The sequence below is a fragment of the Erpetoichthys calabaricus genome, chromosome 11, assembly GCF_900747795.2.
Source record: "Erpetoichthys calabaricus chromosome 11, fErpCal1.3, whole genome shotgun sequence".
Taxonomy (NCBI): domain Eukaryota; kingdom Metazoa; phylum Chordata; class Cladistia; order Polypteriformes; family Polypteridae; genus Erpetoichthys; species Erpetoichthys calabaricus.
The window spans coordinates 39,222,990-39,286,968 of record NC_041404.2 but is presented as its reverse complement, the minus strand read 5'-3'; the positions used below and the strand labels follow the sequence as shown (position 1 = coordinate 39,286,968).

The following is a 63,979-nucleotide window of genomic DNA, read 5'->3' as shown; positions in this document are numbered from 1 at the left end:
CTCAAAAATTAACGTCATTTACCTTCGTTCCCGCATTTGACTCATGCTGTAAATCTCTTCCTTGTTTTTAGTTCACGTGATTACGTAGGAGGCGTGATGACGCGATACGTGACGCCGCCTCCTCCATTAGAGTATATGGACAAAAAACATGTTCCAGTTATGACCATTACGCGTAGAATTTCGAAATGAAACCTGCCTAACTTTTGTAAGTAAGCTGTAAGGAATGAGCCTGCCAAATTTCAGCCTTCCACCTACACGGGAAGTTCGAGAATTAGTGATGAGTCAGTCAGTCAGTCAGTCAGTCAGTCAGTCAGTCAGTCAGTGAGGGCTTTGCCTTTTATTAATATGTATAGATAAAATAATACATAAAAAAATTAAACATGAGATTGTTTTTAACAATATTTTTAAAACCAACAAGAATAATTAAAATAAATATTCAACGCTGCTCAATCTGAAACTTGTGCATTTGAGCATTGTAAATGTTTTTCATTATTCACTTTTTTAATTTTTGCACAATCCTTTTTTATCAAATTTGGGTGTGTCCTGGTGTTATTTATGGTTTCAAATTATTTTTATTTTTGAAACAGTAATATCACCAATTTGGCTTGTTGGGTTAGTGGTGTAGGTTTTTTTTTTCTCCAAAAAATCAATCATAAATACTAATCGTTTTTTCAAATATAGTTAGGGTAAGTAAATCATGTTCAAAATAGGAATTATTTTTGATTGTGCACTTTGCATGTTATTTTTGGCATTTAGTTTTCAGGGATTCTCTGGTTTCATAACACCCACATTCCACTCATTTTTACTTTAATCTATGGGTTGTTTTTTCTTGTATATGGCCATTTGGTTTTCTAGTTTTTCTATAAACAGTGACAATATGCTTGTACATTTGTTTATGAACAATGGTGGAATTTCCAGTTTTCAAAGAAAACAGAAGAATAATAAGCATGTACATTGTTACACAATTTTTGACAATTTCCAAAGAAAGCTTTAATGCCAATGCTTCTTGTTAATGGACAATGTGAAACTTATTGTGTATAAATTCACAATTTGTGCACATTTGAGAGTCACTAGGAGCTAGGAGAGACTTTATGTTGTAACATTAAGGGTTGCCAAAAAATAAGAAACCTGTCTAACTGCGAATATTACCTAAAGAGCATACACTAACACAATAATGCTGAAAAGAGGCAGAAAAATACAACTTAAAATCTACTAGCTAATTTGTATGTCAAAGTAATAGAGTTCTGCCTTTGTAAAACGCAATCAGAATAGCTGATGATTTTACCATGTTTGAAGATTATTGGAGTTCACCAGCCGGACCAAACAAAATGTAACAACATAAATGACATGTACAAACATAGTGCAAAACTGCATTTAGTCTTTCATAGAACCTAAAAATAAAGTAAGCAGAAACATGAACAAAATTATAAACTGCTCAAAAAAATTAAAGGAACACTTTGAAAACACATTAGATCTCAATGGGAAAAAAATCCTGCCGGCTGTCGTTACTGATATGGACTGGGTAATGTGTTAGGAACGAAAGGATGGCACATCGTTTGATGGAAATTAAAATTATCAACTTACAGAGGGCTGAATTCAAAGACACCCTGGAAATCAATGTGAAAAAATGATGTGGCAGGCAGGCTAGCCCATTTTGCCGAAATTTCATTGCAGCAACTCCAAATAGTACTCAGTAGTTTGTATGGCCCCCATGTGCTTGTATGCATGCCTGACAACGTCGTTGGGGGGCATGCTCCTAATGAGACTACAGATGGTGTCCTGGGGATCTCCTCCCAGATCTGGACCAGGGCATCACTGAGCTCCTGGACAGTCTGAGGTGCAACCTAGCGGCATCGGATGGACCGAAACATAATGTCCCAGAGGTGTTCTATTGGATTTAGGTCAGGTGAGTGAGCATGGGGGCCAATCATTGGTATCAATTCCTTCATCCTCCAGGAACTGCCGGCATACTCTCGCCACATGAGGTCGGGCATTGTTGTATATTAGGAGGAACCCAGGACCCACTGCACCAGCATAGGGTATGACAATGGGTCCAAGGATTTCATCCAATTCCTAATGGCAGTCAAGTGCCATTGTCTAGCCTGTAGAGTTCTGTGTGTCCCTCCATGGATATGCCTCCCCAGACCATCACTGACCCACCACCAAACTGGTCATGCTGAACGATGTAACAGGCAGCATAACGTTCTTCACGGCTTCTCCAGACCCTTTCACATCTGTCACATGTACTCAGGGTGAACCTTCTCTCATCTGTGAAAAGCACAGGGCACCAGTGGTGGACCTGCCAATTCTAGTTTTCCATGGCAAATGCCGATCAAGCTCCATGGTGCCGAACAGTGAGCACAGGGCCCACTAGAGGACGTTGGGCCCTCAGGCCACCGTCATGAAGTCTGTTTCTGATTGTTTGGTCAGAGACATTCACACCAGTGGCCTGCTGGAGGTCATTTTGTAAGCCTCTGGCAGTGCTCATCCTGTTCCTCCTTGCCCAAAGGAGCAGATACCGGTCAGTCCTGCTGATGGGTTAAGGACCTTCTACGGCCCTGTCCAGCTCTCCTAGAGTAACTGCCTGTCTCCTCTTTGCCCTTGAGACTGTGCTGGGAGACACAGCAAACCTTCTGGCAATGGCACGTATTGATGTGACATCCTGGAGAAGCTGGACTACCTGTTCCAGCTCTGTAGGGTCCAGGTATCACCTCATGCTACCAATAGTGACACTGACCGTAGCCAAATGCAAAACTATTGGAAAAACAAATGAGGAGGGAAAAATGTCAGTGGCATCCTCCTGTTAAACCATTCCTGTTTTGGGGGTCATCTCATTGTTGCCCCTCTAGTGCACCAAAGCAGCTGAAACTGATTAACAACCCCCTCTGCTACTTAACTGACAAGATCAATAGCTCAGAAGTTTAATTGACTTGATGCTATACTCTGATTAAAAAGGGTTCCTTTACTTTTTTTGAGCAGGATATATACTGAACAATTAAAAATTATCAGATCAGATTTAGAAATTAGATTAAATTAACTGTATTAATCCCAATGGGAAATTTAGATGCATATAAAAGCTGAAGCATAAAAAACACAGACTCACGGAACAATTAATACAACCAATCAATAGATAGATGCGTGAATAAATACATTTTTTGTTGTACAGAAAGAGCAAAATGAACTTAAAGAGTATAAGCATCTAGTATGGAGGAAGCACTGAACTGCCTCATATCAATGGGCAGAAAAGATCTCCTGAGAGGCTTTCTAGCACACCATGGTGAAATGGGACTGTGGCTAAAACTGCTCCAAGAAAGCACCTCCTACAGGGAATGGAGGGTATTTTTCATGATGGCGTTCAGTTTTGCCACCATTCTCTTTTCCACAACAGCTCCCAGCTGGTCCAAGATTAGCGCTGTGATGGATAAGCCTTTCCTGATAAGTTTGTTCAGGTAGTGTGCTTCTTTTGAACTCAAGTTGGTAAAAGCATGGAATAATACACTGATTACTACAGACTGGTAAAACATTTCCCGCAGTTTGATGTATATGTTACCGGCAATTTATGAAATGCAGGCATTGTATAGAATGCCCAGGCAATGCTTGCATTTCATACATTGCCGGTAGCATATACATCAACAGCCCTGAGCCTCTTTAGGAAGTCCACTCTGCTCTGGCCCATCTTGTACAATACCACTGTGTTGTCAGACTAGTCCAGTTTTCTGTTTATGTAAATCCCAAAGTACTTGTAGCTCTGCTCCACTTCCACATCCTCCTCCTGGATAGTGACTAGTCTCAGAAACACTTTAGCACTCTGGGAGTCCACCATCAACATGTCTGTCTTGCTAAAGTTGAGATACAAATGGTTCTACCTGTACCACAAGTCACCGTCCTGTACAAGCCTCCTCTGCTTTGACTTATTACCATGATTAATGCATCCTATGATGGAGGAGTCATCTGAGAATTTCTGTAGATGGAAAGCACTGGTATTGTATTAAAAGTCTGTTGTGTAGAGGGTAATTAGAAAGAGAGACAGGATAGTTCCCTGAGGTGTTCCCACATTACACAACATCATTTCTGAAACCAGAAGTAGAAGCTGTTTCAGGACCAGCCTCTCACAGGTGTTCTTGATATATGAAGTAAGAGCGACAGGTTATAGTCCTAAAGTCTTGAGCTCACTGGAATGGCCTTTGTTTGGTTCTGGGAAGATACATAATATTTTCCACAACTGGGAAACCTGCTGCAAACTCGGGGAAAAGGAGAACAGGTGTTGAAGGACCCCACAAAGCTGACAGGCTCTTGTTTTCAAGCATCATGTGGCTGATTCCATTTGACCCTGTGGCTGTTTTGGTGCAAAGCTTCCCCGGTTCCCTCCTAACTTGATCAGCATGGACAGACAGTCCAGGAAGTGGAAGGGGACTGGAGACCACAGGTGTAATGTCATTGTAGAGAAAGGTCATGCATGGTGGAGATGAAAGTTGGGATTCCAGAACCTTGTCAGGTTACACACAGAGACTAGCAGTGTTTGGAGGAGAGCTGGGCTGACAAGAATGAGTCAAACCTGCTGACGAACTGGTTCATTTCATTACCTTTGTTCTTGTTCCTTTCCTCTTCAGGTTTGACTGGTTTGGCAGAATGAGAATACTAAAACAAGACTCAAAATTAAATAATGTGCTTCATTAACAGCTACCTATGAAAGTGCTTGGAGTAAAAATGTTGTCCCTCCAGGACTGTTTGACACCCCTGACTTAGCCCGTTCATCAGTTACCTTGCTTTGTATCCTTTTATTGTTTGGCTGAAAGGTAAGAAAAAAAATAACAAATAGTTTTATGTTAAACTAGCAGCATTAATTGGTTACAAATTAAGAAAACGGGCGGAATGAAAACCAGCAGCCACTGCAACTCTCCAGGATCTGAGTTGGACACCCTTGGCTTTAGGCATTCCTTTGCTTATTTTAAAGGTTCACCGACAAATGCGCGATAGACAAATGCGCCCCAACAAAACCGCGACCGACAATTGCGCGCCAACAAACCCGCGAACTGATTTTCGACAAATGCGCGCCGACAAAAACGCGCTGTATCAACAAGCTGTGGAAAGCCTATTGACTGTGTTGACCCACTAATATTTAGCCAGGTATCATGTAATATATAGCAAAATGTTTTATTTCTCATATCTCATAATATTGACATCTAAATTAAGTTATACAAACCATGTTTAAGTAGAACTTTTTATGCTTTTATACTACTAACTAGTCATTTAGCCCGTTACAGTAATGGGCGCTAGAACAGTAGTGCATAAACATTAGTAGGAACAGTCTATATTAAATGGCAAGGGACTTTGACCTCATTCTTTTTGTTGGTCGTATTTTTCTTTCTTTCAGCCTTTCTTTTGTTGATGTTTACTTGCTGAGCTGACCGTTCTTCGTGGGCTGCCGCCGTGTATTGTGTGTCTTTAAATTTTCTGTGACAGTAATAGTGTCTTGTACGGCTCTATTCAATAAGGGCACGCACAAAAAGGCGAGCTTCAAAAGGGCGACCTCAATTGAGCGCGGCGTATAAAGGCGTTCGTAGATAATTTAGTTCAAATGGCTCTGGAATATGTGAAGAGCAACAAAGGTGCAGATCTTTATTTACGCGCGCCTTTATTCGCTGCGCCCAATTGAGGTCGCCATTTTGAAGCTCGCCTTTTTGTGCGCGCCCTTATTGAAGGATACCGTCTTGTACGTCCGCTGGCTTGTACGTCCGTAATATACCTTTAATTTTCTCTGGCAGTAATACAGGCGTGCGCATCGGTAATATGCCTTCAATTTCCTCTGACAGTAATACTGGTTTGTATTTCCGTAAAACGCCTCTAACTTTCTCTGACAGTAATATTGCGCATCGCACCATGCCCCGCGCATGCGCACTTCACATATGGACACCTGGACGCACACAGGGATTTTATTAAAGAGGATTATCGCGCATTTGTCGGTGCGTTTTTGTCAGCGCACATTTGTCGGCGCGATTTTGACGTCGCGATTTTGTGAGCGCGCATTTGTCGGCGCGGATATGTCAGGTCACTATTTTAACTGCATTGTCTGTTTTTTTTTATTTTGCCATTATTTTATTTTACTGTAGGATCCAAATAGACCTTTGGGTGCCATGCCATCACAGAAAACAAACAGAGTGTTCTGATATTCTGTTCCACTTTCATCACTGCTATTGTATTTATCTGTTAACTGTCTGACTATAACTCATATGTTATTCTGAAGAAATTTTATCAGCTTCTATCAGGCTGCATTCAACGGTGGTTTGTTGCTGACTACAATAGCAGAATGTTTTGTTTGTTTGTTTGTTTGTGTATGTGGTGAGTCATTCATGAAATTTTGCTGAAAAAATGGGGTTGGATTTACAAATGTGAAGGAATCCTGCAGCCAAAATAGCTACATTCCAAAGATTAGGCGTGAGCTTTAGGAAGTGCACTATAATCACACATACCTGCAACTGGAGGAACCGGTCTATCAAGTGCAGCACAGCAACTACTGTGGTCTGTCAAAGGAAGTCTTGCAGCAAATTGGTCTGACATCTTACATGCAACTCATTGCTCAAGAGACGGAGCAAATTAACTTTAAGTAATGAAATATGAAAGAGAATGTTTTATGCTTTTGTTTATTTGCCTTTGTAATTGGACGGCATTGTAATTTACATAACAGTCAAGATCCTCATAACGAAAAAGGTCTGGAGTAACCAGTAAAGAGACACCGACAACCGCACTTCTGCATTCAGCAAATCTGAATTCCAGGACTGTACACACAGCGCATTTTACGGTTTGTGGAGGGTTTACTGTCAAAACCTTTATGATTGTTAACTTAATTTAGGATTTTCTAATTGGTTACTGATGCAGCTGTAACTGGTAAAGTTCTGGATTTTAGTGTTTTGCTGCACATTTTAATAAATGTTATTGCTCTTAGCGTTTATTTTGGGATATAATAACTTGAGGTGGGTGGCATGGTGATGATCTGGTTAATAGAGCTGCCTGACAGATCCAGCATCATAGCTGTGTATACCTTGCTGTAGTTTTCTGTGTGGAGTTTGCTCATTTTATTCATGTCCATGTGAGTCTTCCTTCAAGTACTTTTCCTCCCATGTTCCCAAAGCCAGAAAATATGAGTGACTGTGACAGACTGGCATTATGTCCAGGGTTGTTTCCTGCCATGTGACTGTTGTTTGCCAGGATATTACTCTAGCTCTTTAGCACCCTAAAATTCAATGTTGTAATATATTATGTTATAATTAGGGGGCAATGTGAAATTACCGACACACTGCTGTTTTTGGAAAGTTTTCTAGTGCCAATTAGTTTCCCTCGTGATGGATTGGAATTCTATGACAGAAATAGCTCACTTAACATAGTAGATGATTTTTTTTTGTTTGCTATTTCCTTTCAGGATGATTCCATTGTCTAGTTTTCAAATGTGTAAAGTAACTGATCTTCTACTTACATTTCATGTGCTTTCTTGTGAGAAGAGATCTTTATTGGTCAGGAATCATTACAGAGCCAGCTATTTCTTATAAGCTAAAATCAGCTAAAAATCTTTTCGTCCTGTAATTTTAGACTTCAAGACAGCTTTATAGCATCATTGATGAGAGGCTCAATTGTCCTATAGCAGGTCTTGACGTTTTTTAACATAATCGAGAAAACTGGTCCACTGCATTTTAGTAGCTGGAAATGAAGAGCAGCTCAGCTCTGTAATTAACGACTGTGGTAGCTGTGAAAGTTTAACAGTATCTCTAAACCAGTCAGAGATTACAGTGTTGACTTTGCAGTCATCCGCCTCTAGAACAAACATCTTTTGAGAAACCCTGCAGGTGTTAAAGAAGAATAGAACACGTGAACGTTTTGGATGTGGCATAAATCTCAGACCCTGCTTGAGGGAGTTTCTTTTCTAGTGCTCAGATGTTTTAGCCTGCCTCTTTTGTGATGTGGGACATCACTTTCAGGAAAGCACACAGCTGTTTGTTGTCCACCTACATGTGTTTTTAACTTGATCCGAATGAGAATAAGGAGGCAGCATAAACAGAACTGATTAGTTTCGCGGAAAGGTATTGTATGCATTAACAGTACAGATATGTCAGTAAGTCACAGTGGGTCAGGGTGGGCACATCAGGTTAATCTGTAGGTTTGGATTAAGTGGATCTCAGTTGAATGAATGTAGCACCTTCTTTGCATCAAGAGAAGTGTTCACTCTGTAAATGATGAATTCAAACAAACTGAGGAAAAGTTAGAATCAGTTATTTTAAGGCCGAGTTCATTTGAGGAACAAGGATCATATCTGCAGACTGTCAAATCCTGCAGTCCAGTTTGGTAATAATGTTAAACAGGGAGTGTAGGGCACGGTGATTTTATTATATTTTATATAATGTCGCTTAAAGTGTTTAAAGAGATTATTGACAATATTTCTTTATGTAAAAACAGTAAGTCCACTTTTCTTTTATTGAACTTTTCATCTCTGTTCAGCTAACCACATAAAAGAGGACGTGTTAGTAGAGACAGCAAACAGAAGGCTAAACTAGCAAAAATGAAACATTCCACTGAAATGCATGCTTAAGAGTGAATCTTTTGAACCATTGGTTATCTTCATGTATGCAAACCTCTTGAGCATATACTGATATAGTCTGTCAAAATGATATTGGACAGAGAGGGGCGGACGAGCTTTAAAGAGTTATCGGCTCACAATGGAAGTATTACTAAACAGGAGAAGAAGGGAATGTAGCAATGTAACCTTAATAGACTCAAAGCCACAGACATTAAGTGTTTCAGACAGTATCATTTATGATAACTGCAGAAATAACCCGGTGTAAAGGCCAGCCCTGACACAGACAGACGTAGGACACAGGTTCAAAGAACACAACAACAACAACATTTATTTCTATAGCACATTTTCATACAAATAATGTAGCTCAAAGTGCTTGACATGATGAAGAAAGAGAAAAAAGACAAAATAAATAAGAATTAAAATAAGAGAACACTAATTAACATAGAATAAAAGTAAGGTCCGATGGCCAGGGAGGACAGAAAAAAACAAAACAAAGCTGTAGATGGCTGGAGAAAAAAATAAAATCTGCAGGGGTTCCAGGCCATGAGACCACCCAGCCCCCTCTAGGCATTCTACCTAACATAAATGACCTCAATCAGTCCTCATTGTATTCAGGGTTCTCATGGAAGAACTTGATGATGATGGTCACGTGGACTTGTGGCCTTTAGTCCACCAATTTAGGGACATCACGGTGCTATGATCAGGTGGTGGTGGCACAGGTCGCCACCCCAGAAAACCAGAAAAAGAACAGAAGAGAAAGTAGGGGTTAGACGCAGCGGCTGTGTGCTCTCCGACTCAGATTGTGTTTTTTCCACCCTGCCTGGATAAATACACGTATAGCCGGCAGGATATTTTAACTATCGGTTTACGGAGCGAGAGTTGCTCGACCTCCAAGTTTCTCCGCGTCCACAACATTCCGGACAACATCGCACGAACACCGGGCTCTCCGTGGGTTACAATCCCAGCTTCGAGGAGCCGGCGGCGGCGCAAAGAACGTAAACAAAAGAGGGGGTGCCGAGGCGGCGTGCTAGTGAGGCTAAGGAAGCAGCCACACAAACCACCGCTTCCAAGCATTTTCTCCTCAAATGTGAGGTCGCTGGCAAACAAAGTGGACAAGTGGCAGCTGCGGATTGCAACGGAAAAGATCATCAGGGACTGCTGCATATTGCTGATCATGGAGACGTGGCTTAATCCACTCATACCGGACACGGCGATCGAGATAGCAGGCCACACAGCACACAGGCAAGACAGGACAGAGCAATCCGGTAAGAAGAGAGGAGGGGGGCTGTGCATTTATGTGAACAATAGCTGGTGCACAAATTCCACCATAGTCACCAGACACTGCTCTCCAGACGTGGAGTTTATGACAATTAAATGCAGACCCATATACCTCCCCCGTGAATTCAATGCTATACTGCTAACTGCTGTGTACACAGCACCAGATGCTAATGCTAACTTGGCTCTGGGGCTTTTGCATGACACCATCAGCAGTAAACAGAGCAAGCATCCTGAGGCTGTTCACATCATTTCTGGGGACTTTAATCATGCAGATCTGAAAGCAGTTCTCCCTCAATTCCATCAACACATAAAGTGTGCAACCAGGGGAGTAAAAACACTGGACAAGTTGTACACAAACATCAGACAGGCCTATAGGGCTAAACCCCTAGCACACCTTGGCCAGTCTGATCATACATCTCTGCTTCTAATCCCTGCATATACTCCCCTCAGGAAACAAGCTCCCATTATGACCAGGACTGTTACCATATGGCCCGAGGAGGCCTCCCAACAGTTGCAGGACTGCTTCCAGAGAACCGATTGGGAGGTTTTCTATCACCAAGACTTGGAGTACCACACTACGGCAGTCCTGGATTACATCAGGTTCTGCACAGACAACGTCACCAGGGACAGACGCATAAGGATTTATCCTAACAGGAAGCCCTGGATGACGAGGGATGTCCAGAGTCTGCTGAAAGCTAGGAATACTGCTTTCAGGTCTGGGGATGGGGCTCTTTACAGTGTAGCCAGAGCGAAACTGAAGAGAGGCATCCAAAAGGCCAAGGCAGCATACAGAAGAAGGATAGAAGATCATCTGAGGAGTAACAACACCAGGCAGGTGTGGCAGGGTGTCCAGCACATCACTGGCTACAAATCCAGCAACTCATTGGCCGCTGAGGGAGACGCTTCTCTGGCAGAGGAGCTGAACATCTTCTTTGCCCGCTTTGAGGCAACACCAACAGCAGCTCCATCACAACAGCCTGTTCACAACAGCAATATACTCACAGTGGAAGAGTGTGAGGTGAGGCGGGTGATGAGGAAAGTGAACCCGAGGAAGGCTGCAGGACCCGACGGTGTGGCTGGACGGGTGCTGAAAGACTGTGCAGATCAACTGGCCGGAATCTTCACCAGGATTTTCAACCAGTCCCTGTCCCAGGCCACTGTCCCATCCTGCCTCAAGTCCTCAATCATTGTTCCGCTGCCGAAAAAATCCAACACAAACAGTCTGAATGATTTCCGCCCAGTGGCACTCACATCTGTCATCATGAAGTGCTTTGAGAAACTGGTGCGGAGTCATATCATTGCCTGCCTGCCAGCAGACCTGGACCCATTTCAATTTGCTTACAAAGCAAAGAGATCCACGGAGGATGCTGTGGCCACAGCCCTTCATGCTGCCCTGACCCACCTGGAGCAGCAGGGGAGTTACGCCAGACTGCTCTTTGTAGACTTCAGCTCGGCATTTAACACCATCCTCCGACAACGACTGGTGTCCAAACTGGCAGATCTGGGACTTCCATCACTCACCTGCAGTTGGATACTGGACTTCCTGTCGGGTCGCTCCCAGAGGGTCAGGCTGGGTCTCCACACATCCACTGTTCTCAGCCTCAATACTGGGATGCCGCAGGGTTGTGTGCTCAGCCCGCTCCTCTACACCCTCTACACATATGACTGTGTCCCCACTCACCATAGCAACAAGATTGTAAAGTTTGCGGATTACACGACGGTGGTCGGACTCATCTCGGGCAAGGAGGGTGAGCTAGCATACAGGGACGAGGTGGAGCGACTGTCAGAGTGGTGTACAGTCAATAACCTGCTCCTCAACAACAAAAAAACAAAGGAGCTTGTTATTGACTTTAGGAAAAACAAAACTAACATCCAGCCACTCATCATTGGCGGGGCATATGTGGAGAGGGTCCCGGTGTTCAGGTTTCTGGGTATGGAGCTGGAGGATGACCTGACCTGGAGTGCCAACACCAAGGAGCTGCTAAAGAAGGCGCAGCAGAGACTGTATTTTCTGAGAATTCTCAGAAAGAACCACCTCCCAAAAAATCTGCTCCTTGCTTTTTATCATTGTTCCATTGAGAGTGTGCTCACGTATGGACTGTGTGTGTGGTACGGCAGCTGCACTTCCTCAGAAAAGAAAGCGCTACACAGGGTCGTCAGGATAGCGGAGAGAACAACTGGCTGTACCCTCCCCACTCTGGAACAAATCTACACATCCCGAAGCCACAAAAAAGCAATAGACATTTTACAGGACTCATCACATCCCGGTCATTGTGTCTTCCAGCTTTTGCCATCGGGCAAGAGATACAGAGCTATGAAAACTAGGACAAACCGCCTTAAAAACAGCTTTTATCCGAAAGCAATCATGGCCCTGAACTCAAAATAAAACTGCTCCATATTATTCTTCCAATGTGCAATATAGACCGTAAGTCAACAAGTGCAATTTGTATATTTATTACTATTCGGTTTGTTATTATATTCAGTCTTTTTGTCTTTTTGTCATTTTAACTCTTATTCCTCACACTGAGTCGATTGCACCTTCAATTTCGTTGTTTCTTTGTAAAAGTGACAATGACAATAAAGATCTATCTATCTATCTATCTATCTATCTATCTATCTATCTATCTATCTATCTATCTATCTATCTATCTATCTATCTATCTATCTATCTATCTATCTATCTATCTATCTATCTATCTATCTATCTATCTATCTATCTATCTAGTACGGATTTTGAATATGAATACCATGAATAATAATGATAATTAATTGAATATACAGAGCATCAGGATTAAACTAAGATGAAGCTGTGAGAAAGCCATGTTAAAGTAATGTGTTTTCAGCAGTTTTTTAAAGTGCTCCACTGTATTAGCCTGGCGAATTCCTATTGGCAAGCTATTCCAGATTTTAGGTGCATAACAGCAGAAGGCCGCCTCACCAATTCTTTTAAGTTTAGCTCTTGGAATTCTAAGCAGACCCTCATTTGAAGATCTAAGGTTATGATAGGGAGTGTAAGACATTCCGAAATATAAGATGGAGTGAGATTATTTGAGGCTTTGTAAACTATGAGCAGGATTTTAAAGTCAAATCTAAATGACACAGGTAAACCAATGTAGTGACATTAAAACTGGAGAAATGTGCTGGGATTTTCTTTTCCTAGTTAAGATTCTAGCAGCTGCATTCTGCACTCTTTGCAATCGATTTACTTCTTTTTTTGGGTAGTCCTGAGAGGAGAGCGTTACAGTAATCTAGCCGACTGAAAACAAAAGCGTGGATTAATTTCTCAGCATCTTGCAATGTTATAAGAGGTCTAACTTTTGCTATATTTCTTAAGTGAAAAAATGCTGTCCTAGTGATCTGATTAATATCTGATTTAAAATTCAGGTCAGAGTCAATAGTTACCACTAAATTCTTTACCTCCATCTTGACTTTTAATCCTAATGCATCAAGTTTATTTCTAATAACCTCGTTATATCCATTATTGACAATCACTAAAATGTCAGTTTTCTCTTTATTTAGTTTGAGAACTCATCCATTCAGAAACACAAGTGGTGTTTATTTTCTTTTTCCCTTGTGGGAAACACGTTCCCCGTTCCCCACAAGTATAACACACAGTCCCCAGCACAACACAATACTTTTCATTCTCTTTTCTCTTTCTTTGTCCTCCACTCTACCTCCAGCAAGCTTCATCCTCTTCATCCTGACTCTGGCTCCTTTTATAACACACCCGGAAGTGCTCCCCGTGTTGACAACTTATTTCTGGCAGCACTTCCGGGTGTGGTGGAAGAGCTTTTTCTGTTAGGCTGAGCAACAGCTACAGCACCCCCTGGCGATGCCTACGGATCCCAACAGGGCTGCACCAAACTCCAACTCCCATGAAGCCCTGCGGGAGTCCTAGGCACCGCTGCAACCCTGGGGGGCTGCCATCTAGTGTTCCGGGGAAGGTACTGTCCTGACCAGGCTTGCTCCCATGGTCTATACAAGAGAAAAGCGTCCCGGCCAGGCAAGGCAATGAGCCTTGGCAAAAAGGCAATGGCAAAAGCACGGGGGGAAATAGAAGAATTTCAATGAATACCAAGTGGAGGCAAGGAAAAACATACTATTTGTTGGTTTAAACAGTGGTAAAAACGACAAAAGGAAGTTGATCGAGTGACATAGAATGTCGGAGAAACTCGAAAGCTCAAGTTCACAAAGTCACACAGCGCCCAAAATAAAAAAGAAGTCAGACATCAAAGTTGCCGTGAAAAGGCAAGTCGTAGCCCACCGTCTGAGTATCACATGAAAGCTTTTTAGGGTACAGAGAAATAAAAAAATAGGTACATAGTGGGAAAAAAGCACGAAATGTCAACTTTAATCTCTAAATTTCCACTTTAATCACGTAGTTTATTTGTCTTTAAAATAGAAAATCATAAACTTCATCTTAAAATCGTTTAATTTACTAGTTTCTCAAATCCCATCGTAACTAAAATATAAAGTGCAATATAAATAAAATTTATTATTATTATTATTATAAAGTAGCACATTAAATGCTTTGTTTTGTATTTGATCTTCTATGTGCTCTATGTGTTCGAATCACTGCGTGCTTCCGGGCTTTCTCTTCCTCCGACAGGACACATAATCCATTACATTCATAATATTACTGCTCTATGAATAATTAAAATACTGAGATGTATACGTGATATCATTTTAATGATGATAGGAGTTAAAGCATCTTATTAAACATGGGAACACAGTGGTGCAGTGATTGTTCCTGTCTCACGCAAGATGCTTGCTTTGCCATGTGTGACCTTCGATTAAATAATTTATTGCAGCAGTACTGTCTTTCTCAAACGTACTAGCCTGTGGCATGGATTTAGACTGGCTGTCCATCTGTGATCAAATTCATTTACTTAAACGCATATTCTAAGTGACTGCATTCCAACCTTACCTAATACATTATAGTGTAAATTCTAGTACCAGAGCAGAAGTTCAGTGGTCATTCAAATATGGAGTATTAACAGGACCCTGTAAACACCACAGTGTATTTCATCCATCCATTGTCTCCCGCTTATCCGAGGTCAGGTCGCGGGGGCAGCAGCTTGAGCAGAGATGCCCAGACTTCCCTCTCCCCGGCCACTTCTTCAAGCTCTTCTGGGAGAATCCCAAGGCGTTCCCAGGCCAGTCGAGAGACATAGTCCCTCCAGCATGTCCTGGGTCTTCCCCGGGGCCTCCTCCCGGTTAGACGTGCCCGGAACACCTCACCAGGGAGGCGTCCAGGAGGCATCCTGATCAGATGCCCGAGCCACCTCATCTGACTCCTCTCGATGCGGAGGAGCAGCGGCTCTACTCTGAGCCCTTCCCGGATGACTGAGCTTCTCACCCTATCTTTAAGGGAAAGCCCAGACACCCTGCGGAGGAAACTCATTTCAGCCGCTTGTATTCGCGATCTCGTTCTTTCGGTCACTACCCATAGCTCATGACCATAGGTGAGGGTAGGAACATAGATCAACTGGTAAATTGAGAGCTTCGCCTTGCGGCTCAGCTCCTTTTTCACCACGACAGACTGATGCAGCGCCCGCATTACTGCGGATGCCGCACCGATCCGCCTGTCGATCTCACGCTCCATTCTTCCCTCACTCATGAACAAGACCCCGAGATACTTGAACTCCTCCACTTGGGGCAGGATCTCGCTACCAACCCTGAGAGGGCACTCCACCCTTTTCCGGCTGAGGACCATGGTCTCAGATTTGGAGGTGCTGATTCTCATCCCAGCCGCTTCACACTCGGCTGCGAACCGATCCAGAGAGAGCTGAAGATCACGGCCTGATGAAGCAAACAGGACAACATCATCTGCAAAAAGCAGTGACCCAATCCTGAGCCCACCAAACCGGACCCCCTCAACGCCCTGGCTGCGCCTAGAAATTCTGTCCATAAAAGTTATGAACAGAATCGGTGACAAAGGGCAGCCCTGGCGGAGTCCAACTCTCACTGGAAACGGGTTCGACTTATTGCCGGCAATGCGGACCAAGCTCTGGCACCAATCGTACAGGGACCGAACAGCCCTTATCAGGGGGGCCGGTACCCCATACTCTCAGAGTACCCCCCACAGGATTCCCCGAGGGACACGGTCGAATGCCTTTTCCAAGTCCACAAAACACATGTAGACTGGTTGGGCAAACTCCCATGCACCCTCCAGGACCCTGCTAAGGGTATAGAGCTGGTCCACTGTTCCGCGACCAGGACGAAAACCACACTGTTCCTCCTGAATTCGAGGTTCGACTATCCGATGGACCCTCCTCTCCAGGACCCCTGAATAGACTTTTCCAGGGAGGCTGAGGAGTGTGATCCCTCTGTAGTTGGAACACACCCTTCGATCCCCCTTCTTAAAGAGCGGGACGACCACCCCGGTCTGCCAATCCAGAGGCACTGTCTCTGATGTCCATGCGATGTTGCAGAGGCGTGTCAACCAAGACAGCCCTACAACATCCAGAGCCTTGAGGAATTTCGGGCGTATCTCATCCACCCCCGGGGCCCTGCCACCAAGGAGTTTTTTGACCACCTTGGTGATCTCAGTCCCAGAGATGGGGGAGCCCACCTCTGAGTCCCCAGGCTCTGCTTCCTCATTGGAAGGCATGTTAATGGGATTGAGGAGGTCTTCGAAGTACTCCCCCCACCGGCCCACAACGTCCTGAGTCGAGGTCAGCAGCGCACCATCCCCACCATATACAGTGTTGACACTGCACTGCTTCCCCTTCCTGAGACGCCGGATGGTGGACCAGAATCTCCTCGAAGCCGTCCGAAAGTCATTCTCCATGGCCTCCCCAAACTTCTCTCATGCCCGAGTTTTTGCCTCAGCAACCACCAAAGCCGCATTCCGCTTGGCCTGCCGGTACCTATCAGCTGCCTCCAGGGTCCCACAGGACAAAAGGGTCCTGTAGGACTCCTTCTTCAGCTTGACGGCATCCTTCACCGCCGGTGTCCACCAATGGGTTCGGGGATTGCCGCCACGACAGGCACCGACCACCTTATGGCCACAGCTCCGGTCAGCCGCCTCAACAATAGAGGCACGGAACATGGCCCATTCGGACTCAATGTCCCCCACCTCCCTCTGGATGTGGTCGAAGTTCTGCCGGAGGGGGGAGTTGAAGCTACTTCTGACAGGGGGCTCTGCCAGACGTTCCCAGCAGACAATCACAACACGTTTGGGCCTACCAGGCCTGACCGGCATCCTCCCCCACCATCGAAGCCAACTCACCACCAGGTGGTGATCAGTTGACAGCTCCGCTCCTCTCTTCACCCGAGTGTCCAAGACATGTAGCCGCAAGTCCGACGACACGACCACAATGTCGATCATCGAACTGAGGCCTAGGGTGTCCTGGTGCCAAGTGCACATATGAACACCCCTATGCTTGAACATGGTGTTCGTTATGGACAATCCGTGACGAGCACAGAAGTCCAATAACAAAACACCACTCGGGTTCAGATCGGGGGGGGCCATTCCTCCCAATCACGCCCTTCCAGGTCTCACTGTCATTGCCCACGTGAGCATTGAAGTCTTCCAGCAGTATAAGGGAGTCCCCAGAAGGTATGCCCTCTAGCACCCCCTCCAGGGACTCCAAAAAGGGTGGGTACTCCGAACTGCTGTTCGGTGCATACGCACAAACAACAGTTAGGACCCGTCCCCCCACCTGAAGGCGAAGAGAGGCTACCCTCTCGTCCACCGGGGTAAACCCCAATGTACAGGCTCCAAGTTGGGGGGCAATAAGTATACCCACACCTGCTCGGCGCCTCTCACCGGGGGCAACTCCAGAGTGGTACAGAGTCCAGCCCCTCTCAAGGAGATTGGTTCCAGAGTCCAAGCTGTGCATCGAGGTGAGTCCGACTATATCTAGCCGGAACCTTTTAACTTCGCGCACTAGCTCAGGCTCTTTCCCCTTCAGATAGGTGACATTCCACGTCCCAAGAGCCAGCTTCTGTAGCCGAGGATCGGACCGCCAAGGTCCCCGCCTTCGGCCACCACCCAACTCACACTGCACCCCGACCTCCTTGGCCCCCTCCCATAGGTGGTGAGCCCATGGGAAGGGGGACCCACGTTGCCTCTTCAGGCTGTGCCCGGCCGAGCCCCATGGGTGCAGGCCCGGCCACCAGGCGCTCGCCATCGAGCCCCACCTCCAGGCCTGGCTCCAGAGTGGGGCCCCAGTGACCAGCGTCCGGGCAAGGGAAAACGCCGTCCAAAATTGTTTTTCATCATAGGAGGTTTGTTTAACCGCTCTTTGTCTCATCCCTCACCTAGGACCAGTTTGCCTTGGGTGGCCCTACCAGGGGCATAAAGCCCCGGACAACAGAGCTCCTAGGATCACTGGGACATGCAAACCCCTCCACCACGATAAGGTGGCGGTTGAAGGAGGGGAGTGTATTTCATACACCAATATAAATGTTATATATATATAAAAAAATGCTGATTAAAAAAAAAAAAAAAAAAAAAAAAAAAAATTTCAAATATAAAAATGTTAATAACATTTATATTAGTGTATTTCATACACCAATATAAATGTTATTAACATTTTATATTTGAAATTTTTTTTAATCAGCATTTTTTGTATCAAATTACATGTCTTCATTCTGTTTCTTCTAGCCAGTCTATATATGTTCTTCACTGAGATCCAATGATGATTTTATCCTGTCGGCTGAGAAAACTCAATCACTGCATAGCTGCTGGTTTTTAATTGTCTTTTTTAAATTCTTTGATTTGAGTTTATTTAGAAGGAATGGCTGATGTTTACTATCAGGTCTTATCTGATATCAACATATCAAAGCTCTCTTCCATTCAGTAGTGCGTGCTGCGGCTGGTGAGGTGAAGTCCTTTGTCCTCTCACATACACACTTCTGCTATTCTTCTGCTTGTGAGGGATGTAAGCAAGTCCTAAATTTGGATGAATTAATAATTAAATTGACATTTTTTAAAACTGTCTTCCTTCTAAAGCTATTAATATGAGTGCTAATTTCAGGCTGACTTTTCTCATGTTCCTTTATTTTAACATTTTATCCCTTTGTTTTTTAGGGAAATTTAAAAAATGCAGCCTTTGGCAGTCATTTGTATTTTATTGGCCCTGGGATGTTCTTGGGGGATTCAAGCAGAAGCACCACCGTGTTTGTTGGAAAAACCAGGGGACTTTTATGTCATAGGGATGTTTCAAGTTTGCACGTACATCAATGATGTGGAAATTGAGTAAGTGTGGAAATATTCAGAGATTTTTAAGAATTTTTACTGTAATCTAAAAATGTGAAATATCTTTATGTTACACCAAACATTTTTGAAAATGGTGCATGGTACAAAAGTGAACAGATTGATGTAAAAGATCACTCTGGATGTTTTAGAAATAATGAACAAGGTGTAAGCACAGCATTCAGAAAGTCCGCCTTCCGGATGACCATTCACTTCTCAAATGAGATAACCATGTACATGTCATTAAGATTACAACGAAGATTAATAACATCTTCAAATAGAATACAAAAATGCAAAATATGCCCCAAAATAACTTCTGCAGAAAAAAATTATTCATTCATGATAGCTGCCATGTTGTTTAGGGCCGTTGTTACACTAAAATCATGTGATGCATTATCCACGCTTCCAAGCTTTCAGATTCATTACTTTTTAATGACAAAGAATATTGTTATTTAGGGACAAATAATACAAATTTGTGTTGAGGGTCTTTTTTGTGCAACATAATTTTTGACTTGATTTTGGCTTTGGTGATTGTTTTTTTTTTAGTTTCTGTTGGCATTTTGATTCTAATCTGCTCTTACAGCAAAACATTTCCCTGCTCTTATTTAATAATATTCCATCCATCCATCCATTTTCCAACCTGCTGAATCCAAACACAGGGTCACGGGGGTCTGCTGGAGCCAATCCCAGCCAACACAGGGCACGAGGCAGGAAACAATCCTGGGCAGGGTGCCAACCCACCTCAGGACACACACAAACACCAAGCACACACTAGGGCCAATGTAGAATCGCCAATCCACCTAACCTGCATGTCTTTGGACTGTGGGAGGAAACAGGAGCGCCCGGAGGAAACCCATGCAGACACGGGGAGAACATGCAAACTCCACGCAGGGAGGACCCGGGAAGCGAACCCAGGTCCCCAGGTCTCCCAACTGCGAGGCAGCAGCGCTACCCACTGCGCCACCGTGCCGCCCCTGGCTAGTATTTAATAATAATAATATATTTTATTTATATAACGCCTTTCATCATTCTTCTTCCGGTCATTTCCACTTTCTCTTTCTCTTTAGGCATTGTTCCTTTACAAGGTGTCCACCAGTGTTTAAGTTGTTAAGGAAAATTAAAGCAAAACATGTTGTTAATGGAAAAAAAATATTTTTTTAACTCGTAGTGAAATAAAAGTGAAAAATGTCTCAAAACTAGAAGTAATGAACAAGAAAATAAAAATGAAACTTGTTTTTTGTTATTTTAAGTTTTACAACACTTGTGTTTGTGAATAATATGTGTGCCACAGTGCATAATTGTTGGTGTATTCATTAAAACCTTGCAGCTCTAATGTTAGCTTAGATAAGAACATCAATTTGTATGTGTGTGTGGCTCATTTACTGTCTGCTTCAACACTAACTGCTTTTAAGCTGAGCTCCTACAGGTGTTTCAGTTGTCATCAGATTTGTAATAACTGTCTATCAGTCTCTGATATTGACTGGAAGAAACGTTCTTCCCACTCTTCCTTGCAGATTTCTTTCAGCTGTGCAATATTCGAGGGGTGGTTTGCATGCACAGCCCATTTCAAATCCACCCAGCAACAACTTGATTGGATGTAGATCCAGACTTTGACATGCTTGGCCATTCCAGATCCCTCCATTTATTTCTTTACACTCATTTCTTCACAGATTTACTTGTATAGTGCATCCAGAAAGTATTCACAGCGCCTCACTTTTTCCCACATTTTGTTATGTTACAGCCTTATTCCAAAATGGATTAAATTCATTTTTTTCCCTCAGAATTCTACACACAACACCCCATAATGACAATGTGAAAAAAGTTTACTTGAGGTTTTTGCACATTTATTAAAAATTAAAAAACTGAGAAATCACATGTACATAAGTATTCACAGCCTTTGCTCAATACTTTGTCGATGCACCTTTGGCAGCAATTCCAGCCTCAAGTCTTGTTGAATATGATGCCACAAGCTTGGCACACCTATCCTTGGCCAGTTTGGCCCATTCCTCTTTGCAGCACCTCTCAAGCTCCATCAGGTTGGATGGGAAGCGTCAGTGCACAGCCATTTTAAGATCTCTCCAGAGATGTTCAATCGGATTTAAGTCTGGGCTCTGGCTGGGCCACTCAAGGACATTCACAGAGTTGTCCTGTAGCCACTCCTTTGATATCTTGGCTGTGTGCTTAGGGTCGTTGTCCTGCTGAAAGATGAACCGTCGCCCCAGTCTGAGGTCAAGAGCGCTCTGGAGCAGGTTTTCATCCAGGATGTCTCTGTACATTGCTGCAGTCATCTTTCCTTTTATCCTGACTAGTCTCCCAGTTCCTGCCGCTGAAAAACATCCTCACAGCATGATGCTGCCACCACCATGCTTCACTGTAGGGATGGTATTGGCCTGGTGATGAGCGATGCCTGGTTTCCTCCAAACGTGACGCCTGGCATTCACACCAAAGAGTTCAATCTTTGTCTCATCAGACCAGAGAATTTTCTTTCTCATGGTCTGAGAGTCCTTCATGTGCCTTTTGGCAAACTCCAGGCAGGCTGCCATGTGCCTTTTACTAAGGAGTGGTCTGGCCACTCTACCATACAGGCCTGATTGGTGGATTGCTGCAGAGATGGTTGTCCTGCTGGAAGGTTCTCCTCTCTCCACAGAGGACCTCTGGAGCTCTGACAGAGTGACCATTGGGTTCTTGGTCACCTCCCTGACTAAGGCCCTTCTCCCCCGAGTTTAGATGGCCAGCCAGCTCTAGGAAGAGTCCTGGTGGTTTTGAACTTCTTCCACTTACGGATGATGGAGGCCACTGTGCTCATTGGGACCTTCAAAGCAGCAGAAATTTTTCTGTAACCTTCCCCAGATTTGTGCCTCGAGACAATCCTGTCTCGGAGGTCTACAGACAATTCCTTTGACTTCATGCTTGGTTTGTGCTCTGACATGAACTGTCAACTGTGGGACCTTATATAGACAGTTGTGTGCCTTTCCAAATCATGTCCAGTCAACTGAATTTACCACAGGTGGACTCCAATTAAGCTGCAGAAACATCTCAAGGATGATCAGGGGAAACAGGATGCACCTGAGCTTAATTTTGAGCTTCATGGCAGGCTGTGAATACTTATGTACATGTGTTTTCTTAATTTTTTAATTTTTAATAAATTTGCAAAAATCTCAAGTAAACTTTTTTCACGTTGTCATTATGGGGTGTTGTGTGTAGAATTCTGAGGAAAAAAATGAATTAATCCATTTTGGAATAAGGCTGTAACATAACAAAATGTGGAAAAAGTGATGCGCTGTGAATACTTTCCGGATGCACTTGTATGTTTAGTGTCATTGTCATGCTGCAAGTAAGTGTCTTGGTTAAGTTTTAATCTTCTCACAGATGGTGTCACATTATCCTCAAGCACATTCTGGTACAATAAGGAATTTACAGTGGATTCTGTGATGATGAGCTTCCTATGCCCTGATGTAGCAAAACAGCCCCAAATTATAACATTTCCATCACTACTCTTTACAGTTTGTACTAGGTTCTTCTGGTCAAATGCTTTCTTTCACCATACATATCTACCATACATATCTACTGGTACTGTGACCATATAACTCTACTTTTGCCTTTTCTTTCCAGTGCATATTGTTCCCGAAGTCCTGGTCTTTGCCTAGGTACATGGGCAAACTTTAGTCTTGCCCTGAGTCTGAACAGCAAATGTTTCTCCCTTGCACCTATTTTTCTAATGGCAGTGTCATACATGTTGACATTAACAGTGTCAAGAGTTGCCTGTAGTTGCCATGATGAAATTCTAGGGTTCTTAGAGATCTCTTTCAGCATTTAGCTTTTTTTGCTCACAAGCTGGACAAGTTGCCAGCTGTTAGAAATCACCACCTGTAAATGATCTTCTGGATGGTGGAATGATTGATTTGTAAATGTTTGTAGATCTTTTTAAATTCCTTCCCAGACCTATAGGCATCTAAAATCTTCTTTATGAAGGCCTCTGAGAGTTCTTTCAATCGAGGCACAGTGATAACATACATTTCAACAAAGAGCAAACCAAACTAAATACCTGATGGTTAAATGAGACAGGTTCCTCCCTAATGATGTTCTAATCATTTGCACCTTATCTAGTGCAGCTGATTCTAATTTTAGGTATTCGAGGTAGTGATAAATTTAGGGGTATATTTACTTTTTCCACATGTGAAATTTGAAACTATACAGTGGACTACAAAATGTAAATATGGAATGATGTTTGTAAGTCCGGGTTTATACTTCACGCGATGCATGCTCCAGCAGACGCTACTGCTACGCAAGCATTGTACTGTTTATACTTGCGCACATACTTTACGTAAATCTTGAAGATTCCACTAGGTGGCAGTGTGAGATATCTTAACGGTGAAAAAACGTTTGGCTTCACTGTGTTGTGAATTGCCTGAAACATCCATTAAATTCCAAGGACACCTTGCCACAATATCTCTAAAAAGGATGTTTAATGATTACATCCATCAATCCAGGGATGCGCCAATTCCAGCAAGCATCAGGCACGAGATAGAAACATTTTTTTTAGTGGATTGCACATAGCACACTCTTTTCTGCTTGCTTGTACAATTAAGCCCTGCAAAGGAGTGGCATACCAATATGTATGTGTCTTGCCTTACGCTCAGTACTGCTACAATAATAATGCAAATATTTTTACTTCACTAAAATAAGTAGTGTATTAGGTTACTTGTTACTTTAAAACGTAATCAGACTACTTAAGGTAAACTTCTTTTAACACATTACCCCCCAACACTGCTCCCAAAATTGTGCTGCTGAGCTTAGTACTGTTTGTTCAGCTCATCAACATAAATTTAGCAATTTCTGAAATATTCAGACTGACTATTTCAACCAGGAGAAGGAATATTGTGATTGTCTCAGGATATTTATCTTGTAGATGTTTCCGTCTGTGGATGCTGACAGTGTGTGCAAAGCTAACACATGTGCAGGTAAAGAGAATGTAAAGACATGCACAGACTACGAAAGCATTATCTGTAACCAGGTTACTCACAGAAAAATCTACCATTGTTAACCTGGTTTCTAGAAAGCAACATCCTGGTTTCTCTAACCAGAATAAGGATTTACATGGCGTTTTAGAAATCAGTATAAATGTGTAGAAGCTAGGGGTCACTGTTGCCCCTTTTAACCCCAACAGATAGATGCAGGACACAGGCTAAAACACTGAGTATTTAATTTTTTCTTTAAAGTGACCACAAGCACCACAGCCACAAATAATCAGACAAGTAATCACTAAGTTTCACAATATAATTTTCTCTTTTCTTCACCACACCTCCCAGCAAGCTCTGTCTTTCACCTCCCGACTCCAGCTTGCTTGCTGGGTCTTCAGCAGTCCTTTATATAGTTCTTGACCCAGAAGTGCTTCCATTCTTCCGATCAGGTGACTTGTGTGCACTTCCAGGTCAGATGGAAAACTCCAGTTTCTTCTTCAGCCCGGAAGTACTTCAGAGCTTCCGCCCTTGTGATTTGATTATACTTCCGAGGTCCTTATATATTTCTACAGAATCCTCTGGTGTTGCCCATGGCATCCAGTAGGTTTGCGATACCGAACTCCAAAGTCCATAATGCCCTGAGAGAGTCTGGGGCACCATTATACTGCCCTTTATCTTCTTGGGGAAAGCAGGGTCCCAAATTAGCTGCCTTCCCCCATCCTTCCACTCTTGGGGTGTTCCGTCTGGGTCGAACTATCAGCCGTCCCTCACACCGTTTACTGTGAATAACCATGTTATTAAAGTGTATATAAATGCACTAATTGTTACGCCAGCAAGACAAGCAAAAATGAACAAAAAATATATTTTACTTCTCTCAGTCCAGCAGTTCTGGGCTGTGCACAGAATGGACAAAAAAAGTAAAGATTTGAAAGCTGCACCTTGTAAGAATATACTGTATAATCACAAGAAGCAAATATGAAGACGTTGCATTTGAAGTTTCAGTGGCGGATTATGCTGTACATAGCAAGCTTTTAACTGGTAATTTGATCAGTTATGTTGGGCTTCTCAGTACCATTATAAAAACAGTTTAATAATTTCTGTATTCCAGACATATTGCAGTCACCTGCAGTGTCTTTTCTCTGTATATTCTGACCTCCACCCACATCCTAAAGACAAACAGAATTGCATTATTTACAGACTCTAAATTGTCTATATATGTGTGACTGAGGTTATGTGTATCTGTGACGTCCCAATCCAGGTTTCATTCCTGCCTTAAAAGAATACTCCATCCAAAAATGGTATTTATTATATGTTACTTAGCCTGTATAGTTTGTAGTGATGGCTGAGACAGATTTTTTATTTTCATATTTTTGTGCAGAATGGAGCTAACAAAATTTGTAAAAGAATAGGGATCTATGGAGACCAACACTGGACAAGTTCAAACATTATCAAAAAGTTCATGAAAAAAGTCTCATGTCTCTCATTCATTAGAGTGTTTTCCCAAAGTGGTTTATTTAGCAACTAGACATTAAGCCCGTTACAATAACGGGTGCTAGAACAGTAGTCCATAAACATTAGTAGGAACAGTCCATATTAAATGGCAAGGGACATTTTACCTAATTAATTTTTTTCCGTAAAATGCCTGCAATTTTCTCTGACAGTAATACTGGCTTTGCTGTCCGTAATATGCGTTTAATTTTTTGTCACAACAGTGGGCAATCAGCAGATTCTTCCCAGCAACTGATGTAATGTGCGCGAAAATAAATGTACTTTTACTTTACACTTTACTGGCCAAGCTTCTTAATCGCAAATCTGACATCCTCAGAGTGAACACTTGCACAACAATGCGGAAGCTGGTCTCTGCGTCTCAGTACCCGATTGGATTTTTCGTGTTTTCTGTTTTAGGTCTTACCTCATTTACCGAAATCCGATTGGATCTGCCGCACGATATTTTATAGGTCCCGCCCTCTCTGTCTTGTGTGACGTGTCAGGCGGCCTTTGAAGCAGCGCACTGTGCCCCGCGCATGCGCACTTCACCAGAAGACACACACACACGGACACCTGGACGCACACAGGGATTTTATTAAAGAGGATCGTATTTTAGTAAAACATTTAGTAAAAATGCCTTTGTTTGGGAAGTTGTGAGCATACAATTGGGCAGTCTGACATGTGGAATTTGTGACATGAGTAATGTGAGTTTTTTCATCTATGTTTTTGATAAATGTTTACTGTTGTCCAGGGTTAGTTACTATAGATGCCTATCAGAAACTTTGTTTGGTATGAAAGCTTGAGATTAAAGTTATTACTCAGTCATCACAAACTACTTGGAATAAATAAGATATAAGAAACAAAATCATTTTTGAATGGAGCGGAGCTGCCACTGTTGAAACAGGGTGCAGAACATGGATGGATTATTCTACCTGTGGAATTTCTATTTGCATATATGGCAGATGACTTTTAATTTAAGTATATGCAAGACATTAAATGTTGGAAGTAAAATTGTTAGATTTGAATACACAGTGGTAGGTTTGAAACTTGAAAATACAGCTTATGAGAATGACCCAGAAGCCATAGTGAATGTGACATCCAGATACTGAACAGAAAGTGCAGTCCAAAGTATGATGCTTACAGGTATGTATGCTGCTAGGATAGACTCCCCTCTCCCACAGATCCTTTCTTGGCAAAGCATGTTTAGGAAATAGTTGAACAGATGTATTTTCCCAGCAGTCATTTCCCTCGATTTTATCTGGTATTTTATTTAAACTTTTCTACCCCATAACCATTATTAACCTTTTTTTTCTTCAAACAGCCAGTTTATGAATGCATTGGTAAATTCCTTTGCATTTACATTGAACTTCATTCAGAGTGATTTTTCTGGATTTACATTGGGATACAAGCTCTTCACTTCCTGCGGAAACTGCCTCAGTAGTGTATATAACTGCTACTTTGATGGTGACTGTCATCTGTATGATATTCCTGTGATTCTTTATGTGACACAAGACACCCTGGACTATTTATTTGAATTTGGAGGTGGAACCACAAAGGTAAAAAAAGTTAATTCAACCTTAAGTAGAATTTTTTTGTATTGTTGATATAATGGCTGTTTATATAGTGCAAAGTTAAAGCACAGAGAGATTTGAAAAGAGCTGGGGTCCTAGGTGGTAATATGCCCATTTGTTGCCAGGGATTCACAAGCACAGTTTTGGTAATGACTGATATACTTCTGAGAAAATGAACCATGAACTACTGCTATCCTATCTAGAACTGGAGATGTGTTTTTTTAGGACAAATGATAAGTGACTTGCACAAAATTGAATTCTCAGTGAAACACAATGTTTTGCATCACAAAACAATTAGCAAAATTAATTATTTTTTGCTTCTAGGAAAATCTTTACCATTGCCATAAAAAGAAAGCTGTTTAATTCCTGTCTAGAAGTTTCTTCATCCATTAATTCCACATGCCAATCATTTAGTATTCAAATAAAAATCTCTTGCGAAAAAAAAAATCACCAGAAACCTTTCCTGTAATTAGAAGATATTGTGACATCAGCACCAGGCATCACAATGGATCTACACTTTACATAACTATTTGAGATGGCTTGCTGTCCTTCTCTGCTCGCTCTTTTGCAGCACTAGTTGGAAAAGCATGAGATTCTGCAGGCTTGCATTTTATATAGGCACCCCGCAACTGATGATGTAATGCCAGCTCATACTTGGGGGCCTCATCCCTGGCTGATGTAACTTGTCAGCACCATTACATAGCTCCCTCCCGGTTAAAGTCGCTGCCCCAGCAATCAATTCTAACTCCTTACATTGGCACACAAACTTGTTAAAATGGCACTGTGGTCTTTCCTCTCACTTTAATAGTGCAGCTGGTGACGAGGGTACATCAGCAGAGATTGTGAGCTCTGTGTTGTCAAATGGCAGAGTCGGAATGTTGTGTGCTGCACTGTCATGTGGTGTTCAATGCTTATCACTTGTAAGCAAGCAGGCGAACCTCCTTGTGCAGAGATGCAGATGTACCAGTCTCTTCAATATTTTCCTTCACTGAACTGGCATTGAAAACCATGTTACAGGTCTGGATCTCAGCTTTAAGACTCCCTCTTCACTGCCGCTTCACAACACCTCTACAATCTGCCTTGTCCTTTGCCTGCACATTTTTAACACCAGCCCTGCTTCTCATAGCTCACTTGGGGTCAGTGGCAACTCGATCTGACACAATTTTCCCCAGCTGCATGAGCCTGAAGCTCCGCTGGTGTCCATGCACCCAGGCTAATGGACCTTAGCAGATGGAGAAGCAGAAGTGGAGCTGCAGAGGTGGCAGTCTCTCAGCTGTCTTCCCCCATGTACTGCTACTGCAAACTGCACTCCATAGTATGGCTCTGAGATTCAAGAATCTTCAGCAATTCCTCTAAAGAGCCAATCAGATGTATTTTAGGTCTCTGAGGTACTTGGCGCTCTGCTAAGTTGGACTGCTGGTCTTCTCTCCCCACTTCTGACACCAATGTAGTGTCAGCGCTGAGCGCCACAATGGATGGATTCTCTGCTCTTTTCATAGGTATTTGAGGTGGCTCGCTATCCTTACGAGGACTGCTTGCTTTTTGCAGCACTAGTTGGGAAAGCATGCGACTTTGCAGGCTTGCCGTTTATGTAGGTGCCCCACAACTAGTAATGTAATGCTAGCTCATACTTGGGTGATTCATCCCTACCTGATGTAACTTGTCAGCGCCGTTACAATATTTTGTTGAGCCATCAGATCTATGTTATGATAGTTCTGGTAGTACAATGCCCACTTTGCAAATTATGCTAAAAATCTTTGTGATCGCAATCCTAAAGATGTGTTGGAGACAGAAATGAAACGCAAAGCTCCAATCAATAAACAGAAAGGGTAGTTGCTAGGTAACAGGTTTTGGTGTAGGGTATGGATTTCCATATAGTTGATCTTATCTTTGAAGGAAATGCAGTAATATGCAGAATGGTGCATTTTGGGGCATCTTTGTTTGAACATAACTTTATAAGAACATGAGAAATTTGACCAAAAAGAGGACACCACTCGGTCCATCAAGCCTGTTTGTTAAGCTGATATGTAAGCTGTCCCAATATCTCATCCAGATATTTCTTAAACATTATCAAGGTTTCTGCTTCATCTACATGTTTCAGTAGTTTGTTCCGGATTTCCACGACTATTTGAGTAAATAAATGCTTTCTGATTTCAATCCTAAATGCACATCCCCTTAATTTCCACTGGTGTCTTTGAGTGTATAATTAATGTTAAGCTGAAAGAATTCTACTAGAATGAATGTGTATTTGGAATAAATATAGCATTTAGATTTTTTTTAAATGCCCTGCACCTCTGTAGTCTTTGCCCAGTGTGGTCTGGACGGTCTTGTGGCCGTGGAACCCCTGCAGATTTTGTTTTTTTTCCTCCAGCCCTCTGATTTTTCTTTTTTTCTTTCTTCATCTTGTAAAGCACTTTGAGCTACATCATTTGTATGAAAACGTGCTATAGAAATAAATGATGTTTAAACTGGTGTACTTCGGTTTATCTGTGTTATGCAGCTACAGAAAAAAGACACAGGTAAAACATAGGTAAAAATAATAGTTTTATGGTGCAATGTTTTTTCTTATACCAAAGAATCTTTAAATCCCTTTAGTGAATGTTGGTTTATGAAATTACAAAATTTGCTTATGAAACAGATTTTACCGTCAGTTTCGCTAAACTGTGAGCAAACAAAACTTGCCAGTAGCTGTGAACAGAGTTAGGTTGGGTCATTTTTCGTAGAGGACTGTGGCTTTACTGGCTTTTTCCATAACTTCTTCCTGTGACCTTTTTAATTTAGTTTTTTATGAACTTAGCTGAATAGTCACATTCTTTTCAATTTGGTCAGTTGCATAATAAGACTTAAAAAAACTGTTTTCTTAATATGTAACATCATCCATAATAGCAAAGAAGTTCTGTATTAGTGTCTTTGGAAAATAAGCTTTTTGATAGATGACTTGTCACATCTAGGGTAGGTCTCTAGTTTGTACAAACACTTGCCGGGGCGTTTCCACCTCCCCTGAACAGGATAAACAAGTTTATATCTGGATGAATGTCACAGAAAGCCTTAATTTTAACTTCTTTGTGTTCATGTGATTTGTTGTTATGATATGTTGCTAGGGGTGTAAACATCCATAGATGTCACGTGTCAACTAAGAATCAGAAGGTCTTTTAATCAGAAAAATGAAATATTGTACATAAAATGTATTACTAAACCTGATAGTGGAATTAATTCTTTTTAATATTGTGCTACTGACACAGTAAGTGCTATATGTGAACTTTTGGGGATGCTGCAAAGCAAACCCCAAAGCAAAATCATACAAAAAGAAACTCAAAACTATATAAAAAAAAAAGTGTATTTTATTGACTACTAAAAATATAAGAAAGGATCTACACTCAGGGAGAACAAAAAGTAACAAGAAAACAAAACTATGAAAATACTGGGTCCCTGTCTACTTCCCAAACCACACAAATACTTGTCCTTCTCACTTCCCTGATTCTTCTTGAACTTCTGCCCTCACTTTCATCTCTCCGTCCCTGGCTGCAGACAAGAAAGACCTTTTGAATGATAATTGAGAAATCCTTATGAAGAAAGGGGTTAGTGATACTCTAGGGAACGCCTGCAGTTCTCTGGCTAGCGGTACCAAGGCTCCCTGCAAGACTGGATCACAGCACTTACATTACTGAAAGCACCAGGCCAATGCCAGGTTATCAGTTCACTGCATGAGGTAACAGGAGGCTACAGGTAGATTATCAGCTCTTTTTTCTGTCGCCTCTTTGTCTGGGTGGAGGTTTAATACTCTCCCTACCCCAGAATTGTTTTGTGCTCTAGGGGTAAGTAACTCCTGGGCAATTACTAAATTGGAGCATAGCATCTCCTGTCAGTGGTCCCACAATCCAGTGTTATATTCCAACTCCTGTCCTGCATCATTTTACAAACAATCCTATAATATCCATCTGAAAGTATCAAAGATTATAGAGATATGGTAAAACACTGCCATATTATACCATATATGTTATTACGAGGGCAATCCCAAAAGTAAGGTCTCCTATTTTTTTTAGAAATACAAACAACCGTTTATTTTCTATAATGTTTACATCATTTTAAAGGTTAAAGACTTATTTGTTTTTCTACATAATCGCCATTTCGGTCGATGCATTTTTGTAGACGCTGTGGTAGTTTTAGAATGCCCATGTCATACCAGCTCATCGCCATGTCCTTCAGGAAGCGTTGAACCTCATCTTTCACCTCTTCGTCGGAGCAGGATCGCCTTCCAGACAAATGTTCTTTCAACTTAGGGAACAGGTGGTAGTCACTGGGTGTCAAGTCTGGACTATAGGGTGGGTGGGTGATGAAGTTCCAACCGCCGATCTTTACGCATGTTTTCCTCAACCTTCGCGACTGTCTTGTCGGAAATTGACGGTCTCCTGCGTGAACTTCGCACTTGGCGGTAGCATTCAACGGGAGCTCCATGTTCAAGGGCTGCCAAGCCAAGACTGAGCATCCCAGTGAAGCCGCACATGCTTGTTTGGGAGTGGAGGATGCACCAATCACAACAGTGTGGCCAACAGCCACAAGAACAGTTTCTCTACGTCCCCACCGCTTTGGAGACTTTCCTTTTGGGATTGCCCTCGTATTTGGTATAACCATTACCCAGCAGTTGATTTTCAGACGTATGAGGGGGCTTTTATTATGTTGCTAGAATTCAGGATAAGGTTATGACCTGATGAAAGACAATGATACAGTATGTGTTCTCCAGGCCTAAAAAATGGGGTAGTGAAGGTCAGCACATGAAACACTTGGTTGTAGCTTGAGTTAAAAATTGTCTGGGGGCCTGGAAACTGATGGACCCCTGTCTACCATTTTAACTTAAATCCAGGGAATTAGGGTTCCAGCGTGTCAGGAGTCTGTCAGAGGATATGTGGTAGTCAAGAGATCAAATGCTTCTATGGTGGCTCTTTAATGAGACACCCGTAAGAATGATCTTTTTTAGAAGAGCTGAGTAACTCTTGAATCACAAAGTATGATAGTGGGATGAGAGAGACAGAGGATGACTTTGAGCGCTTTGTTGCTAAGAAGCTCCCCGGTTACATGAGCACCCCAGGCCTAATGACCAATTTTCCACATACTGTAAGTAAGATAGGACTTTATTGTTTTCTTTGGGCTTGTGTTCCTCTCCAATGTGAATGTTTGTTTGCTTTGCCCAATGAAGCTCTTATTCATCATAAATGTATGTGATTTGTTACTATTATGGCCTGGCTTCTGGACAGTGACAAGGACTGGTGCTGTATTCTACAGATAGACCTAGTGAATAATCTGGCTTCAGGAAATTTACAACCAATTAATTCATATCTGGACAGCACAGTTGCACAGAGTTTAGCAATATTGCCTCACAATTCCAAAGACTTGAGTTTTAACCTCAACCTGCTAACTCTATGAAGAGTGGACTCTCTCCTCATTTTCTTTGGGCACTAAGATTTCCTCCATCCCAAAAACAAGCAGGTTAGGTTGACTAGTGACTGTGATGGTACTGTTGAGTGTGAATATGTGCAGCAGCATGCCCTACAATGAACTCACTTCCTATGTGTGGTGGGTTCCTGCTCTAAACCATGCACTACTGAGATATGTCCCAGCCATAAATGGCTCTATGAGACAACAAAAGAGTTTCGCATAACTGATGGATTGGTATGACTATGAACATCAGAACATTAGAACAATTGTGATGACAACAGGCTAATTAGACCAATGAGATTGTCCATCCTATTCACCTAGATTATCCAAGATAACATCAGATTGAGATTTGAATTTCCCAAAAGTCCTGCTCTCTACCACAGTACTTGGTAAATTATTCTATCTGTCTATGGTTCCTTTCAAAAAGAAAAACTTTTATAACATTGGTGTGAAATGTGCCCTTAACAAACTTCCAACCATGACCCCATGTTTTTGTTGAAGAGTTTATTTTAAAGTAATAACAGGGGTCCACTATACTAATTTCCTTCATAATTTTATATTCAAAAAGTCTTAAGTTGAATGTATGTGAATCCTGATGGAGAAACATCATTGGGTTTACACAAATGGCACAGAAGGACAGATCATTGGTGTGAGACTGGTGGTTTAATCTAATTCCTTTTCTTTTGTCTCCCAAGGTTGTGATGAATGAAAGAACTTTGCCTTCATTTTTACCAAATCTGGTCACTTTTAGTCAAGTAGCCGAGTCCTTCTTTGTCCAAAACAAATGGGACCTTGTGGGAGCTGCTTATGAATCATGCAATGACTTTGCAGAATATGGAAATCAAAACAGTTCCAATTATTGCAATGACTGGAAGATTTTATTCAGTAATTTTCAAGAAAATGTAAATGAAATCAAGCAGAGCATTAGGAAAAATAAAGATAATGCCACACTGTACTTTGGTGACTTACTGGATTTTAAAGAGCTAATTAGTGAGACAGGAAACATGCAAAAGCCTTTTGTATACTGCTGTCTGGAAACATTAGAGGATTTGGCAGATGTCAGTAAAAGTCTGAATGGCACAATTCTGATCTACAAAGAAATACGAGTTGATAATGGTTTTTACAGCTACTTTAAGGTATGTCCCTTGACTGCTTTTTGCCTTGACACTGATTAATGTTGGTATTAGTTGGTGAAATGTTCTACTTTCATGGAAGATTGAACATTCAGAAATTTGTATGAAGAGCTTCAGCTAAAACTGAACAAGAAAAACTTATGACCTAAGAATGTTAATAAATCAGCATATATTTTTTGATCTTTGTAAAGTGTTTTAATGTTTTATTTAATTAAATATTAAATGTAGCTTCCTTTAATATTAAACTAATGCTGTAATTCTGTCTTTCCTCAGGAAGCCTTCAGAAATCTAAGCATCTTTATGAATTCTAGCCAAGTAAATGTTACAGTGACGTGTCAAAATGACACTAGCGACAACATTGAATATCATTTAAGGATTCCAGTTGCAATGAGATATGTTTACAGTTTTATTCAGATACTTTATAAAGCAGTGAACAATACATGCCTAGGAAAAATGTCTGAGTGCCAAAATTCGACCATTAAGTTTCAATCTTCTACACAGGTAGGTTTTCATTAGAGTGCTGCCAAGTTTACAGCCTTCAATTAATTAACTAATTTTGCTGCTGAGGTGAATGTTCTGTATACCATTACTAACATTTTCTTAGTAAGTTTAACTAATTTAAACTCCTATATGGGTGTCTATATATTGCATAATATTTCTCTCTTTATGGTATAATTATGTTTTCTGTTTGTGGTGCCTTTTCTTTATATATAATATGTTACCATGGTTGTTCGTTTGTCTGTCCAGGATTTTAAATCACCTGTACCTCACAAACCGTTTGACCTGAAATTTGGTACACATATACTATGTGACATCTACTGTCCGCTTTCTTGGTGATGATTGATCTCCAAGGTTATTTCTCTTTTTACTTATTTTTTTATTTTATTGTACAATCAACTCTCGGCAGCGGCCAGCAGGGCGGCCTTGCAGTGCATGTGTACGAGCGCCGTTCTCATCCCCTACCACTTTCGCTGTCACTTCCCCTACCTCTTCATATCTTAAATCATTCCTGAGGCAGATTGAACACTTAAGTGCCAGCTTAAGTGAAAAATTAAGGAAAACGTACTAAATAATTGCAACACAAACACTGACTTAATCAGTTTTAGCGCAAAAAGATGCCGACAAAATAAGAGAAGAAGTGGGCCGCTAGGGTGGAGAAAAGAAGAGCTGCTCAGGAAGCAGCAAGCGCATCAACCTCTGAGCAAATGAATGATAAACATACAGAGAAAGAGGAGGAAAACGGTGAATGCTCAAGTCAAATGTATTCACTGCACGTTAATCATGCAGTGCGCCGTTACTAGTCTTTTCATATCAATACAGGGTATTTTTTCATTGTTACAGCAAGTTAAGCTGATGAGTGGAGATGTGCTTAATAAGAATTAATTGAATTAAATTAATGTATTCCTTCCCAGTGTTTAAATAAAATACTGCCCTCTGGAAGATGCTCTCTTTTCAAATCTGTAGTCCATGGCATTTTAGCACAACACTTTGTGTTGTTTCTACGTAGCATTGAATTACAGGCCCATCCACTGCAGCTCTTCTTGTGCAGCCTTTCCGCATTCAGCATCATTGTCCCTTGTGTCTACTCTTCTCATTGCTGGGTGTCATTAGTAGGATACAATGATGGAAGCAAACTACACAGAAAAAGGCAAATTAATAGGAAAACAACAGAAGAGAGTTACCCATTTAAAGTATAGTGAAAATTCAAATATTTGTAAATCTCTTATAAATATACATACACTAAGCAAATCATTACAGGCACTATTCTAATAGTGGGTAAAACTTTCTTTTGCTCTCAGAGCAGCCTCAGTTCTTCATGGCATGGATTTAAATAAGATGTTTTGAACATTCCTTTGTGATTCTGGTCCATGTTGACAAGATTGCATCACACAATTTCTGCAGATTTGTCAACTGCACATTCAGGCTGTGAATCTCCTGTTCTACCACATCTCAAAGGTGTTCTACTGGATTCAGATCTAGTGACTGGGAAGGACACTGAAAAAACATTGAACTCATGGTCGTGTTCATGAAACCAGTTTAAGATTACTTTTGCTTTGAAATATGGTGGCACTATCATGGTGGAAGTAAGCATTAGGAGATGGGAACATTGTGGCCATGTAGGGATGAACATGGTTAGCAATAATACTCAGATTGGCCATGGCGTTCAAGAGATGACTGATTGGTATTAACAGGCTCAAAGTGTGCCAAGAAAACATTTTCCACACCATTACACCACCACCACTACCAGGCTGAACTGTTGATACAAAGCAGACCATAGCATCTGTGTGCCTCAGCAGAAATCAAGATTCATCAGGCCAGGCTACATTTTTACAGTCTTCAACTGTCCAGTTTTGATGAGACTGCACCCACTGCAGCCTCAGCCTTCTGTTCGTGGCTGACAGAAATAGAACCTGATATGGTCTTCTTCTGTTGCAGCCCATCCACCTCAAGGTTTGATATGCTGTGCCTTCTGAAATGCTTTTCTGCTCACAATAATTGTACAAAGGGGTTATCAAAGTTACTGTAGCCTTTCTGTCAGCTTCAACCAGTCTGACCATTCTCCTCTGACCTCTCTCATCATTGGGGTGTTTCTGTCCATAGAACTGCCACTCACTGGATGTTTTTTTTACTTTTCGCACCTTTCTGAGTAAATGCTAGAAATTGCTGTGCATGAAAATCCCAGGATATCAGCAGTTGCAGCAATATTCAGACCAGTCTGTCTGGCACCAACAATCATGCCACAATCAAAACCACTGAGATGATGTGAATGGTGTTTGATGTGAACATTAACTGAAACTCCTGACCTGCACTCTGGGTCCTGATTTTATGCATTGCACTGCTGTCACAGGATTGGCTGATTAGATAACTGTGACTGTGACGGATAAGCAGGCTCACAGGTGTTCCTAATAATTTGGTCAGTGAGTGTGAAAATCTCAAATGCTGTCTGAGCACAAAATAAGAGAAGTGAAAAAAGACTAGCTAATTAAGTGAGGGAACGTGATTCATTGATGGTGGGACTTGGAGGAACAAGTATGTGTGGCCGTAGTGTATGGTTGGTGTGTGTGTGTGTGTTTGTGTTCTCCTTGCGATGGACTGGCATCCTGTCCAGGGTTTGTTCCTGTCTTGTGCCCTGTGCTAGCTGGGATAGACTCCAGCATGCCCCTCTTCTGGAATAAGCAGGTTAGACAATGACTGACTGACTGACTGACAATAAAAATAATATATAGTGGAAGTATTTCAAATGCTAAACCTTGAGTTTATTTATTTAATTTTTGTTTTGTCTAGAATGAAACTTCCCTGCTCCAAAATTATATTACAGTAGCAACTGAAAATGTTTATGACTTCAAAATTTATAGAGCTGTCACAAATAAAACAGATATGGATCTAACCTGCTACAACATCACTCAAACTGTAAGTACACTTGCATTTTTTCATGGAAACTTTCTTTTGCAGTTCACAGAGAATGTAAAAGTGCTTGGTATTTGAAACTAAAACACCAGAAAGACTCACTAATGTAACAGTGAGTAATCTTTAACAATTACAACAGTTCTCTGTCTTGTCTCAGACTATGTTTTTTGTTCAAAAACACTGTCTTTAAAGGAGAACGATCTCTGTCAACACTACCCATTTTACACTGTTTACAAAAGAATCTCCACTCACACTAAAACTCTAAACTGTAGTGACCAGAAAATTATTTGCATTTTGCGTATATATGCAGCATTCAAACTATACAAAATGCAATTCAGATGCATACAGATAAGCAACACAATAAGTATCTTGGAAAGGAAACTTTGAGGGTGCTATTTTGGAATAAGATTTTCTCCAGTAAATGGTGACCCATCAGGAAATGAGACATTGCACTGAGCAGGATTCCATCAGTGAAGGGCTTAGTAAAGCACAAACAAATCACAGTCTGTGTTTTCAAAACTCTACGTTTTTGCTCATCCACATTATGCTAGTGTTCTCAGAAGTATATGTTACCGACCTCAGGCCTAGGGGAACCTGGGCCAGGTACAAGCCACTGTTGCTACAGGGTGTAGCCACAGCGATATGATGTAAAGCATAAAAGAAACAGACAGCAGTCCCGAGTCTCAGACCATACTTTTCTGTTCTCTTCTACTTTTATTCTCATTTTCCCAGAAATATATATATGCTTCAATTTCTGCATAGATGAACATGGTAATTAGTGAAAACAATGGTGTAAGCCAATTTACTCTGTATAACAAATAGTGTAAACACATTTATTTGAGTACTTGATTAGAAACCAATGTCCCCAGAACTTGTTAATTTTCCAAGGAAGAAGACAGTTCTGTATCCCCACATTGTGCATAGATAAGATACTAAATCAAAGCAGTCTGACTATTCAAAGCAGGTGACTCTTTAGCAAGACAGGTAAATATTTGTGTCCTGTAGATAGCCATCAGCAATAACCCATAGCAGAATTTTCCAGAAATTCTGCCTTTTCTTTAAAACGCTGGTTTTCAACTCTTGTGTTCAAGAGTTTAAAACCCTGTGGTAGTGTGGACAAAAGGCAAAAACAATGACTAAGTTCTACATTAAAAAAAACAATGTAATAGTGTAGATGTACCCTTAAAGTGACGCCAGAATAAAACCTCAAGTCCACATCAGATGTAACCTACCCTGATTAGCAAGTCATTCATCTGCTCCTCCACATTCATTTGTAAAGAGTCACATACACGTGGCTTTTTGTATTATTGATCTCAAGAATAAAAAGCTAAGCTTGATGATTTATAGACTGCAAGGTACTTGCAGAACTCCATTTTTCACAGTCACTTTTCTCCCTCCATCATTCAGGAACACCAGCACACACATAACCGTATTCAAGTACTGTTTTTATACTAAAGCACAATGCTCTTCAACAGCTAATCATATTGAATACTATGTGATTGTTTTGTGTTTATATTGTTTGGTAAAGTGAAGAACTGCATTTCTTTTTATTTTTTGCAGTGTGGGAATAACCTTTAACATTTGGTTCCCTAGCAGGGATAATGAGTAAGCGACCAGAAGCAGGGTAGCAAATTACTAGACTACGGGTTAAACAACTTTTAGGAGAAAACTAGCTTCAAGATCGGGAGACAGGCAGGTGGTCAAAATATTGTGGACATTTAAAGAATATAGATTACCAAAACAAAATATGTCAAATCAAAATCAGTGTGTCAGAATGAAACAGCCAAGAGGCCTAAAAGTAGAATTTTTGTGGAGGTGTCCTTTCGTTTTTCCATTTTAAAATAGATTTTAATGAAGAAAAGCAATTCAGTGTTTTAACACCACATAATAACAAAATATCGAATACTGGCCTCAGTTCACAAGTTCCCATATTATTAAGGACCTCGGCCAATCACTTTTCTCACTTCTTCCTTCTGGCAAATTGCATAGAAGCATTGGCACTTACGCTAGCAGATTCAGGAACAGTTTCTATCCACACTTTCTAAGGTTACTAAACAGTGATTCACAATACAAAATACCATCTGTATTCCTGCATACAAAACCACTTGATAGCCAGTCATAATAACAAATATTATATGTGCTGTTGTCTTCATAATCTATACAGTAATCCCTCGCTATATCGCGCTTCGCCTTTCGCGGCTTCACTCCATCGCGGATTTTATATGTAAGCATATTTAAATATATATCGCGGATTTTTTGCTGGTTCGCGGATTTCTGCGGACAATGGATCTTTTAATTTCTTGTACATGCTTCCTCAGTTGGTTTGCCCAGTTGATTTCATACAAGGGACGCTATTGGCAGATGGCTGAGAAGCTACCCAACTTACTTTCTCTCTCTCTCTCTTGCGCTGACATAGGGGGGTGTGAGCAGGGGGGCTGTTCGCACACCTAGACGATACGGACGCTCGTCTAAAAATGCTGAAAGATTATCTTCACGTTGCTATCTTTTGTGCAGCTGCAGCTGCTTCCTGAAACGACATGCTGAATGGTGCTTCGCATACTTAAAAGCACGAAGGGCACGTATTGATTTTTTTATCTGTCTCCCTCTCTCTAACTCTCTCTCTCTGCTCCTGACGGAGGGGGTGTGAGCTGCCGCCTTCAACAGCTTTGTGCCTGGTGCTTCGCCTACTTACAAGCCAAACAGCCCTATTGATTTGTTTGCTCCTTTGAAGAGGAAGATATGTTTGCATTCTTTTAATTGTGAGACTGAACTGTCATCTCTGTCTTGTCATGGAGCACAGTTTAAACTTTTGAAAAAGAGACAAATGTTTGTTTGCAGTGTTTGAATAACGTTCCTGTCTCTCTACAACCTCCTGTGTTTCTGCGCAAATCTGTGACCCAAGCATGACAATATAAAAATAACCATATAAACATATGGTTTCTACTTCGCGGATTTTCTTATTTCGCGGGTGGCTCTGGAACGCAACCCCCGCGATGGAGGAGGGATTACTGTATATATAGAAAAGCCAAATACCACTGACTCACTCATCATGAAATCTCCTGAACCACGAGGACTTGGGACTTGAAATTTGGAATGTAGGTTACCCTTGGCCCATAAGTGCTCGCTAAGAAACGGTTTTAAATATTTCATGGTCCAAGCGCGAAATTTCTTATAGTTTTATTAGATCCGTTTATATGTCTGTCCGCTTTTCATGAGACAACTACTTAACGGATTTAGATCAGGTTTTTTTCTACAATTTGCTTGAACATTCCATTGACTTTGCGACTTTCTCATCGCACTAAGTATCATAGTTCGCTTACGGTACCAATTTATTAGCGCAAATCTGAGAGAGACTCATCGAGCAACGGGGACGGGACCCTCCTCACTTATGCATCCGCCTCGGGGCATAACCTTAACTCTGCTTAGTTAGCGAACGAGAGAAATACTTAAAGGATTTAGATCTTTTTTTCTATAATTTGCTTGAACATTCCGGTTGATTTTGCAACTTCTCTAATTGTGCTAAGAATGATAGTTCGCTTGCAGGAGCGATATATTCATGCTAATCCGAGACAGAGGCTGCGGGCCGAAGGGAGGGGAAGAGTGAAGTCAGGAGTAGAAAGCTAGGCCGGGCCCTCCTCACTGTCCTGTTTCACTAATATGCGGGCGAAGCTGCGGTGGATGGCTAGTATACTATATATGCAACCCCAAATCAGAAAAAAATTAGGATGGTTTGGAAAATGCAACAAAAAAAAAGCATTGTTTCTTAAATTTAATTTGACTTTTATTTCATTACAGACAGTATGAACCCAAGATATTTCATGTTTTGTCTGGTCAGCTTCATTTCATTTGTTAATATATGTCCATTCCTGCATTTCAGGCATGCAACACTTTCCAAAAAAAGTTGGGACAAATGTACAAATCTCTGAGTGTTTTTATCTCAGACATTTTCCAAGCATTAAATACTGTGTATGTTTGGGGGATTGGTGGTTATCATGTACAGGTGCAACAGATAAGAGCTTCTCTGTCTTAAAGTGCTTCCTACATTGGTTGAATGAAGGACAATTGGATTATTAGTGTGCTGACAATAATTTGTATTTACTGTGCCACAGAGCAGGGAATATAAAGAAGTACTGCAAGATTTTAAATCTATTGCAGATCAGGCTGGTGTATATTCATTGATCTGTGTTAATGTCCAGGTCTTTATGGCTTATATATTTGCTGTCCAGTAATAAAATTGAAGTTAGGTAGTGCCATGCCCCCTTCTGCTTTAGGTCGTTGTAGAGTTGCCCTTTGAATGCGTGGATGATTCAAATTCGAAATAAATGAAGTTATGATTGAATCTAATTTCTTAAAAAATGTTTTGTTAATTTATATGGAGATAGTCTGAAACAGAAAAAAAGCTTGGGAAGGATGTTCATCTTGACAGTGTTGATTCTCCCTGCTAATATGTTGATGGAGGGTGGACCGTTTATTCACGTCTAATTTGAATTTTTCCATGTTTACTTTTTTCCATGCAGACAGCAAAATTTTGTTGAAAAAGAGCTTTATATTTACTTGTGATATTTACCCCTAGATATTCAAACTGATCTGCTAAGATAACTTGGTAGGTGTCCAATCTAATACTGTGTGCTAGAGGGTTCACTGGAAAAAGCACACTTTTATTCAGATTGATTTTGAATCTAGATATCCGTTGAAAATCATGCCAACAAACTACATGGTGTTAGTAAATATTGAAAAAAAGCATTTTTGAGTGGAGTATTCCTTTAATATAGATGCTCTAAAATTGCATATTAACTCACTTTGTGACTCCATGAACCAATATATGTGTTACATTAAATGTTATTTCCTCAGGAGAAATTGCATTTGTGCGCTACAAGTTGTAACGTGTCACAGAAAATGACAATGGTCGGGACCTGTTGTATGCATTGTGAGGCCTGCCCAGAAGGGACATTCAGCAATGGAACATGTAAGTAATATCACAAAGGTGGTCCCACTTTATCATTAAACTTTTACTTTTTGAAGTCATCTCAACACAAATGATGAACCCTTATAGTTTAAAAAGCATATTAATTTGTATACATTTATTTATTTTTCCAAGATCTTCCCTTAGGTTTTCACCATCTGAACAAAAGCACTTTATGGTCATCACTTGGTTTAGCTTTTTTCTGACAAAAATTATAAATCCATGCTTTCAAAACAAGAGCTGTGTTTTGCTATCCTGGTCATTTATATGATGAAGCCAAAAAGTCACATGGCACACTATCTTTTTTATAAATGGAAACTTTTCTTTATAGCATTACTATTGAACAATATCTGTTATAAAAAAAATCTGTTACATATGCATGTATGTGTATGTACATACAGTGCATCCGGAAAGTATTCACAGCGCATCACTTTTTCCACATTTTGTTATGTTACAGCCTTATTCCAAAATGGATTAAATTCATTTTTTTCCTCAGAATTCTACACACAACACCCCATAATGACAACGTGAAAAAAGTTTACTTGAGGTTTTTGCAAATTTATTAAAAATAAAAAAATTGAGAAAGCACATGTACATAAGTATTCACAGCCTTTGCCATGAAGCTCAAAATTGAGCTCAGGTGCATCCTGTTTCCCTTGATCATCCTTGAGATATTTCTGCAGCTTAATTGGAGCCCATCTGTGGTAAATTCAGTTGATTGGCACACACCTGTCTATATAAGGTCCCACAGTTGACAGTTCATGTCAGAGCACAAACCAAGCATGAAGTCAAAGAAATTGTCTGTAGACCTCCGAGACAGGATTATCTTGAGGCACAAATCTGGGGAAGGTTACAGAAAAATTTCTGCTGCTTTGAAGGTCCCAATGAGCACAGTGGCCTCCATCATCCGTAAGTGGAAGAAATTCGAAACCACCAGGACTCTTCCTAGAGCTGGCCGGCCATCTAAACTGAGCGATCGGGGGAGAAGGGCCTTACTCAGAGAGGTGACCAAGAACCCGATGGTCACTCTGTCAGAGCTCCAGAGGTCCTCTGTGGAGAGAGGAGAACCTTCCAGCAGGACAACCATCTCTGCAGCAATCCACCAATCAGGCCTGTATGGTACAATGGCCAGACGGAAGCCACTCCTTAGTAAAAGGCACATGGCAGCCCGCCTGGAGTTTGCCAAAAGGCACCTGAAGGTCTCTCAGACCATGGGAAATAAAATTCTCTGGTCTGATGAAACAAAGATTGAAGTCTTTGGTGTGAATGCCAAGCGTCACATTTGGAGGAAACCAGGCACCGCTCATCACCAGGCCAATACCATCCCTACAGTGAAGCATGGTGGTGGCAGCACCAGCTGTGGGGATGTTTTTCAGCGGCAGGGACTGGGAGACTAGTCAGGATAAAGGGAAAGGTGACTGCAGCAATGTACAGAGACATTCTGGATGAAAACCTGCTCCAGAGCGCTCTTGACCTCAGACTGGGGCGACGGTTCATCTTTCAGCAGGACAACGACCCTAAGCACACAGCCAAGATATCAAAGGAGTGGCTTCAGGACAACTCTGTGAATGTCCTTGAGTGGCCCAGCCAGAGCCCAGACTTGAATCCGATTGAACATCTCTGGAGAGATCTTAAAATGGCTGTGCACCGACGCTTCCCATCCAACCTGATGGAGCTTGAGAGGTGCTGCAAAGAGGAATGGGCCAAACTGGCCAAGGATAGGTGTGCCAAGCTTGTGGCATCATATTCAACAAGACTTGAGGCTGTAATTGCTGCCAAAGGTGCATCGACAAAGTATTGAGCAAAGGCTGTGAATACTTATGTACATGTGATTTCTCAGTTATTTTATTTTTAATAAATTTGCAAAAACCTCAAGTAAACTTTTTTCACATTGTCATTATGGGGTGTTGTGTGTAGAATTCTGAGGAAAAAAATGAATTTAATCCATTTTGGAATAAGGCTGTAACATAACAAAATGTGGAAACAGTGAGGCGCTGTGAATACTTTCCGGATGCAGTGAATGTGTAGTACCCTTTGTTTTATAACATTGCGTGGTTTCACATTTTTATTCTGAACAATTTCACTATCGGTGAGTTCATTTTTACCTTAATTAATTTCCTTTTTGAATTAGCTGAACTTTTTTTTTATATTCTGCATTCCAAAAAGAGGCACAGTATGAGGTTTATATTTATAAGAAATTAAAAAATGCTTGTATTTTTAGCCTATCAATAAATGCTAACACACTTTTTTGTTGAGTTCACTTTTTAATTCAATCTGATTAAAAACAAGCAGAGCAGACTCCCCGGTTAAAAATAACTGATTGGCAAATAGTCATAGCTACTTCAGTGTTACCCACTTATGTGCTTATTTGTAAATTATATCTTTAATATCCACAATATTAAAAGAAATAGAATATTAAAAAGAAAAGAGAATTAATTGCTGCCCATGTAACACACATTAATTCTTGATTTATTTAGAAAAAAATGTAGTATAATCTATTCCTCATTTCTGGATTGATACAAAAATCAAAACAAAACACAGGAACTGAGAAATAACTACTTACTTAAAAATGAAGGAGTCAAATTAAAAGAAGATATTTGTTGGGACAAAAACTTTCCGCCACAGGGGTCTCCAGGACTGAACTTGAGAACCTCCGTATTACATGGTCCAGTGGTCTGCTCCTAGAATAATACTTAAGAGTAGGGCAGATGTAGTCCTGCTTTTGTTGCAGAGACATCACAGTGGAGCACCAGGTTAGAATTCTCTCTAGCAGCTCCTGCTCTCCTTGCTCCCCTGATTTATTCTTCTAAGCGGAACCCAAGCAACTTGCTCTACTAAAGGGCAAAACCTATGAGTCCAATTTAGGATCAAGTGCCCTCTAGGCATTCCTAGCAATGGCAAAGGAACTTGCCATCAAGTGTCCTAGGAGAACATTGCTTATGTCTGCCCAGGGTGCAACTTCTTCTTTCTTGAGCTTGGGCCTTTGCATTCCTTTGACACCCAGTACCACATATAGTACATACCATTACCTTACAACCTTGAACTCCAATGCTGCCATAAACAAGACCTCACCTGCTGCCAGTGTGACTCACTGTTTCACCTGGTGGTCTTACACTGGATGATGCCCATGTCCTTTGCAACTGCCTGCCAGCTAGACACCTGCTCACATATTCAACATAAAGGGTAGTGACACAAACACAGATGGCTAGTGTAGAGTTACACAGTTGTAGATGACAAAATGGTGAGGCAAACAGGGAGCTTAATATGGTAGATTGCACCAAGATATATATGTAGAATGGCAGTCTTGGGGTTGCTGATTCGCTTATCTTAATTAATTACAGTAACTGACACACGTCTGGCTTAGTAGTGAGCCTGTTGTGTGTTGAGGTTCATTCTTGTTTAGAGTTGATTTTATAGTGATTTGAAACAGAATTTCGTTTTGAATTTTCCAACCTTTTTAAAAAATTACAATGGATAAAAAAACAAAACGAACATTCACAATATACTGTATAAAAGGTGAAAATGATATTGAAGTAAACTCTTTTTGAATTCACCCAGGGCAGGATTTTTCACTTCTGTTCTGCTCCACAAAATATTTAAAGAATTATTAAGCTGCTTTCTTCAGAATAGATACTGTGAAGCTTAATATCAAGAAGACACAGTCACTCATATGTTTGGGAAATAATAGCATGTCTTGTTTATTCATGGCAGTATTTATGTAATTTGTTTGAGAAAATGGATCAAATTAAAATGTATTTCTTTCAGAACATTTAAACATTGATATTGACATAATCTGACATATAATGACTATGGAATAGTTACATGATTTTCATACTGATCTAATAGTGTCTTGGATTCGTAGTCAGCAGGGTTCAACTGCATGTCTTTTAATTGTACAAATCAGATTAATGTGAAAATGATGTCCTTATAATGAATGTTTTGCACAAAGAAAAAAAATATCATCTCTATGAGAATGAAATGCTGCCTTTTGAATACATACCTGTTTGTATTCATAAAAAATAGCTTTTTAATTGAGAATATCATTCACATTAGGAATAAATCTCTGTAATTCGTCACCTTGTAAGGGACATAAGTGGTTTAAGTATTGAATTAACTATTAGCTTCATGTTTATCAAAACCATGGTAAAATATGGGAGAAGAAAGAGGAAAAAAGATAGGGTTTCAGGACAGAAATTCACATTTAATGGTATGTAGTACTACACTGTGTGCAAAGACCCAGCTGGCATGTCCAAAACACACACACAAAGATCACAGAAATGAGTTTTGATCTACCTGTGGTGAGTCAATGGGGTCTGAGCCTTCCAAGGCATTTTTTAAGGGGCAGGTGACATGACAGAACAGAAAAGTTCAGCGGTCATGGGACTTATTCAAGGTTGACAGATTCAGACAGATATGTGAGTCCCCTGGTTTCTTCTACTCCCTTTAGTTTAGTCCTAAATTGCTTACATGAATAATCTCTCCCTTGCTGTCTGTGTTGTGGTGTGTAAAATCTGTAAATTCTGCTTTATATTTTCACTATATTTTGCTCAAGACAAATCAACAGATGAACTCAAATTCAGGTCACTTGCATGGACAGTTAACATTAAAAGCAATGTTTTCCTGAATCACAGTACCATTTGTTTAATCTGAGCAGGAATTCAGGAGATTCCTCAGGCTGTATTGATGATTTTATCACCTGTGAAGAGAAGGGCACCAGGACTAAATTAGTTTACAGCTTGAGACAGGAGATTGTTAAAACATAAAAAAACTGTATTGCTTGGAAAAATGGACGTACTCAAAATGGTGAAAGAGTTTGAGCAAATTCATTTATCATATTGACAGCCAGCCAATCAGGTGCATGTAGCAATCACATCTTGCAAAACTCCCATAGCATTTTAAAATAAATATGACGGATTAAAGAAAGAGAAGAGAGCGACATATGAAGTGGAACAGCAACGAAAGAAGAGCGACGTCAGAAGATCATCTCATGAACAACTTTGAGTGCTAGATCAATGCCACTCTGGGACATTCATTCTTGACTTCTTTTCATAAGCTTTTTCTAAAGATTATATATATCCAAACTTTACTATCAATCTTATTTTCTGTTATTGTTTGTTCTATTTGGTATTATTATTCATGTAATAAATACCACGCTGCTTTTAACTTTCTATGCTTTGTCTTCATGTCTAGAGTTATTGAAGTAATAAGGCAGATTACATTGAGCAGCTGGAAGTTTGCTATATACTCCGTGCTGTAAGGTTTATTAAGGCTGAGGGTGTGAGCTCCACCCAATAGTAGGGAACAGTATGTAAAGTAACGCATTCTTGGTTGATACATGGCCTGTAGCCAAAGATGTTGAGCCTTTGTATGTTTAAATGTATTCATAGAGACCGAAAGTAATATTTAGGTCTGAGATATATTTTAAACATTGTATGTTGTTCATGCCGATAAAAAGTAAGTCTCATGAAGTGCTAAGAGAGTGACAAGTAGTGTTATTCATAAGGCACTTGTGTGGTTTAAAGTGCTAGAGATTAACCAGCTGTGTGTGTCATTCATAGGACACTGTTGAGGTTCTGTGTATATGTGTATATCTATGCATGTGTGTTAATCTTAAGGTGTGACAGTAGATCAACCCGGTAATGAACCTGATGAGTACACTTATCTCTGAAGAAAATAGGCAAAGGGTAAGTAGAGGGAAATGTCACAATAACACAGTCTGTAATTAATGCGAGTTTGGTCAATTTTTCCTCATCTTTCACTCTGAATTTGAGTTCCAACTTTTAGACTTAAATTGAAGTAACTAGTACAGTGGTGAAATGGTCAGTGGAGTCCTAACTTTGAATCCTGGTGTAGTATTTGTCCGTGTGGAATTTGCATATTCTCTCTGTTACTTCATGAGTTTTCCTTATGGGATTCTAATTTTCCTTCCACATCTCAAAGACAAGAGGATTAAGTTAATTAATTACTAGCCCAGAAGTGAATGATTCAGTGTGTGTATATGAATCTGTTTTGTGATGGAGTAGCAACCCATCCAGGATTAGTTTTTGCCTTACATCCAAAGCTGGGATAGGTTTTGGCCCAAGTTACTTGAACTGGAATAAGCAGTGTGGCTGAAGACCAGGGGTCATATTTATAATGCTTTTATTTGCATAAAAGAGGACCAGATTATGCATATGCAACTTTCCACACAAATGTTTTATGGCAACTCTGACTCATCTGTACGAAACATTTCGTACAGATGAGTTGTACATTTCAGAGAAACTGAAAAATGATGACACCCTAAAAAAAATAGGAAAATGCAGCCAAGCCAGCTAAATGATGACTCATACACATAATAAATAATATCACTGAGCTGTTATTAGGATATGAGTTGATGTGACAAACACATCACACCTCAGTGTATAATTTTGATATGCAAATTGTACAGGTATTTTAGATCTATTTAAAGAGGGTCAATTCTGTATATTTGCACTTAAGAACCTTTTTTGGCTTTCATCAGTTGCCAAAAAGTCTATCAGACTTCCAATACAACTCGGAGTCCTGCCACATGCAAAAGTTCGGTGATGACACTGCTATCATGGGCTGCATCACGAGTGGGAAGGAGGAGGAGTATAGGGACCTAATCAATGACTTTGTTAAATGGTGCGACTCAAACCACCTACACCTGAACACCAGCAAAACCAAGGAGCTGGTGGTGGATTTTAGGAGGCCCAGACCCCTCATGGACCCCGTGATCATCAGAGGTGACTGTGTGCAGATGGTGCAGACCTATAAATACCTGGGAGTGCAGCTGGATGATAAATTAGACTGGACTGCCAATACTGATGCTCTGTGTAAGAAAGGACAGAGCCGGTTATACTTCCTTAGAAGGCTGGTGTCCTTCAACATCTGCAATAAGATGCTGCAGATGTTCTATCAGACGGTTGTGGCGAGCGCCCTCTTCTACGCGGTGGTGTGCTGGGGAGGCAGCATTAAGAAGAAAGATGCCTCACGCCTGGACAAACTGGTGAGGAAGGCAGGCTCTATTGTTGGCATGGAGCTGGACAGTTTGACATCTGTGGCAGAGCGACGGGCGCTCAGCAGGCTCCTATCAATTATGGAAAATCCACTGCATCCATTAAACAGGATCATCTCCAGACAGAAGAGCAGCTTCAGCGACAGACTGCTGTTACTGTCCTGCTCCACTGACAGACTGAGAAGATCGTTCCTCCCCCAAACTATGCGACTCTTCTTCTGTTTTTACCTACATTATTATCAATCTTTAATTTAATATTGTTTTTTGTATCAGTAAGGTGCTGCTGGAGTATGTGAATTTCCCCTTGGGATTAATGAAGTATCTATCTATCTATCTATCTATCTATCTATCTATCTATCTATCTATCTATCTATCTATCTATCTATCTATCTATCTATCTATCTATCTATCTATCTATCTATCTATCTATCTATCTATCTATCCTAACCATTGTCTATTCTCAGAGAATGGGCCTACAGGACAGCAATATCTCAGACAAGCTTCTCTCCATCATGTCCACTGTGTTGGAAATTATTAGCTAACTGATGAAGTACTACATTCACTTTTTGCATGGTGTGCATACATGAAACAAAACATGTTTTTGCCAACTTAAAAAGGCAATTTGCAGCAGTTTTTGATTTTCTTAATGTAATCGGAACATTATACTACACTCATATTGCAATAAGGACAGCTAGTGAAAATGAAGCTGGTTTTGTTACCCTCAAGCAGTTACATTTAATTAATGCACAAGTCATCTGTGATGCCAAGAAGAGACTGACAAACATGGCTTGGTGGCCTGGGTCAACCCGTGATTCGTTTATTTTGAAAAACTTGCTTTTGGTGCTGTATGCAGTGGCTGAACCCTCAGTTTAATATATGGTCTATACCAGGTGTGACCAACTCTGATCACTCCAACTTGTCCACTGTGTTGGAAACTATTAGCTAAATGATAAAGTGCTACATTCAGTTTTTGAATGGTGTGCTACATGAAACAAAACATGACTTCATAAGAAATAATTCATTGCTGATGAAGCACTTATTGCTCAAGTGCATGAGGTACAATAATGTACCCACATTTACAAAATAATTGTGATTTTGAAAGGTAAATTGCATAGAAATGTATATATGCCAGGTTTTATAAATTAGATTATGCATTTTCTTTTTTTTGGGATAAGCGTATCTCTAAGCTGGAATCCACGCAAAGTTTTATAAATGAGAACCCTGGTCAAGACCAGGACTGAAAGCAGTTTCATATTGTACACGACAGGATTCAGGCTGTATGAAATCTTATTAGAGTGTGCACCATCAATCAAACTCTTATGACCCTGCCATTGGTACTGGGCTATCATCAACAAGAAGTATGCCCCATTAATACCTAAGGCAGGGTTTCTTAAACTTTTACTTTTGTGGTGACCCAATCTTGTCCTAGCATCTTTGAGACCAATTTCTTGTTGACTACCCGAACGATCAAATGACTGGGGTAGGATCCCACTTAGGGAATCATGTATGATTGTTGGGGGGAATTAATAGAAGACAATCGTTACATCAATGTTGATTGGTTAATCAACCTGTAGCAATGCACGTCATAAACCATCCGTGACCTATTATCATTAAATACAATTGTAACTTGTGACCCAATGGCAGCAAACCACAACCGACCCATAATTTAACAAACCCTGACCTAAGGTGATCCAGAATGGTTTCTAATCGGGTACTTAGGGGGTTAGCAATGGAGAGCATTCTGAGGCAAAAGTAATATACTGTATTCCTTTAGTATGCAACAAAGCATTCAGTCCTTTCTTAAACAGTGTTGATTGACTCCTTGCCAAATACATGTATGCCACCTGGAGGAAGTAAAGGGCATTTTAGAGTAAGGGGCACCCCTCTGAGAGAGAGATGGACAGAAAGGATGGTGGTGGATGGAATGATGTTTGTTAGCAGTTTCCCAGTCCAGCAGAATTTAGAAAGATGATGATTTCTTGTGTGTGGCACCTATTTTAATGGCCATTTAATGAGATGTTGGGTTCTAAGAGCTCAAATACTGTTTTCCTCTAGGGGGCGTTAGCTCCTGGAAATACATTCGTTTTGTAATTGCGGAGTCTTAAGTAACCCGAAACTATATAGATATAATATTAAAATGCGATACCCCACCCATAGTGATACAGCGGTAAGAAATCACATAAGAGAAAATAACTTGGCTTTCTTTAATGACGATTTAGGCAGCATAAGAGACGGGAAGCTATAACAAGACCTTTGTGTAGAGTCTGCCATTTTCGTTGCTGCGCTTGAAGGATTGTCAAGATCAGATGACATTATCTCCCATTCGTCCATCGGCTTCAAAGGTGTGCCAGGCAACGTTCCAAGGTTTTATACTCTTTCTTCATGTGCAGGCCCCTACTTAGGTAAATCATGCCATTCCAAACAAGGAAAAGAAGATCCAATGTCATGCTGACTCTGTCACATAGAAATAGTACAATGCCCATTTTTGTAGTTGTCCCTTTCTTGTCTTCTAATGCTTGCCTAACATATCTAAATGATGAGCCCCAGTGTGCTAAATCTGGCCTTGTGCTAGCTGTATATGTGAGTGGATTTATAAAATATTTTTTGTACAGAGCATAATGACATAGCAAACGTATGTACTCATTACAAACACCTGGAGCTTCTTGGGTGGTGGGCGAAGATAGTAGGCTCAAAGTTACAAACACCATTCCAGTTCCCAAAAGTAGTTGTAGGGATGTCCCCAGAAGCTTTTTCTGGTCAGAGCTTACAGGCCCCTTCCACCCAAGCAGTGCATGAGCTGAGAGGCATTATGTTAGTTGGTGGCCAAGGCTGAGATGGTTGGAGAAAGAGAGGTAGAAGGCCAAGGTGGCCTTCACTCATGAAAATTACCAAGATGTCACTGCTGGCACTTTTTATCCAGTCTTGAATGAAGGTTGGAGAGAAACAAGGGGTAGGAAATAAAGGATGTATCTTGACTACAATAAGCACAGCAGTCTGTTGTCTGTTGTTTTACAAAAAAAGGTAACAACCACTTCCATCACACTCTAACAAATGTATGTGAATATTACAATGTACATATATACTTTATATACTGTCAGGAGTCTGTAAATTAATGTCAACACTTTAAGCACATTTCCATCCACCTAATATGAATCTCCCTCTTACCTTCTTTTTATGACTCTGTCTCCATTTTACCTCACAGTTCCCTTCCACATACTCTTTCTTGGAATAGGGGAAACTCATATTTATCACAGTCCTTTCCACTATACCCCTCAATCCAAATACAAACAACTTTGAAAAAGAAAATAAAAAATAAAAATAAGAAAGGTGAATTACAAAGGCACTCTAATGTCTACAACTTAATTCCTGTACTGCTTCGTGGCTGACATTCTTTTGTTCACTTTTTCTTTGCAGATTGCGTGGATAACACCATTGTACATGACATCTTGATCTGCATCCTGTCCCCAATAGGCATCCTCCTTTGTTTTGGTGTTTTTATTGTCTTTCTAAAATATGCCGACACCCCCATTGTGAAAAGTTCAGGAGGAAGCATCTTCTACTGCTACTTGACTGGCCTCATCATCGCTTTCTCCAGCTCCTTCCTGTTCGTTGGGAAGCCAACAGACGGTGTATGTATGGTAGGCCTGCCTCTGTCTGCACTGGGATTCGCTCTCTGCCTCTCCAGTATTCTTGCTAGATCTAGCCACATACTGCTTGCCTTTTCCCACACCTCAGAGAGGCCAACCAAGTTCCAGCGGTATTCCTACATTGTAATCATAGTGATCGGTACTCTAGGAGAATTAATCATTTGTTGTCTGTGGATGAGGTTGGATCCCCTCCATTTCCAGTTTTTGCCTTTTGGACAGGTATTTACTAACATGGGTTGTAAATGCAATCACATGTATTGGTACTTTATTTGCTTTGGCTACCTTGCTCTTCTGTGTTTGACTTCATGGACCCTGGCCTTAAAAAGCCACTCTTTGCCTCCTAGTTTTAGTGAGTCCAGCTCCATCTCCTTCAGCATGATGATCTTTCTCACCATCTGGAGCTGCGTAATCCTCATCATTGTGAGCAAAAATGAAGAGCTACAAGCAGTCATTCTTGGGGTGGCCATATCCGTGTCTTCCTGGGGTTTCTTGATGTGCATTTCTCTACCTAAGGTTTACATCATCCTGTTCAGACCAGAAAGAAACAGCCAAAAGTGGATAAGCTTCATTACATTAGAGTACTGCCATGAGGTTGCTTTTAAGGCTGACCTGAAATTTGAAGCCCAACGATCATCTATCTCGACATCATATGGTAGTCTAGAATGAAGTTTCTGCCTCTGCATTCTTTACAGAAAAAAATGATTTCCTTGCTACTCATCTTTTATTATGACCATCAATTAATTGATTCACAATTTTCATTATGGATTTTTATAATGTGCCCTTCATGTTTTTTTTGTTTGAATCTTCCCACTTCATTGGTTTTGACTAGAGGTGGGCAGAGTAGCCAAAAATTGTACTCAAGTAAGAGTAGCATTACTTCAAAATAATATTACTCGAGTAGAAGTAAAAAGTACTCATCCAAAAAATTACTCAAGTAAGAGTAAAAAAGTATTTGGTGAAAAGACTACTCAAGTACCGAGTAACTGAACATTATAAATTATTTATTTTTTAGAAATGTTGTAATAAGACAGACAAAAATATAAAATAATGTGCAAATTCTGCTATTTCCAAATAATAAAAAATGAGTACAAATAAATAACATCTTTACAAAATAAAGATGCACAAATAACACAAAGTTTCAAATCTCAGTTTTTCACAACAAAGCTTTTGAAGTCAATACCTACAGTAGGTAACATGTATGTTTGAACAGTGCCAACTACTTACAGTGACAAGATATACTGTACACTGACCGTATAATACTGCATATTCACTTTGTGGTGTAGCGGGTCCGCAGCTTCAAAAAAAAAAAAAAGGCCAGTTTCAAATCCATAAAGTCGTGTTACTGTTACTGTCCGTAGGCGCAATTGCATGACCGCGGGGAGTTAATGAGGTAGTTGGAGTGAGTCACACCTGCACGTGCGGGTGCGATCATTCTCGATTGCTTCATTGGCTTTCTGCAGCGTGTGATTAAGGCCCACGGAGACGGGAGTGTATATATACAGGTCAGCACAAAAAAAAAAAAAAAAGGGGGGAATCAAAGAAAAGAAAGGAGTCTGTAGGGGACTGGCATCGTCACACGCTTGACCTCCAAATAGCACAGCTGATAGAAAATAACATTAGAACAAGGCAGCTTGTGCACGTACAAGAAGTCTCACTTTACCTTGACTGTCCGTGTCTGTGCATGTTAGGTTAAAACGTGCTTGTTTAAAACATGCTTGTTCTTCACTCAGTGAAGTGATGGTTAAGCTTCAGCAGGAGTTGGCTTTCAAGGTTCTTGCAGTGAAGCTGTGACCGTTTAGCAGTGGACAGGAGGCCCCCATGACTAAAAAGTCTCTCACAGGCTGCAGACGCAGGAAGTTTGTGTGTGGTCATGTGACTGCATGGCTACATCTGATTGGTGAAACAGAGTCATGTGATTATTGTTGCTACGTCTGATTGGTGAAACAGTCATGCAGTAGATCCACTAGTGACTTCTCTCTAGGAAAAATGCAGCGTATCTAATGTTTAAATGGAAAAAACTAACGAGTCGAGTGTTGCCCAATGTAGCGGAGTAAGAGTAGCATTTCTTCTTCACAAATGTACTCAAGTAAAAGTAAAAGGTATGGTGCAGTAAAACTACTCTTAGAAATACAATTTTTTTTAAAAGTTACTCAAGTAAATGTAACTCGTTACTACCCATCTCTGGTTTTGACATGTTATCTTCATACAAAAAGGCAGTTTCTCCTCGGGTATTAATAAAGTATAACAAATTTATTAAAAAAAATCAAAAATCTTGCATATTTTATGTAGTATTATTGTAAAATTTGTGTGTGTCTGTGGAATTTCTATTTTTGTATGCTAAATATTGCAGATCACGTTTTTTTTAGAAAAGTGACCATAACTTGTTTGCTTATTTCGGCATCAGTAGATAAGTTTTCTTGTCTCTTCTTTTCTCTTCCTATAAATGTAGTAATTATGTTTAAGTGAGGGTATTCAAATTTTTATTGTGATTATACACAATGAACTGCATGTGCCTAACAGGCCCAGCCTGCTAATACTCTTTCAATCGTGTATATTTCTGCTGTTTTGTTATTTTGTATATTTTTGTTTCTGTTATTATATTCTGGAAAATAATACTTTGTATATGTTCTTTTTTTGTTAATTTAAAGCCTAACTCTGAATTCTGTAACACATATTGTAGCTTATCTTCTTTCACATAAGTTGACTGACCAGCAATGCAGTTTGTGCAGTGAGGCATTTTTACTTGTCACAGAAAAGCTCAAAGTTCAGCTGCAAATATTCTCAATCAGGTCCCTTTTAACAAGGCCTGCATTCAAAACGTAGATACTAGCATGACAAAGGCCATATTGGTCAGTTTTCTGTGTATTTCATATTGCCTCAAATATCACCAGAAGGAAGGGAGAGGGCCGAGGGCAGGCTGCATGTCTGAGGCAGTGTGGTGTAGCGTTTAAGGCTTTGCACTTCAAACCCTGAGGTTGTGGGTTCAAATCATGCTACTGACGTTGTGTGACCTGCCTGTGCTCCAATTGGAAAACCCAAAGGAATGTAACTAATTGTATCATAAATGTTGTAAGTCACCTTGGATAAAGGCATCATCCAAATAAGTAAGAACAAAGATTTTCAGCATTCATGGTTGTAATCTGTTTCTTGAAGTATTAATTTACCTAGTTGACCTGGAGTGCTGATATCATATTCTATACTTTGGCTTTCTTTTAAAGAGAGCATAAAATATATCGAGGCTGTTGGAGAGTGAGGCATCAGCAGTGAGAATATTTATTATGGAGCCTTTATAATTTGTTGAAACCGCAAGTATTGTCACACACTCCTTGAATCAGTACTTGTGTACCTGATTATAGTCCCTTTTAGATTGCCTAATAGCCTTCTTTAGAGGATATCTTGATAATTTGTATAGATTTTTATCACCAGAGGTAAAGGCCATTCTTTACATGCTTAGTCTTTTCCGTACCTCTCTGCTAAACCATTTTTTGGGGCAAAAAACCTCTATGAACTTAGTTCAGTGTTCCTCAAGCACTTTGGAGGATTCTTTAAATGCTTATCTGTTTGTCGCTAGTGAAATTACAAAGGTAGAACAGGGTCACAACACAATAAAGGCTAAGAAAAGCCGGTTTAGCTGAAACACAGTAATTCAATTATTTGTGCAGTGAAAGATAAAATAGTGGAAATAGTAATTACCTTGGCTTTTAATGTTGGTTTAAATTGGAGCAAATGGATGTGAATGCACCACATTAACATCATCAAATAAGTATGTCTGGTACAACAAGAAGAGGGGTAAGTTTCTTGTCACATGAATACTAGGCAGCAGTGTCCAGGATGCTTGGTTTGGAGTAAAGATCCAAAAGCTGGAGGGCTCAATGACTTCATAGAAGACAACACTCAGATATTAGGCTTTGCAGTAAGGAGACTCTGGAAGATTGTGGGTTCGCGTCCCGGTTCCTCCGTGTGTGGATAGCGCTTTGAATACAGTACTGAGAAAAGCGCTATATAAATGTAAAGAATTATTTTTATTATTATTATTAGCACATGAGGATACAACAGAGACCAACGACAGGGTGTGATTTCTTCCTACTTTTTACCCACCTTACTGAAATAATACATTATTAATAATAATAATACGTTTTATTATATAACACCTTTCCTATTTAACAATAACTGATGTAATTCTGACAGGGACTTTAAAGTCACAGTGCTTATGGGCAACACAGCAGAAGAGAAAAGAATGGGAAGTTAAACTCATGCTAAAATTTAACACACTGCAACATGGTTTGAATAGAGACAAGAGTTTTATGGCCAGGTGTGAAGATTATTTACAGTACATCTCTCTGACTGACCCAGACCACCTGACTACAGATCCACTTTGTATGGAAAAACTCATTAGAAACTTCAAAAGACTTTGTTGGACAGTTACCTTATCCAAAGATCTTGACCATACATTGTTGTTGTTGTTGTTTTTCTTCTTCTTTTAGCTGCTCCCGTTAGGGGTTGCCACAGCGGATCATCTTCTTCCATATCTTTCTGTCCTCGTCATCTTATTCTGTTACACCTATCACCTGCATGTCCTCTCTCACCACATCCATAAACCTTCTCTTAGGCCTTCCTCTTTTTCTCTTCCCTGGCAGCTCTATCCTTAACATCCATCTCCCAATATACTCAGCATCTCTCCTCTGCACATGTCCAAACCAACGCAATCTCGCCTCTCTGACTTTGTCTCACAACTGTCCAACTTGAGCTGACCCTCTAATGTCCTCATTTCTAATCCTGTCCATTCTCGTCACACCCAATGCAAATCTTAGCATCTTTAACTCTGCCACCTCCAGCTTTGTCTCCTGCTTTCTGGTCAGTGCCACCGTCTCCAACCCATATAACATAGCTGGTCTCACTACCGTCCTGTAGACCTTCCTTTGCACTCTTGCTGATATCCGTCTGTCACAAACCACTCTTGACACTCTTCTCCACCCGCTCCACCCTGCCTACACTCTCTTTTTCACCTCTCTTCCACAACCCCCATTACTCTGTACTGTTGATCCCAAGTATTAAACTCATTCCACTGACCTCCCTCTCATTTACACACATGTATTCTGTCTTGTTCCTACTGACCTTCATTCCTCTCCTCTCTAGAGCATATCTCCACCTCTCCAGGGTCTCCTCAACCTGCTCCCTACTATCGCTACAGATCACAATGTCATCAGCAAACATCATAGTCCACGGGGACTCCTGTCTAATTTCATCTGTCAACCTGTCCATCACCACTGCAAATAAAAAAGGGTTCAGAGCCGATCCCTGATGTAAGACCACCTCCAACTTGAATGCATCCGTCACTCCTACTGCAGACCTCACCACTCACACTTCCCTCGTACATATCCTGTACAACTCTTACATACTTCTCTGCCACTCCCGACTTCCTAATACAATACCACAGCTCCTCTCGAGGCACCCTGTCATATGCTTTCTCCAGGTCCGCAAAGACGCACTGCAACTCCTTCTGGCCTTCTCTATACTTCTCCATCAACACCCTCAGATCAAACATTGCATCTGTGGTGCTCTTTCTTGGCATGAAACCATACTGCTGCTCACTAATCATCACCTCACTTCTTAACCTAGCTTCCACTACTCTTTCCCATAACTTCATGCTGTGGCTCATCACATTTATGCCCCTCTAGTTACTGCAGTCCTGCACATCCCCCTTATTCTTAAATATCGGCATCAGTACACTTCTTCTCCACTCCTCAGGCATCCTCTCACTTTCCAAGATTCCATTAAACAATCTGGTTAAAAACTCCACTGCCATCTCTTCTAAACACCTCCATGCTTCCACAGGTATGTCATCTGGACCAACGGCTTTTACATTCTTCATCCTCTTCATAGCTGTCCTTACTTCCTTCTTCGTAATCCATTGCATATCCTGATTCACTATCTCCACATCATCCAACCTATTCTCTCTCTCTCGTTCTCTTCATTCATTACCCTATCAAAGTACTCTTTCCATCTGCTCAACACACTCTCCTCGCTTGTGAGTATGTTTCCATCTTTATCCTTTATTACCCTAACTTGCTGCACATCTTTCCCAGCTTTGTCCCTCTGTCTAGCCAATCGGTACAGCTCCTTTTCTCCCTCCTTAGTGTCCAACCTCTTATACAACTCATCATACACCTTTTCTTTAGCCTTCGCCACCTCTCTCTTCACCTTGTGCCTTATTTCCTTGTACTCTTGGATACTTTCTGCATCTCTCTGACTATCCCACTTCTTCTTTGCCATCCTCTTCCTCTGTATACTCTCCTGTATTTCCTCATTCCACCACCAGGTTTCATTTTCCTCCTTCCTTTGTCCAGATGTCACACCAAGCACCCTTCTTGCTGTCACCCTTACTTCATCTGCTGTAGTTTCCCAGCTGTCGGGTAATTCTTCACTATCACCCAGTGCCTGTCTCGCCTTCTCCCTAAACTCAACCTTGCAGTCTTCCTTTTTCAAATTCCACCATTTGATCCTTGGCTCTGCCCTCACTCTCTTCCTCTTCTTGATCTCCAACGTCATCATACAGACCACCATCCTATGCTGCTTAACTGCACTTTCCCCTGCCACCACTTTGCAGTCTTCAATCTCCTTCAGATCAACTCTTCTGCATAGGATGTAATCTACCTGTGTCTATCTTCCGCCACTCTGGTACGTAACCCTATGTTCCTCCCTCTTCTTAAAATACGTATTCACCACAGCCATGTCCATCCTTTTGGCAAAATCCACTATCCTCTGACATTCTTCATTTCTCTCCTTGACACCATACCTACCCATCACCTCCTCATCTCCTCTGTTCCCTTCACCAACATGTCCATTGAAATCCACTCCAAGCACCACTTTCTGTCCCTTGGGTACACTGTTCATCACTTCAGCCAGCTCACTCCAAAAATCTTCTTTCTCATCCATTGCACACCCAACTTGCGGGGCATATGCACTAACAACATTCATCATCACACCTCCAATTTCCAGCTTCATAATCATTACTCTGTCGGACACTCTTTTCACCTCCAAACACTCTCGACATACTGTTCCTTCAGAATAACCTCAACTCCATTTCTCCTCCTATCCACACCACGATAGAACAATTTGAATCCACCTTCGATCCACCTGGCCTTACTCCCCTTCCATTTAGTCTCTTGCATGCACAATATATCAACCTTCCTTCTCTCCATCATATCTGCTAACTCTCTCCCCTTACCAGTCATACTGCCAATATTCAAAGTTCCTACCCTCAGTTCCACTCTCTTTACTTTCCTCCTCTCCTCCTGCCTCCGGATACGTCTCACCCCTCTTCTTCTCCTTCTTCTTCTTCGGCCAACAGTAGCCCAATTTCTGCCAGCACCCTATTGACTAACAGTACTGGTGACAGTCGTTGTTAACCCGGGGCTCGACCAATCTGGTATGGAAATTTGTATTGTTGTCTGCATATTTGATTTGGCAAAATTTTACACCGGATGCCCTTCCTGACGTAACCCTCCCAATTTATCCGGGCTTGGGACCAGCACAAAGAAACACACTGGTTTGTGCATCCCCTGTTCTTCTCTCTTGTTAAAAGAACCCTAGCCTGAAGGAGTCTATTAATTTTTTACATGTAAGATGTCTCACTTAAAGGTTTTGCAATGTTGTTTCTTGTCCTAGTGTGTATATAAACACAGGGAACTCCAGTTTCTGTATTACATCTTGCCTGAAGAAGGGGCCTGAGTTGCCTCAAAAGCTTGCATATTGTAATCTTTTTAGTTAGCCAATAAAAGGTGTCATTTTGCTTGACTTTTCACTACTGATGTAATTCTATATACACTACTTGTCAGACTGTAACAAGAATTTCTAGGCCAACATCTGTAGTCTTGCTTTGTAATTAACTCTCAAGATGCTTACATTTGCAAAAAGGCACTGTTCTGCAGCTCATATTATGCCATATATATCTCCAGTACAAGGTAAAATACTTTTATGTGTACATGGGAATACCTGTTAAAGCGATGTGTAAAATGTGGAGATGGTGTGGAATTATGTGCCCAGTGTATTTGCAAACCTTTTGTGATATCATCAGTAAACAGTTGGATGATCAAGTAAATGACATTGGCAAACCAGTAGATAGTAGAAAAAAAAACAATAACCAGTTTTTCCAATCACTCAATTTCAATCTCAAATGTAAATTCAGAGGCAGCAGAGGAAGCCAGACAAAACAAAGATGTAGGCAATTGGAACAGCTACTGTACTGGGTTGTTAAAGCAATATACAATTTTACAATAGGCAGGCCAAGAATGGTGCTGGTTTATTACATTCCTCACTTTTATTGTCTATATACCTAAACCTTTCTGTGTTTGTTCTAAACTTTTTTTGTTTTACTTGTTTTACTCTTTAATAAATAATTGAATGCAAAAAAGTAAATCTCTTCTTTTTTATACTTCTGAGACATATACTGTTATATATATTAGGGCTGCAGCAATCAATTATTTAAGTAATTGAGTATTCTACCGATTATTCTATCAATTAATCAAGCAATCGGATATGAAATACTTTTGCTTTATTTAAGAGCAATAGTAAATAAAAAAGAAAATAACACATTGTAAAGGACAGCCGCGTCCCATGCCCGACAGGGACGCCTCTGCTACATCTGTTCTGGGGGAGCAGCCATGGACTGTTCAATACCTCCCCCGGGACGCTTGGTGGCAGCCTCCCTGGCAGCCAATGATTCCCCAGACCAGCGCATGGCTCCATGGGAGATGGAGTCCTCCACAGCCTGGTTGGGGGCTCGGATGGCCGCCAGGGGGAGCTGCGTGGAGTCAGCAGCCTGGCTGGTCATACCTTCAGCCCCACCCGGAAGGGCAATTAGGACCAGGTGTCCAAGCACCTGGACCGCTTCCGGGTGGGGTATAAAAAGGGCCAGCCACCACCACTCGAGAGAGCCAGAGTCGGGAGGAAGAGGACTAAGCCTGAGGAGGAGTGGTGGTGCTGAGGTGGAGAGAAGTGTGAGTTATTTGTGTTGGAACTGCTTTTGGGACTGTGTTGGGCCTGTGGGACACGGGGAAGGCGTGCCCCACGGCTGAAGAGAAAATAAAAGTGCATTTATTAAAGTACGTGCCTCTGCGTGAGTCTGTGCCGGGTCGGGCGCTATAGAACGCCTTTTACAACATCTTTCTTAAAATTAACAGCTAACTGATTTCCCTTTTAGAAAAAACAACATTTTTATTGTTTAAATTGCATACAATAGAATTATTTGTCAAAACTAAACCCATTTAGTGCATTTCAGTGCAATATTACGTTCTGGGTTTTAATACAATACAATACAATTTATTTTTGTTTAGCCCAAAATCACACAAGAAGTGCCGCAATGGGCCTTATCAGGCCCTTCCTCTTGACAGCCCCCCAGCCTTGACTCTCTAAGAAGACAAGGAAAAACTCCCAAAAAAAACCCTTGTAGGGAAAAAAATGGAAGAAACCTCAGGAAAGGCAGTTCATAGAGAGACCCCTTTCCTGGTAGGTTGGGCGTGCAGTGGGTGTCAAAAAGAAGGGGGTCAATACAATACAATACACAGAAAAGATCAAATCCTCCATACGGTATAAAAAATAAAAAATGTACAAGTATGGAGTAGAATGTAACAGTAAGTACCGAGAAGAGAAACGGAATTAATTGAATTTAAAGAAAATATTGCCTGACGAGGGCATGATATGACTCATGATCAAATTTTAAATGATGTTAGGATCAATCTTTTTATCTCCTTTTCTGCTTCTTTTGGAGAATTGAAGGTACAGAATTGGTCATCAAAAATCACTTTCAATTTGGCAGGAAACAAGAGGCTATATCTTATTTCGGCGTTGCGTAAGCACTGTTTAATGCTGTAGAATGTGGCTCTTTTAGCAGCTGTTGAAGGGGGAAAATCTGTGAAAATATGAATGCAGTTATTTTCAAATATGATACAGTGATCCCTCGCTATATCGCGCTTTGCCTTTCGCGGCTTCACTCTATCGCGGATTTTATATGTAAGCATATTTAAATATATATCGCAGATTTTTTGCTGGTTCGTGGATTTCTGAGGACAATGGGTCTTTTAATTTCTGGTACATGCTTCCTCAGTTGGTTTGCCCAGTTGATTTCATACAAGGGACGCTATTGGCAGGTGCAAAAGAGCGTATTTAAGGTCTGTACTTTCCAAAGCATGGCTGCATTGGAAATGGGTATACAAAGAGTAAGCATTTAAACTAATCTGAGTACAAATTAAAAACAAAAACACAATACATGTGTATATCTGTTCAATTATTGCATGTTTGTTGTTGCCTTTAATATTGTAGAGTATTCTGAGTATACTATTGTAATATAACGTGTCATGCTTTCAAGTGACACTTAACTTTCACTGATTGAATAAATCAAAGGTGTATAACCACCCCAACAAAGCAGAATGTCCTGTTACACCAGGCTACCTTTGGAATCTGGACTGTAAATATTCGCAGCAGCCTAGCAGGAGGACTACAGTGGAAGTGTTGTAGAGTAACAAATCAGGAGCTGCCAAATGTTTCAGCACAAGTCCAGCTGTCAGAACAATCCGAAAAGATAACAATGATGTGTTACCACGACAATGACTAGGTTTATTTCAACAAAGTCACATTGGGTATGGAAAACAGGTCATTTTCCTTAGAAAGTAGCAGCTTGTCTTTACTTAGTCAAATATGCAAAGTGTTGTTTTGATCATTCATGGCTTCCTTTTCACATTGGGCCTGATTACAATGTATGCAAAAAAAGAAGAATTTTATATGCGTAGAACATTTGTGTGGATGATGCATAGAAGACTGACATCCAGAACAGCAACTTCTTCAAGCGGCATAACTGAATTCTGTGACTCTGCTTTTACTTCATGGTTTGTATTTTATTATACCTTATTATTATTGTCGAGAGTTGGGGAGCATGCTGGCACCACTGGTGTTTGCTATTGTCACACAGCTATAGGAGGCTGAGTTAGTATCTGGAAATAGTCACTGTAAGGGAGGAGTTCACCCCAGGTCCTTGGAGATTTCCTTCTGTGAGTCCTTGGGATCTCCACCCACATCCCAAGGTGCTTGGTAGGTTATTTGGTGGCTCTAAAACAATCCAATAAGTGTGTGTGATTGCAGGCTTATGAAAGACTGGGGCCTAAGAGAAATGCTGTGTATTCCCAGTTTGGTTCCTACTTTTTGTTCAGGGCTTCTCTTGTCGGTTCTGGGTCCATCCTATTCTAAAAAATGTCTGAGTAAATGGATGGAAAGATTAACTAAATTTAGTATTTCACAATTACATTGTAATGTCGCT

At 40.9% G+C, this 63,979-nt stretch overlaps 1 protein-coding gene across 1 annotated transcript; it reads left to right on the top strand.

Moving 5' to 3' along the window:
• Window positions 1-6,534: 6,534 nt before the first annotated feature.
• Window positions 6,535-54,198, top strand: LOC114660339 (metabotropic glutamate receptor 4-like). Its single transcript, XM_028812975.2, has 8 exons — window positions 6,535-6,799; window positions 18,885-19,052; window positions 26,820-27,054; window positions 33,198-33,638; window positions 33,909-34,136; window positions 36,921-37,046; window positions 41,895-42,009; window positions 52,436-54,198. The coding sequence occupies exons 2-8, from the start codon at window positions 18,898-18,900 to the stop codon at window positions 53,332-53,334; spliced, it is 2,199 nt and encodes a 732-aa protein (XP_028668808.1). The 5' UTR covers window positions 6,535-6,799; window positions 18,885-18,897; the 3' UTR covers window positions 53,335-54,198.
• Window positions 54,199-63,979: the final 9,781 nt, after the last annotated feature.

Bases quoted from the DNA above. Each gene is read 5' to 3' on its own strand.
- LOC114660339 (XM_028812975.2), top strand. From the start codon at position 18,898: ATGCAGCCTTTGGCAGTCATTTGTATTTTATTGGCCCTGGGATGTTCT. The intron at 33,639-33,908 runs GTATGTCCCTTG...GTCTTTCCTCAG, and splicing joins GTTTTTACAGCTACTTTAAG to GAAGCCTTCAGAAATCTAAG. The intron at 37,047-41,894 runs GTAAGTACACTT...TTATTTCCTCAG, and splicing joins GCTACAACATCACTCAAACT to GAGAAATTGCATTTGTGCGC.